Below are 72,089 nucleotides of genomic sequence, written 5' to 3'. Positions count from 1 at the left end.
ATATATGTATATATGTGTGTGTGTGTGTGTACACACACACACATATATATACCTTCACAATGGAAACTTTCATAACTCCATCCTCTCCACGTCTCTCTCTCTCTTTCATAAATTTCGTAACTTTCAGGATGTGGTTGTATGGTGAGGTGGTGTATCTTTGAGTTTCTTAAATATTTCCTCGTGCACCATTCGGACAATTGGCAATGATGCAACTATACTTCTCTCTCTCTCTCTCTCTCTCTCTCTCTCTCTCTCTCTCTCTCTCTCTCTCTCTCTCTCTCTCTCTCTCTCTCTCTCTCTCTCTCTCTCTCTCTCTCTCTCTCTCTCTCTCACACACACACACACACACACACACACACACACACACAAGATGTGGCATTATGGCGTCCGAGTGACTTTTTGAGTCTCTTTTAGACTTCCCCGTGTGCCATTTGGACATTTGTAAGTGATGTAACCATTCTCTCTCTCTCTCTCTCTTCTCTCTCTCTCTCTCTCTCTCTCTCTCTCTCTCTCTCTCGCTCTCTCTCTCTCTCTCTCTGCATCCCACTCTCTATCTCTCTCCCACATAATTTCTTTAGAAGAAAGTAGCACTACGGAGCACCGACAGCATTTTGTGATCAATAGAGCTCTCCCCGCATGCGGTAGTGCTACTTCCTCATAGAATATTATGTATCTTTCCACCACACACCCCCCTCCCCCCCCCAAAAAAAAAACTTTTCTTCTCCTCCCCTAGATTAACCACCTCTCTCTCTCTCTCTCTCTCTCTCTCTCTCTCTCTCTCTCTCTCTCTCTCTCTCTCTCTCTCTCTCTCTCTCTCTCTCTCATACGTGCAAGTTTATGTAGCCTCTGAGTTACTGTGAAGGATAGCAAGATCTTCCTTTGAGCTGTCTACTCTATTGGGATGTAGTTTTGACCCTCTTTGGATGGAGCTCTAGTATATGAGACACCTGTGTGTGTGTGTGTGTGTGTGTGTGTGTGTGTGTTTGGTAAGGAGAAAATTTGTTTTTCTCTTCCTCTCTCTCTCTCTCTCTCTCTCTCTCTCTCTCTCTCTCTCTGTCATGCAATGAAGGATACTTTATGTCTCCCTCTCTTTTTTTCTCTCTGTTATGCTAGAGTAAACACTCTATAGGAATGTAGGACATGCAGTAAAGTGGATAATTGAATTTTCTATTAAGACCGTACAACACATTAAATGACCACTAGACATAATTAGACTTTCCACACGTGTGAAAATGTATTCATTAAAATATCGTGCATGGGAGCAATGCTTTTGTGATTGTTTGGATTATGAGAGAGAGGGGAAGAGAGAATGATAACGAGAGAGAGAGAGAGAGAGAGAGAGAGAGAGAGAGAGAGAGAGAGAGAGAGAGATGTTTGATTGGAGGCACTTGCTACAAGGAAGATATTTAAATACAAGGCTAGAAGTGTGCTCCATGTATCATTAAAGTGTTCATCTTTGCAGGATACCATGCCATGCCCAAGAAAAAGGTAACAAAAAAATTATGCTTCTATTGCAAACTTTCGCATGAGGATTATTGCTTATGTGCTAGATATATAGATAAGCTTTTCTTTTAATCCCACAATGCATGTGGATGCACATTGTGTTATTGTATTCTCCTGTGCACATTGTGGGACAAAATATTGAGAGATAGTGGAACTTTGTTTTTTCTTCCCATGGCGCGCATCAAGGGGTTTACAGACCTTCAATTGTCTTGCACGTGCCGTAGAGCATAGTAGAGGGAGCGAAAGAGGTAGAGAGTGACAAGACAGCTTGAGGGGGTCACTTGAATAAATAAATACCTATCACGTGGGTTCAAATGTAGGGATTATTTTGTTCCATATTTTCTCACATTTTCACATACAGAAGGGTGTTGAAAAAATGATCTTGAAAAAATTCACAAGTATATAGATTCTATATATAGTGAACCCCCCCCCCCCCCCCCCCCCCCCCCCCCCGAGCAACACACACACACACATAACAACACTTATGTTTTTTTTTTAAAATCTTGCTACTTTTACATCATTGCCAAACAAATAAAATGTGCTTGTGTTTGCCATTTTAAGGCCACATGGACCCTCAACAAGAAGGGCCACAAGGATGCGTGAAATGGCCAAACAAGGACCCCTGTTTGGCCATTTTGCTCGCCCTTCTGGGCCCTCTTGTTGAGGGTCCCTAGGTCCTTAAAATGGTAAACAAGGTCTTTTTTTAATGCATGACCACAGGATAGAGGTGCAGTATTTGAGGTACTCAAAGCAAGACCCCTCCCTCCCCATTTTGGTTTGTGTTCAAAGGCGGATCAAAGCCCTCACAAATCCTATGCACTTAACATTAAGCACTAGAAATTGACCAAACAAGGAGCCGGTATTTACTTCCTTGTCTCCACCCCCTGTTCATGGGAATGTTTTGGTAAAGGCATTTCTTTGGTATTTGAAACCACATGTGACCTTTATTGTTATAGTATCCACCCAATGGTTTCTTGATAAGCATTTTACATAGGCACAAGCACCACATATCTTTTATGTTGACAATGTATGCATCTATAATTTATGTTTACACTTTCTCTATCCAATTGAGATATATAGCAGAAGTCAACTCCACAATTTAATAGTTAAGTTCACAAGGTGATAGCTATTGGTATCATCTTTAGCAATACCAAAGAAATAGCTACCAATAGCCAATGAATAGGGATATTTAAAAAGATTTGATACCAAACACTTTTCAACACTACTAAAAAAAGGTAGAAACTCAAAGTCTTTACAATATATATATATATATATATATATATATATATATATATATATATATATATATATATATATATATATATATATATATATATATATATATATTTATATATTTGAAATATGAATCAATAATGAGTTGATTGTTTACCTATCAATCATTGCTATACATTGACACCTCCATCTCAAGTTGTCCTTTCTATAAGTCAAGCTTGGCATAGGCATACTAGTATGGAAATAACAACATGTTGGAAAGAAAGAATTTGTCTTTCTCAACTTGTGAACTGCTAATGAAGCATAATATATTCAACATCCCCAAATGAGGACATCTTGACAAAGGTTATGATCCACTTTAATAAGAATAACCATTAATGACTAAACTGAAATTAAAATATTTCTTGAATTTCTTCATGGTGGAGCGATTAAGACTTGAGACTGAACATCTTAGAGGTAAATCAACAATGTTTTTCAAATCTTTATGAAACTCTAGTAATCTAAATTAAATACTCTCACTCAATATGACACCATTTAACAAAAAAACATATTAACATTGCATCAAAATGAGTGTAAATACAAAAGCATTTATTAAGGAATCCAAGCTCATGAAAAGAACTACAAAGGGAGATAGTGTTGTTGTTGCCAGGCTTCTCATATAAGTGTTTGTCTTCTTCATCCAGAGATTCATATACACTTGAGTATTTGTGTGTCTATGACACTAAGGAAGATGGTAGTACTTAATGTAGGTCTTTTCTAAGAGCTCCTAGAGAGTACCTCTTGGTTCATGATTCTACTAGTCTTATCAAAATCTTTTAACATGGTAGAGAAAGGTTCCTTGGGGACCAAGAATACAATGTTTTTCATCTTTGCACATGGTTGCTTGCCCATCTCCTCTCAAAACAAGTTAACTTTATAAGTAAACACCAGATTTTGTGAGCACAAAGTTATTAAGTACAAAATAATCTCATTCTAATAACAATGATAGCATGAAAAGGTGGTGCAAAAAGTAGTATCCTTGACACTTCTTTGTGAGGCGTTGAGGATGGTGCTTTAGCATACATTTGAAGATGTTCTTGTGAGACTACGCTTTATGTTTATTTTTTTCAAACGTTGGCTCTAGCCACTTTAACGATTTCTTGAAATGGCTGTCCGTCTACCTTTCATGCTTGCTGTTGTAGCTGAGTGCCTCCCTCTCTCTCTCTCTCTCTATCTATCTATCTATCTATCTATCTCTCTCTCTCTCTCTCTCTCTCTCTCTCTCTCTCTCTCTCTCTCTCTCTCTCTCTCTCTCTCTCTCTCTCTCTCTCTCTATTTCAAAATTTTTTGCAAGCACCATCGGTGTCAAACAAGGATGCCCACTTTCCCCAACCCTCTTTGGGCTACTCATTGATAAATTGGAATGCATGGTTCTTGATTTTATGCAGCAGAAGGCATAGAAGAGGTTAAGATCAAAAATGCGGCGATCGTGCTTTTGCTTTATGCGGATGATGTTGTGCTCTTGGCACATACCTTAGAAGATGCACAAAAGCATATGAGTGTCTTGGAACACTTTTGCCTCCATAGCGGGTTGATCGTGAATGGATCCAAAACCAAGGTTATGCTTGTCAGGACCCTCAATGACAAAAATCCATGCATTGTATACAACAATGAGCAACTTGAAGTGGTAGATAGCTTCAAGTACATTGGCCTTGAGGTTCCATCCAATCATAAATGGAAGGATTGCATAATGCGTCGCTTGGAAGCCGGAAAGAGGGCTTATTATGCATTTGAGAATATGTGCAATGCTAGAGAGATGAAGTGTTGGGCTCTCAAAAAGTACCTCTTTGACACATTGGTGACACCGGTGCTTCTTTATTTAGTGGAGATGTGGGGTGGTAGCATTGGGAAGTCTACTTGGAAAGAGTTCAAGAATGTCCAAAAGTTGTTTTTCTCACCAACTTTCTCCAAGTGAAGACACAAACACCCTACATGCTCTTACTTCTTGAGTCCAGATCGCTTCCCATTAAGGTCTTGGGCATGCAAAGGGTTGTGCAGTATATGCTTAAGACATAACGTAGACCTTTGTATCGACTTCCTAGAATTTCATATGAAGCAAGTCAAAAGGTCCAAAAGACATGCAAGAGCAAAATACTAAGTTCGGGGTGGATGCTTGACATCAAGAAATTATTTAGAAGATGGGATGCATGTCACTTGGTCAAGGATGCGTCAATCGACTCCCAAGTTAATGAGGCCTTCTTACAATGCTGATGTATCACAACTTGGGAGAAATCCGGAGATTCTCGCTTCACCCACTACACCATACACATTGCCCCAAACTACAAATCTCTCTTCTTCTCTGAACGTGATAACCAAACCCATCCCTGCATCCTTGAGCCCATCCCATTGAGTGTGATCTGCACCATTGCCTCCATTCGTCTTAGGTCCCATTCTCTACGCTGCGAGACAGAACATTGGGACAGTGGCGAGGAGTCTCATATGCTTTGCACCCTATGCCCTTGTCAAGTGCGAGAGAGTGAGTACCACACACTACTTGAGTGCCTAGCTTTTGACCATATTAGGTCCTCTTTTCCCCATACATTCAAGCATGAGCTCTTCCTATATACCTTCCTCTCCCAACCACGATGTGGACTCTCTATTGCGACGCTCATTTCAGCCATTTTGGAGCATCAAGAGTCACTTATTACCTCCACTCACACCACGTGACATGTTCATTTGGTCCCATAGGTCATATTTGACCTTCGAGGATGATAATAGAACTATCTCTCTCTCTCTCTCTCTCTCTCTCTCTCTCTCTCTCTCTCTCTCTCTCTCTCTCTCTCTCTCTCTCTCTCTCTCTCTCTCTATCTCTCTCTCTCTCTCTCTGTCTCTCTCTCTCTCTCTCTACTTGCATGTTGTTCAACAATCTACCCTCATCTCTCCTTCTCTTGAAGAAAGCAAGCATGGATTGCACATCCATCTGCCTCAATGGCGTCTACGTCCTGGCTTGATGTGAATGCAGTCAAAAACTGCAACCAGCATGCTCCAACCTTCAAAAGGGCAAGGCTCTTGTCTACACTACCCCACATTGGTGTGGCTCAGGTATAGCAGCAGGACATTCAACAACATCCTTCTTACTACACTCAACGTGGATGGCTACCCGTGTATGGAAGCATCAGTAGGTTGGGAGAGGAAATTCAACAGCAATATTTTTGTGTGGGTGAGAGCAACTTGGAAGATGGGGTTGTGATTCACCAGTAGCATTGGTAGGTCCTTCAGCGTGGATTGCAACCCACGTTGATGGAATCAGCAATTAGACACCAACAACATCCTTCAAATGATCACCACATTATCGGGCAGCCCCAATAATTGCAGACAATGGTTTTGGCTACCATCAGCAAGCTTCAAATCGAATGGGGTGGTCTCACTCATTTTAGGACCATGTTGAGAACAATCTAAGAAATGATGGGATGTCCCCTCATGGATGCACTGCTACTCAACCATGATTCGCCAGGAAGCCGCACATAGGATGCGACAGTATTGGGCCATGATGAAACGAGAGAGTCGTCAAAGAAAAAGAGAACGGAATTCATCATGCTTGTGAAAGCCTGAAGATATGACTACAATTTGCAAAAAAATGGTGCTTTGCTGGCAAGAAGCTATAAAAGGCATGAATTGTGAAGCTAACAAAGCCACCTTTCGATTACTTCTAGAGAAGCCAGCTTTTTGATGGCTACAGTGTGGATTAGAGAAGTCTATACTCTCCAACATACAAGGCACAATCACCAAAGTCAAAGCATCCTTGTCTGAGGAGGAGTTGAAGCTAAAAAGAGCTTTATGCATGATGTTGGTGAATAGCGAAGGGGATCCATCAAGGCCTTTAAGCAATTCGGAGATGGCGAGGTTCATAGGGTTGCATCGACAAAATTTTGCAGCAACTAATTCACGATTACAGTAGGCTAAAACAGGAGCATTTCTATTGCAATTATGCCGAAGTCAACAACCTCAAAGTCATTACATCATGCAGGAGATAAGAGACTTTGTGTTTTCTTTTTGACAAACGGAGACGTGAGTGTCCCCAAACAAAAAGGATGTGTGTCAAAAGCGTATGGGGCAAAAATCATACATAAAGCATACAATACATTTTCTTGACGAGTCCCAAGTATGCTTTAAAAGTGCTTGAATTATTTTGTTCTCTTGCATGCTCTGGTATAGGTAGCATGCGTGTAGGTAGTAACTACATTTAGGCAGTATTACATCATGTATAATGTTGTCAGTGAAGCCCCAGAGGTGTGTAAGGTACTCTTGGAGCACCAATATAAACTTAAATATATTTTACTATCACCATAGCAAGCACCATAGGTATAGTGTATACAAACTCTTCAACCACCAATATATACTCATGGATCTCTTAAAATACTTAGAACCATGAAGAATACCTTCACCATGGGTAGAAGCTAGCCTAAGGTCTGAGGTCAAGCAAGTACTTTAAGTATACATAAAGGCAAAAAAAGTACAGTGGGCCAAAGTGCATAGACTAGGTACTTCAACACTACCAATTTTGCTGCATGTACCTTGTAGAAATATATTACCTAGAGTACCTATATGTAGATGCTAGTAATACTACCATGTCAAAGGGGTTGGTGCTCAAAAGCACCAATGTAGACTCATAAGTTCTATTGGGGTCCTCTTGGACAACGAATGTACATTTAATGGTAGTTTAAAACCACCTTTGTGAACTCATAAGTCCTTTACAACTATGAAAGTACATACCAATAGGCTCTCTTGGGCTACTTGGAAGCTTCCAAAGTACCTTGAGATTAGGTAGAAGCTAGCATGTGATCACCAGCATGTACTTTTGGAATACAAACTCTAGGTGTATATGTACTTTAAATGTAGTCTCTGTGATACTTATGAAATTTTTAATTTCAAGGACTTAGGTACTTTGCAAAAACTAGTACTTCATAAAGTAACATTTACATTGGCTTAGGTACTTTAGCACCTAACAAAAGGTTTAAAAATTACCATGTTAGGTAGCATGTTCAAGTTGCAATGACTTTAACCTTCTCTTCACAGACTCAAAGTTTTGATGAGATTTTCTTTTCATTGGACATGTGAAATTTTATAGGAGATTCCAAATGCAATATTCACACATCAAGATATCTCTCAGATGTTTTGAGAGATTGAAGGCTTGGTTTGTTTGCAAGTTGAAGGATAGGTACATTTGTTGTTGCATTGCTCACATATAGATGATATACCTCAAGGATGCATTCAACCAGATGAGACAAAGCAAGACAGTAGTGCACAGTGAAGGGTGTGGCTGCAAGTGTCAAGTATGATTTATAGAAGAGGATCTAGGAAAGTGTGGATCTATTACTTACACACACAATAGCATCAACAAACTCGATGAGATGTCTGAAGCCAAATGAGTCTATGTTTCATAAGCTCTCTTGCATGAAGGGAGAATGTGATCAATGTGGATTGCAGTGGTTAGTGCTCTATCCAAAAGAAGAATCTGAAAATGCTTTCCAAATTTCAGTACAGGTGTTTGAAGACATTGCATCAGCCCATCAAGAAGTCAAGAAGCACAAGGATCTATTGGTCAAGAAAATGGGATGTGCAGATTTTACATCCTTACTTAAAAAGCATCTAACCACTTACATCAAACACAATTTTATTTCCAGGTGGCAATCTCAGCAATTTTATTGCCAGGTGGAAATCTCAGCAATTCAAAGACTGCATTCAAAGGTTTCCTAGAGACATCGTAGGCTTTGTTATAGACTTTGATGAGAATTACTCTTTCAAGGAGAAAAATGAAATCCAATCAGTGCATTGGTACTCTTCACAATTCAAAATATTGGTGCACATCACCTATGTTTGAGACAAGGCTGACAGGGTGTTGAAGTATATACATTTTTACATCTCTAATGACAAAAAGCATGACCCATTGTTTGTGCAACATTTCATACAGTTGCATAGTGTGTGGCTACAAGAGCAAGGATTCAACTCCTTGAAGAGGCACTGGGTCTGGTTAGACAAGTGTGCTGCTCAATTCAAGGAATCCATGCCATTTTTCTTCGTGTCAAGGTATTATATCTTCTCTGATCACTTGAACATGATATCCAGTTTCTTGTTTTCTCCTAGCCTTTGAGACGTGTCATTGATCTAGGTACTACTCTTTTGACTGGCATTGAGATGCTATGGAGTTTCTTTGCATCAAACCATGGCAAAGGAGAGCATGATGGGGCCGCTGTAATTGTCAAAAAAGCTGTGACACATGAGCAATTGAAACTTGATGTATGGCACATGAAGTGTTCCAAGGATGTGGTTAGTTTCTTGAAACATAAATTTCATAATGAAAACACCCGGTCACAGGTGACTCGAATGTTTTGGGATGTCGAAGCGACAGATGTGACGAGGGAGAGAAATGGAACTGCAAGCGAGTGGAAGGTTCATGCTCTTTGCTAGGACTGACAAGTGTGAACTTATCTACAGAGCTCTCTCATGTTTTTGTCAATTTTGTATGTCACAACGTTGGAGGTGATGCTTTAACAACACACATGTCAAAAACTAGCAGTATATTGCCATCAAACCACTGGACAACATTGACCAAGAAATTCATCAGTCAAGTGACGATGAAGTATTAGATTGACCTATGTATGGTGGACATCATGATGCCATTAGTGATGCTCTTTGTGTAGGTGACAACTTTGCCACGAATACAAAGGAAGACGGAGCAGACTTCTGCCTCTTGAGGTGATCAAAGAAGAAATACAAAACAACACGAGCTCTAAGAGATTCTTGGGATGCTATTGATTTTTTTCTCCATCTCTCTCTTGGTATGCACTTGGTGGCAAGGCTTCAAGGACCCTAAGAGGAGGAAGGACCTGATGCATGAAAATAAAAACAAAAATCTATGTATTTATTTTGTACATAGCTATGGTTTGACACATATGGATCTCAAAAATAAGGAGAGGTAGGAACAAACCCTATGAAAAGGAAAATAAAAAATAAAAAAATCATTGGATGTTGATTCTACCCGGCAGTCACTACAGGTGAAAAGTAAAATGGCAATAGTGAAAAGGAAGAGAATATTATGCATTATGAAGTTGGAGTCAACAAAATATTATCAAATTTAAGCCTAATTCACTTGTGGACACAAGGCTTGCACATGAAGTCAAGAGGGGACCACCTGGAAGACTTTTGGAATGGAAAGAACGGACATATATTTTTGTGAGATTTTTGTCTATTTTTTTCATTCCAAATTGGAAAAATTTTTCAAAAAAAAGTTGTAGGCATTGAGCTGATCTTTAGGTTCTTTTTTTTAAAAAAAAATTTGAAGCTATGGACTGGGAGATATGGCCAAAATGGTGGAGCCTATCTATCCACATGGAAAGAATTCATGATTATCCAACACCACACACAAAATTTCTTATAGGTTTCTCTCCATTATTGATTTATTTTCTCGTATTATTATCAATATTCTCTCAAATATTATAAGGACGCTCTTGGACTCAAGCTATGGAAGGTGGCATGGACACAAAGCTCGCCATGATGAAGGCGATTAGGAGGAAATTGGTCAATAAGCAACGGCACACGGAGCTCTCTAATTGGGGGAATGCCTCTAACTGAGGTTACTTTGTAATAACTCCTTTTGCTCAGAATCTCGTCCCTAATTATTCTCTTGGTCTATAAAAAGAGGCCTCCTCTTTTGTACACACACACACACACACACTACTCCATATGCACACTATCCCATACCCATATACCCACACACCTACACATGCACACCCTTGTGCTACATGCTATTAGCATAAACCCTAATCACATAATCACAACACCATCACCATGTACAAAATGAGCACCATGTTTCGACACACTTGTAATAAAGGATTGAAGGCACGATTTAAAGAAGAAGAATGATGGCTACACTCATGATATTCCTTGCCATCAACTCCCATCCCTCCATTATGCATTCTACGGTCGTGCCCACTTCTCATTTCTTGCCCTATGCTACCTATTGTACTCATCTTTGGCAAGCAACCAACACACTTCATCTTGGTGCCAATATACCTGGTGTCGCTTGGGATATACTTCATTTTGAGTATGGTTTATGCTTGTTTCTTTCCATTTTGCTTATGTTAAGGTGTGTGAATTCACCACCATATACACACTCTCTCTCTCATATTCCTATTATCTTGCTACTTGCATTTTAAGTTGTGCGGATTCGCCACCTTTGGGTATGAGAACTGAGCATACTTGCATGTCTCTTTTAGCTCATCATCTTCCTTACTACATGCACAAGTAGCAAACCCATTCTCACTCACTCACCATTCCTCTCATTGTTTTCCGACCACCCCATCTCACACTTGGGCGTGTATCTTGAAATTGTTTTCCATGGCATGTTTGATTGTGTATATGTATGCGTCCTAGCCGCATATCTTGCTAGGTGGTGTCCCTATTGTGTACCTCCCATGATGAGACCATTGTGCATAGTCTTGGTGTAGAGGCCACCAGGTTTGTTTTGCACTTTCGCCTCTCATTTGGTGTCCCCACTGAGGAGGGCTTTGCAAAGACTCTCAGTTTACAAAAAGTAGTGATGCATGCCATCAATCATGGACGAGTGGATACAAGATTTTTCGAATTGGAGAACTAAAGAAGAGGAGACTGTAGAAGCACTTAAGGCCTTCATCGAAATGCTACTACCAGGTTGTAGTATCAACGATATCCAAGAGGTAAGCTCCCCATCTTGCATTGCTCGTGCTAATTGCAAATCAAGAGCATTAAGCGGGAGGGCTACAAATGTCATCACTGCTCTCAACCAAAGCATTTTGTCAATGAGTCCTAACAGAGGAGGTGAATAGAGAATGGTGAGTTTTACTTTTTAAAACCGCATCAGCACTCTCACATCAGTCAAATTTTGTGTAGCACCAAGTGTTTTCTCTCCAACGGTCAGAAGAGTCATTAACTACATCAACCACAAAGTCCAAGCCACAAAGCCTAGAGCATTTGGTGGAAGCAGGTGAGTCTACGCTCTCTCTAGGCCTAGAGAGTTCAAGTCAAGTACGACCACCCAAGCTTCACTTCCGCATGAAAATGGAAAACCAATTGAGGTAGACTCTTCTTGCCGAGTCCTGTTTTGAACCCAATAAGGAGGATTATGTGGACTTCAACAAGAGGTAGAGGCTTGTGGTGAAGGTGTCACCTTGTCAACACTTAAGGTATGCAACTCTAGTGGTCAAAGCCTTTCCCCAAAGCCTTTCCCTACACCCAACATGGAGGATAACATTAGGCCAAAAGTCTTTCCTTTCCGTTTCTTGCAACACATGCATGTAAACGTGCACATTTGATAGGAAGATATTCTACCAGCAAAAGATTGTTTTCCTATTTGAAGCAAAGATGCTTGGAGAAATCCTTAGATCCTCACAACCCATCATCTTGTCTATTCCTGATTGCTACCACTCTTTTGATGTAAGCATCTTTATTCTATTCTAGGGTTGTGCTCTTCTTAGCTCCTACTCAAGTTTTTCACCCATGTATAAACCTTTATAAACCACTAAGTCATTCAAAAAAATAAAAAGGATTGTAGTTGTGTGCTCATTGATTTACTACCATGGCAAGTATCTCTTTTTCCACATTCAGTGCAAAGAAGGGAGAAGACATCACCATCGATTTTTTGGATAAGTTTGACATCACTTATGTGATTTGCAACAAGGAAGACGACGCCTTACAACTACGAATCTTTACTCTACTTATGAAAGTAGAGGCCAAGTCTTGATACAATGATTTGCCCCAAGCTACCAAGGATGCGTGGGACATACTACCTGTTGCATTCGTGAAGAGGTTTGGTGGAGGCACAACATCAAAAAAGAATTAGGAGAAATATGAATCCTCTAGAGGCCCTTTGGGATTAAGGTTAATCAGAGTCCATCTAATAGAAAGAGGGTGGTGGACACACTCTATACTCTCAAAAAAGTAGAGGGACAAGGTAGCCTTACACCTCTTAATGGCCTCTTATCTAATGAGAAGGTAAGGTAGGTGGATAGGGGAAAGGGATGGGGGAGGGGGGGGACACTTTGACCTCTTTTCTCCCACTTTTTGGCCCGGATTTAAAAATACACAAAAAAAAACCAAATGTTCAAAAAAAATAAAATTTCAAGTTTTCCCTCCTTAAAAGGTCCCCAAACTTATTTCAAGGTCAAAAAAGTATGTTTGATCTCCAAGTCAAAAACGTGCACTAAAAAACCCAAAAAATTGATTTTTTTCAAAAAAGTTCAAAATATCAATTTTCACCCTCCAAAGTCTTTCCAAACCTATTCTATAGCTAAAAAGTGATTTTCTCTCTCTACAAACTCTTTTCTAAGCTCTCCATTGGTGCAACAACCACATGGACCCCCTATAGTTCAGCATTATTTCTCCGTTAGCTTTCTCCCACCTCCGTTGTAGCACCAAGAAAACTCCTCCCCCATCTCTTCCCCTTGCCCCCCACATAGTTTCACACCACGCTAGCTCATCTTCCTTCTCTCACCTCCATTACACCTTGAAACAAGATTCTACTCCTTCTACTTATTCACTCACACTACATGGAAACCTCTACTCCCAAAGATGGCAAAAGTATGAGATCACATGGCTTGCATACCACAAAAATAGGAGGTGTGAATATTGTGTGGGCATTGCAAGGGTTCATCTCCAGCATAAAGATAGAATGGTAAGAAAACTACCCATGTAGCTTACATTCAGAGCTTAACATCATCTTCATCTTTAAGTTTATCATGGTGAAGAGAATAAACCTCTTTATGGCTTTCAATGTTTAGGCTTCACACGTCATAAGGCAGGGTGATGCTATTTTGTTGATGGCTTTGGTGCACCATCTATAGTTGTGTAGCATGTGATTGAGTCTCACAATGCAAGTAAGTTGTGTTATCTACGGAGAGTCATCAAATATTTTTCTTATATTTTATTCTTTGTATAGTTGTCATTAGATTATTAGAATGATATCATTTTGTACTTTATAACTTTGTGCTCATATAATTTGTTATTTACTTAAAGAGTCAACTTCTTTTCAAAGGACATGAGCAAGCAACCATGTGCAGAGATGGAAATCACTTTATTTTTGTTGCGTGAGGAACCTTTCACTACCATGTTAAAGGATTTTGAGAAGAATACTAGAATTTTTTTAGAATCTTGAACCAATAGATACTCTCTAGGAGCTCTTAGAAAATCCATCCATATGGTACTACTATCTTCCCTAGTGCCATAGACACATAAATACTCAAGTGCATATGATTCTCTAGATGATGAAGACAAATACTTGTAAGAGAAGCCTAATAATAACATAGTCTCCGTTTTTAATTATTTTCATGAGGTTGGATTACTCTATAAATGCAATATAAATATTTTTTTTTGTTAAATGGTGTCGCATTGAGTGAGAGTATTCAATTTAGATTACTGGACTTTCATAAAGATTTCAGAAATATTGTTGACCTTTATGAATATTTTAATTTTCCTGTAAGATATTTCATGTCTCAAGTCTTAATCTCCACCATAAAGAAATTCAAGCAATATTTTGATTTCAGTTTAATTATTAATGGTTATTCTTATTAAAGTGGATCATAACCTTTGTCAAGATGTCCTCATTTGGGGATGTTGAATATATATATCATTAGCAATGTTTCACAAGTTGAGAAAGCTAAAGTCTTGCTTTCCAACATGTTATTGTTTCCATACTATGCCTATGCCAAGCTTGACTTAGAGAAATGACAACTTGAGATTGAGATGTCGATGTATAGAGGTGACTTATTATTGATTCGTGTTTCATTATACATATATTGTAAAGCCTTTAAATTTCCACCTTTTTGAGTAGTGTTGACAAGTATTTGGTATCAAATCTTCTTAAATATCCCTATTCATGCAAAATTGGTAGCTATTTCTTTGGTATTGCTAAAGATGATACCAATAGCTATTACCTTGTGAACTTAACTGCTAAGTTTTGGATTTGATTTTTACTATGTAGCTCGTTTGGATAGACAAAGTGTAAACATAAATTATAGATACATGCATTGTTAACATAGAAGATATGTACCACTTGAGCCTATGTAAAATGCTAATCAAGAAACCTTTGGTTGGATACTATAACAATAGGAATCACATGTGGTTTCAAATACCAAAGAAATGGCTTAACCAAAACATTCCCAAGAACACAAGGTGAACACAAGGAAGTAAAAATTGGCTCCTTGTTTGGTCAATTTCTAGCGCTAAATGTTTAGTGCACAGGATTTGTGAGGCCTTTGACGTGGGGAGTTCACTAAATTATATGTAACATAGCACATATATTCAATAGAAGGGATTTTGTATTCTTGTAAAGTTACAAAAACATATGTAGATAAGGCCTATAAGGGGTACTTTACTCCATTCTGGTGAACGCACATGATTTAACATAGTGAATGTTCTAAACCTTTGAACACAAAGAAAAAGGGGCGGGGAGGAGGTTGCTCTGATTATATCAACCACTACACCTCTATCTCATGGCCATGCATTAAAAAAAGTCCCCTATTTGTCATTATAAGGTCCCGCAGGGGGGGGGGGGGGGGGGGGGGGGTCTTACTCTTTGTACGTTTAATTTACATCCTTATCTCATGCTTATACACAATATTTTTGTAAATTTTTTCCATGTAAAGTCTTCCAAAGCCCTCAACAAGAGTGGCCACAAGGACTCACAAAATGCCCATCCAAAAGTTTTGGATGGACATTTCGTACGCCCTTGTGGCCACTTTTTTTTTTTTTTTAGTGTTGAAACTTTAGGCTGTGATGCAAAAAAATCATATCTTGCTCGGATTCTCCAAAATTCAACCATAAGCTCAATTTTTGTTATTATAAGGCCGCGAGGGGGAGCTCTTGCTCTTTGTATATCTAACTTACATCCTTATCTCATGCTTATACCCAATAATTTTGCAAATTTTTTCCATGTAAAGGCCCCAAGGGCTCTCAGCAAAAGTGGCCACAAGGGCCGCGAAATGCCCATCCAAAAGTTTTGGATGGGCATTTCGCGTGCCCTTGTGGCCACTTCTTTTTTTTTTTGTTAGTGTTGAACTTTTACGCTGTGAAGCAAAAAATCACATCTTGCTAGGATTCTTCAAAAATCAACGTGCAAGTTGCCAATTTCTTTAAAAATGATGTAAAACAAACATTTCTTACTTTTTCCTTAATCTACGGACTCCAACGAGCATTAAAACCATGGAATCTAAAAATACTCAAAGAACCAATGTTTTTTATTGTGTTAAGGATTGTATTTCCTACATACAAAACTTTCCCAAAATCTCGTCCTAACACCTTCAAAAGTGGCTTCCAAGGAGTGCCCTCGGTCAAAATTTAAAATTGAAGGAAAAGAATCCGAATGAACTCTTAGACCATGTACAAACTTTAAAATAACCAAAATTTCTTTTCAAAAATATTTATTGCTAAAATTTTGAAAAAGGGCTTCCCTTGGACTTCCCACAACGATAGAAATTAAAGTGTTCAAGGAGAGGTATGGAATCGAGGTTTATTCCATCAAGATCTCTTGTACTTTATCATGTCTTCTCATGTACAATCTTACCAAACAAAAACAAATTTACACTTTAAATGACTACAAATCTTATTTAACTCATCAAACAACCTAAAATATATGGTAGACCTAGAATGCCCTTACACATCAACAAACAAAAAAGTCCAAATTTCTTCTCATTAACTTTGATAAGCTTACATTCATGAACAACTTCCAAGGGGTAGTGTGGTCATAATTCTTACATCCATTCTATGACATGGTATGCTCATGGGGTGACCTATCACATAAGAATATCTTTGGTGGGGGTTCCCTCATGTTAAGAAAGAGTGTGTTGCTGATGAAAAGCTATTGTATTGTCCTACTAGGGATCTCTCCATGTTAGCATAATTATTTTTGGTGTAGTGGAAGCCACATTGCTCGAGGAGAGCTTTGTGCCATCGTAAAAGCTTCATGTTATGCCAGTTCCTGGAGCCATTCTTGCAAACAAAGCCACTCAACTAGAATAGTAAGAGGTCACCTTGTATCATGACGCGTTAGAGACATGTTCTTCAAACTAAAACATATATGAATTCAACATTTGCAAGCTGTATAATAAAGACACTTGTTAAGTATATGTTATACAAATTTGCAAGTATTTTCATCTAATAATCCTAAAATATATATTAGGATGAGATTACCCACCTCTAATAAGCATGGATTTGAAGCACCTACCTGTACGATGTAACAAAGAAGGATGTTTTAGAGAAAAAAGGGTGACAATTGACCTATCTAACCTACAGCCTTTCACTATTTGTGCACAAAAGCAACCTTTGTGCCAAGCACTACAAAACAAGTAGAGGCACACCTTAGACTTCAAAGTCTATGAGAAGAAGAACACAACCAAAAGTAAGAAGTATATTGTTACCTTACACCAAGGGGTCTTTCTTTCCAAAATGTGATGGTATTGGCAAGCTTCATAATGTACACATCCTTTTCTTGCAATTAATGTTGGAGAGTTTCAACCACCCTCTTTGAAGAGGCAATACTTTCTTGTAATGCCATTGTTTTAAAATGAAGAGCTTGACATTTGTGCATCCACAAAATGAAAAGATGCACCTGTACCCATACACAAACAATTGAAATAGCCTAACAAGACTACTTCTCCCCTCCGAAGATATTGAAGAACCATCAACATTTGTCTCACAGACAGTACGACGTTCCTGGGATGACCTCTGTTCACCCTCACATGCAGACTTCGGTGCAAACGTCGCCGACAAGCAAATATATACGCTTTTGTTGTGTGGAGTACATGGTGGTAGAGACATATGACTTGTGATGTCCATGATCACCATGGCAGGTGTTGTGTGAGAAAGTAAATGATGAAAAGAGAGATGGGGGAGGGAGAGGGAGGAACATGGGAGGAGAGAAGGGGACAGGGGGGGAGAGAGGAGGAGGAGGAGAGAAGGGGGCAGGGAGGGAGAGGAGAGGGAAAGAGGAGGGAGGAGGAGGAGAGAACATTGGTTTTTTTTGGGGGGGGGGGGGGGGGGGGGATTTGAAAAAATGGACTTTTAGTGTTTGTAGGTTTTAAAAAATGTCAAAAAATGATTGTTTCATATGTATATATGTTGGAGGGGAAGTTCTAAGTCAAAAATAAGTAAAAATAACTTTTTTGAGAAAAAGTCAAATTTTGGCTCTTAGTGACCCACGTTTTTGCTGATGTGGTCACACACTTTACTCCCTTCACTTTCAAAAAGCTAGAGAGAGGAAGTGACCTCTTAGATCCACATCCTACATGTGTCTAAAAAAACGGCTAGAAAAGCCTACTCAAAACTAGCTTCTCGAATGCCCTTGTCCCCTTAACCCTACACAACATTAGCCTTAATCCCTAAAAATTAAGATTCCTTACAAGGCCCATGCAAAGTCCATATTTCTCCCAATGGTTATGGTGGTTGCTGACAAAGTTAAAGCAGGGAGGTCACTTACGAGTATGCCACTTACGATTCCAAGTTTATGGATTTGTGGAGCGATGGGCTGCCTCACGAGAGGAAGGTGAAGGAGTGCCTAATTTCTTGAAGAAGGACCGTTTCATTGTTGGCATGTGGTCGTCGCTTAAAGAGAAGGTGAAGGGGAGGTTCCCTGCAACGTATGATTTGGCAGTGGAAATAGCCCCCACCTTAAAGACAAGAATTTTCACATGCGAGAGAGAGTCAATGAGTCAGAGGAATCAAGCTCAGTATGACTAACCCTAGTAATTGCAACAGCCGCTCAGAGGATCCAACCACAAGAGGCATCAGAAGAGCAACAAGACCTACTAAGCTGCATCACTACTACTCAGCTAGAGAATATATTTGTCTATTTGGTGCAACAAATGCATGCACACAACCACAATCAAGAGCAAGGGAGAGGACAACAAAGGCAAAACCAAGAGTACTACTGCTATAACTATGGAGAAGATAGCCATTGCATGTATTACTACCCACACCCAAGGAGGTAAAATTTCAACAGAGGAGCCAGACAAAACCAAATCTCACCACCAAGAACAAGACAACCACCACCAAGGCAACCACAACAAGCAACACCTGTGCAAATATTACAATGACCTTTGCAACCACAACCACCACCACATACTCTCATTCCAACTTTACCACCACCACCAATTGATAATCAGGTAGAGAGTGTCATTAGTCTTGAAGGTAAGTAAAAGGCAAAAGTGGAGAAACCCATCAAAGAAGTGGCAAGAGGTAAGACTTATGCTGAAGAGGTAGACACCATGGGAGTTACGCACTCTAAGCCTGAGGAAGATTCAAAAAAGGAAGAAGAGATGAAGACCAAAAGGGGGTCAATCAAGAGAAAGTCTAAGCCATGACGAAAAACTAGCATTTCAGATTTCACAATTGGTGAGTCTATAGAATCTTGTGATCTTGTGAGTGATGTTTTTATGCAGGGCATAAGCATCCCTAAGGGGGAGGGCTACCCAATTAACCATGGCTCATGGCCAAGAGAGCAAAGCAATATTTAGAAACACTCTAGATGCAAGGTAGGAAGCGCAAGGAGATCCCATATAGCACGAACACTAATAAGAAACAAAGGATGGACCTAGAGACTACTTCATATGAGCTCTTAAAAAATTATACTACAACATCGGAGGAAGAATCTACCACAGCGAATGATAGTGACAACTCTCTTGAAATCATGGGTCTTATTCTTGCTGATCACAACAAGGTGGATCCACCAAATATAGAATTACATGAAGGAAGCATGAAGTCTTTGGAACTACACCAATTAGAGGAAGAAATTGTAGACCAAAATCAAATGGTTGTTGTCAAGCAGTGAGATTGTGAAATCTACCCTAAGTAGATTCTTAAGCAAGTGGATGCAGTGGCAACTTATTGGTGATCTAGGTCTGGCAGCCTAGATGTAGAGAATGTGTTTGATCATAATGTGTTATATGCATTTAAGAAAACCTTTAAAGAAACCTTAGAACAAGGGGTGGGCATAAGGGTCACAGAAAATGGATCCCAATGTGAGAAAGATGGCAGTATGGTCTTGTATGCATATAGTCGAGATGAAGTGTTTTTCAACTAGTGGATCGTAGCCTATCTTTTGTATATGCTATGCACTTTGTTACAGCATGTATCAAGCTTGCCTTTGATCTACAAGTTTGGTGGATTATTACAAATTTCATGAAAGGAAATGGACCTTTTTGCCAACACCCAAGAGGATAGTGACTCTTTTTCTCGCTTTAATAATAGCCGTAAGCTAGGTTCTGAAGAAAACTGGGACTTGCCACATCAACAAGGAAGTTGTAGATGGAGGACTCTTGGTAAAATCTTGGGGATCATGATCCTAAGTATTGTTTTGGAAGGAGCTAAAGTACTCAATTATCCTTTCACTTGTGGTGGTTACAAATACTATCCTTTTTGGCATGAAGCAAGAAATCTTATTGTTAGGACATTGCAAGTGACTATCCTATTCTTTACTTGGGATCCTGGAGGATATTGACACAAAATTTTGGAAGCCGTAGGCTTCCCATTTACTGAAAGGTAGTTTGAGTTGTTAATCATTGGTGCTCTAGACAAGGAGCCTTGTCAGGATGTATTAGTGAAAATAGGTGAATGTTCCAGATATCTCACTAATGGCCACATGCAATGGCTATTTCAAAAGGCAACTAGATATCGGCTCCTCTACTACTCAATCAATCAAGTATGGACTAGAGGCATGAATGCCTCTGGCTTCAAGGGGAGGGCTAATGAGGGACACTTTTCAAATTTTTCTCCACCTTTCTATTGGTATGCACTTGGTGGCAAGGCTTCAAGGACCCTAAGAGAAGGAAGGACTTGATGCATGAATATTTTTTTTTTAAAAGATATGTATTTTTATTTTGTACATAGCTATGGTTTTGACACATATGGATCCAAGAAATAAGTAGAGGTAGAAATAAACCCTATGAAAAGGAATAAAAAATAAAAAATCATTGGTAGATGTTGATTCTACCCCCGACGGCCATTACAGGTAAAGAGTAAAAGTCAATAGTGAAAAGGAAGAGAAAATCTTATGCATTATGGAGTTGGAGTCAACAAACTATAATCAAATTCAAGCCTAATTCACTTGTGGACACAAGGCTTGCACATGAGGTCAAGAGGGGACCACCTCGAAGACTTTTGGAATAGAAAGGACGGACACATATTTTTGTGGGATTTTTTTCTCTATTTTTTTCCCAGGGGACTCACTCTATATACAAAACAAGATGCCACCTAGAGCGGACAACTTTGATAAAAACCCTTATATACGATCCATATTAGGGAATATGACCCCCCTTTCTACGCTTATACGACAATCAATGCGGAAAACTATCATACCCCAATCTTACATATAAAATTTAGGTTTCACATGATCTATTGGAGTAAAACTAGTCAAAGAGTGTGTATCATAGTGACTAGCAATGTACTAAGGAACCACTTCTATGAATAACTAGATGTACCCTCAATGTGTCTTAGTTTGACTATCAAACTATGTGCCCGATTAGCCTGCACTTAGGCTACTCTCTAATTCTGACCCATCCAAAGCTGGTGTAAATCAACCCTTGACCTACTCCAAATTAGCCCTTATCTATGACCGACTTGATGAAAAAATTGATGTGTGACCTGATAAAAAAATTTCCTAAATTCATGCAAGTTCTAGTGCACATCGATGACCAATCATTACAAGTAATCAACCCGAGTCAGGTCCCCCCTCCCCCCCCCCCCCCCCCCCCCCCCCCCCCCATAAATATGATACCCCCCTCCCTTATTTTTCAGCTTGGGAGATAAATAATTGGGGGCTTTCCGCTAGCTTATACGCTTATGTAACTTGTAAAAAAAAAACCTCCCCTGCACTTACGTGGTGCAATAAGTTTTGCATTGTGAATCCCCCAGGATTTTTTTCATTCTAGATTGGAAAATGTTTTCAACAAAAAGTTGTAGGCGTTGAGCTGATCTTTTGGGCCCTTTTTATAAAAAAAATTGGAGCTACAGACTGGGAGATATGGCCAAAATGGTGGAGCCTATCTGTCCACATGGGAAGAAGTCATGATTATCCTACTCCACACACACAATTTCTTATAGGTTTCTCTCCATTATTGCTGTATTTTATCTTATTTTATCAAGATTCTCTCAAATATTATAAGGAATCTCTTAGACTCAAGCTATGGAAGGTGGCATGGCGACAAAGCATGCCATGATGAAGGCGATTAGGAGGAAATTGGTCAATAAGGAGGGCACACGAAGCTCTGTCATTGGGGGAATGTCTCTAATTGAGTTTACTTTGTAATAACTCCTTTTGCTCATAATATCTTCCCTAATTACTCTCTTGGTCTATAAAAGAGGGCCTCCTCTTTTATAAACACACACACTACCTCATATACACACTATCCCATACCCATATACCCACATATCTACACTTACACACCCTTGTGCTACATGCTAGTAGCATGAACCCTAATCACGTTGTTAGGAGTTTTTTGGAGCAAGGGATTGCGCATATGTACATACCCATGCATGGTGCATCGAATAAAGGATTGCCCATTTTCCATAGCAGGTTGTTACGTGGGGCCCACATGTGTACATGTAGGACAGGGGGTACATAGTGCATCGATTTTCAATATCACCAGTACCAGTGTGTTTTTTATATAATAATGAGGAGTTGCTAGCACGTAAAACTTCTCGAGGAAGCTATCCGCGGGCCGACGACATGAGGTAAGCGAGTGCGTCAAATGGCATCTAGTGGCGGCGTCTAGAGGCCGAATGGGGTCAATACTTGCACGTGGATGAGTACGGACACAGCGTGGGTGTTTCCTTGTGATAATTATGCAGAAAGGTCATCATAAGGACCATTTTTGGTTCCACTTCACGTGGTGGCGGGATGCATTATTGGAAAACGCTGAGTGCCAGGTGTGCGGATGATGCAAAAAGGTGACAGCTATGCACTGCGAAGTCAGTTTTTGGCATGTTCGGGGTCCGTTTGAGGTCATCTAAAAGGCCAAGGGTGCCCAGGTAATAAAGCTAAGTCTGGGAACTAAAAAAACTGAGAGAAGACCAGAAAAAATGTGGAGAAGAGAGGAGGAACAGTCGCAACTGTGTTTTTGCTCAGTTTGGAGCCTGTTTTGGCCGTAATCTGCTCATCCGAGGTCGGATTTGAGCACTTTGACATTGTAGACTGGGGTTTTGAGCCGTTCCGGATGCGATGGCTCTGTCCATTTTTTGAAATTCCTCACTCTTTTTCTGCTTTTTTTGCTATGTAAGTTTCTTCTATGAGCAAAGCTTCCGCTCCAGTTTGTGATTGTATCTAGCATGTTTTACACATATTGTGTGAGCTAATTGCCCCATTGGTGTTGGCCTAAGCTCATTTGTATCTAAATATAATAAATTATCCTCTTTTGAGCTGATTTTTTTGGGTGTGTGTCTGTGTGTGTGTATCTTTCTGTGTGGAGTGGGTAAGTGGTTAGTCTCTCTCCTCTCACTCCGTCGGTGTGTTCCCTGTCTCGGCCAGGTGGGTTGTGTAAGCCGAGTGGTGCCCCATAGTGTGTGTGTGTGTGTATCTTCCCAAGAGTGTGTGTCGGGTTGTTATAGAGGCGTTCTGTGTGTTTCCATCCCGCTCACATTCTTTTAGTGCCCCCACGGAGGATCTTCTTCGAGTACCTTCTGCTTCGAGCTTCAAGCTTCAAGATTCGGGATTACAGGTTGCAGACTACAGGTTACAGGTTACAGGGACATGTATAGGTACAGGTGATTCACAAAGGTACAGGTAGCTAGAGTACATCGATATACTAGCAGTGGTGTACTTGCTGTTGTTGTGGGTATGCATCATTTGGCACATGTTTGAGCGCATTGTCTATTGATATTGTACGTTATTTGTGGAAACTACCATTGTACACCTTTGTGGATCCATACTTGGTTTTACTTGGCAGTCCCAGCCATTTCTGAGACTTGGTCTGGAAGATAGTCATTTCTGAGACTTGACTATACGTGATTTGCCCTTCGTGTGAGGGTCGATAGCGTGAGGTTTTATTGAGCTGGGGGATTCTCAAATGTGGAGATCCTTTCGGCGATACAGGTAGTTGGAGCACCCTTTCCATGACCTCGCATAGGCTATGTACTAGTGAGTCCTATTTGATGCTCGGGTTCTATTGTTGACAGTTTATGCATACATATATGGTCTATATTTTGGATTCACACTGCTCTACTTCTAGGGAAACTTTGCCAAAATTTTTCCGAGTTGTGATGGTTGGTTTTTTGGTCTTTTGAGCCATTTATGATGTTATGCTGTTGAAATTTTGGCAAAATCAGAGGATAAGTTAGGTGTGCCTTCTTGGGAGCTGCATGGTTGACTTTAATGGATGATCAAAATGGCCCTCAATTCACTCCTTTTCATTTAACTCAGAGAATCCAGATAAATGTTCATGTGTCCAGGAAGATTTTTTTCCAGCAGCGCATAGTCTTTATGTTCGGGCCAAGAAGATTACGAGAGATTCTGGAATGTCCTTTGCCTGTTGTAATTCCAATGATTAACTATGAAGACTCATTTGATGTGCATGTGTTTGTCCTTATCTAAAGCTGAGCTCCATTGAAGTTTCTGGGAATTGAGTCAGTTCAAAGTTTTGGGTTCTTGCACGTGTGTTCAAAGGGGTTCACAAAGCATCGTAATTTGGGTAGACATGGCTTTCTCTTATCCGGAGTTTCATGGAAGAAGTGATGAAGATGTGGAAGACTTTTTGGAAAAGATGGAGGTTGCTTGCATTAGCAACCAGATTCATGACCCGGCGCAGATGTTACATCTTCTCCAAATTTGTTTGAAGAGTGATGCACGGGTTTGGTTCAAGGCATTTGAAGAGGAGTTGCGTATGGTTGATCCACCTATAAGATTGAGTTGGGACAATCTAAGGCATGGATTGGAAGTGGAGTTTGTGAAGATAGAAGATCTTGACAAAGTGTGGCAAGAAGTACAAGGTTTGGTGCAGAAGGAAGGTGATCCAGTAGATGCGTACATACGTAAGTTCTCATTGGCATGGGAGCAAATGTACAAGGCCTTAGCACCACGAGTACCTGCACCTGACATGATGAAGAAGGATAGGTTCTTGGCTGGTCTTTGAGAGAATATACGTTGGAGAGTGGAGCTAAAGAAGCCTAGGACATATGAAGATGCACTAAATGTAGCAAGGAACAAAGAGTGGAAGCTGAGGAAAATGAGTCAGCTAGGAGTAGAGTCTTTGCCCATGAGTTCTGAATTTCAGCCTATGGATTCTTCACAAGGTCGTATGCCAGGGGTTCATCATGAACCAGTGGTTTCTATTACTCCTCAAGTTATGCCAGCAGTGGTTAGTACAGCATTGCAAGATGATGGGCTAAGGCAAGACATGAGGCAAGTGGTAGATTTAATGAAGAATCTCAGCTTAAACATGCTAGGTCAAGTGGGAAATAATCGAGATCGAGGGAGGTTTGCAAATCAGCCAGGAGGTGAAGAAAGACCTAGGAATGGTGTTGGACAAAGCAATGGTAGGTTCTGGAGATAGACGCCCACATGTTATAATTGTGGAGAGTTGGGCCACATCAGCCCGCAATGCAATAAGCCACCAAGGATGGGGGGAGACATGTATCCACTGCCAAGACAGGTGCTAACTAGGTCAAATGATTATGGTATTGAAATTAAGGGAGATGAAGGAACCAGTGGATTAACCCAGGAGGAAAAGGGAAAGACAAAAGTGCTAAGTGTGGTTACCTTGGAGAAGGCATCAAAGCTAGAGGATACATTGGTGATGCCTATTGGGAAGAGGACCACAGAGGACAAGGAAGGAAAAGGTGCCCCAGGTCCTAGTAAGAAAAAGGGAAAGAGCCATGAAGGCGAGGATGTCAAGGCCAAGAGAAAAAGGAGGGCTCGTCGCAAGTTTCATGTTTCAGATTTTCCACTAGGGTATGGGCAATTAAGCTATGACTTGAAGGAGGATCTGACGAGCAGGAAGGCAGATGTTACTTTTGGGCAGCTTATAGAGATGGTGCCTCAGCTAAAGCGACAGTGGAAGAGGATGGTTAACCCAATGGAGAAAGAGCCAAAGAGAGGTTCACTAAAAGTGTTGGCGATGGATGAGCTACCAGATATTTTCCCAATAGTAGATGTGTGGCATAAAAGAAAAAATATGGGACAAGGTTATGTGGATGGTGGAGCCCAAATATGTGTGATAACACACTCATGCGTTGAGAAGATGGGTCTTACAGTGACTGGGGTGTCAGGGTTTTGGACTAGATTGGCCAACCATCAAAAAGTAAAATTTTTGGGTGTTGTAAAGAGCTTAGAAGTGGAAGCGTATGATGCAAAGGCAGTGGTTGATTTTCATGTGATGCCAGCGGGGTTAGGAGCATATCCTATTATACTGGGTAGACCATGGTTACGTGTAGTGGGAGTTGTTCAAAATTGGCGACGTGGTACTATTAGCCTCTATGGAAAGACAAGTGCCAAGAAGCTTTACAATATGGACACAAGGAAACAATTGGAGGAGCTTTATTAAGATGAGGATGAGTCTAGTGATGAAGACTATTCCACAGTGTCTAACGAGGATAGTGATAGTACTACCAGCAGTGATGAGGATGCCGATGTTGCATTTCTCTTGATGGATAAAGAAATCCAGGAGTCTGGTTTAGTTGCTTTTGCGAATGAAGTTGAAGATGAAAGTGAAGGGCCTTATGAAGTGATTGAAGGGCTGATGCAAACCAAGGTTGAATTGTCAAAGAAGCAAGAATTGATGACACAAATGATCAGTGGAGACCTCTCAACTATGGAGAAGGAGATACATTTGCACATGCAGGTCTATGCCGAAGTAATTGATGTTTTTCTTGATGCAAAGTTGATATATGGCATCTCTATAGGTTTTCCTTGGGAACCAGGTGGAAGCTTGATTAAGCTTTTGATGCAAGGAATGCCAAGTGTTTTTGTGTGGGATCCAGGTGGATTGAGTATCTACTAGTGTTGTTGCTGCTGAGCATGAATGCTCTAGCAGGCTAGGGGATGCGCAAATTATGTCAGGAGTTTTTTGGATCAAGGGATTGCCCATATGTACATACCCATGCATGGTGCATCGAATAAAGGATTGACCATTTTCCATAGCCAGGTAGTTACGTGGGGCCCACATGTGTACAGGTAGGACAGGGGGTACATAGTGCATCGATTTTCAATATCACCAATACCAGTGTGTTTATTATATAATAATGAGGAGTTGCTAGCATGTAAAACTTCTCAAGGAAGCTATCCGCGGGCCGACGACATGAGGTAAGCAAGTGCGTCAAATGGAATCTAGTGGCGTCAGGAGGCCGAATGGGGTCAATACTTGCACGTGGATGAGTACGAACACAACGTGGGTGTTTCCTTGTGATAATTATGCAGAAAGTTCATCATGAGGACCATTTTTGGGTCCACTTCACATGGTGGCGAGATGCATTATTGGAAAAAGCATAGTGCCAGGTGTGCGGATGATGCAAAAAGGTGACAGCTATGCACTGCGAAGTCAGTTTTTGTCCTGTTCGGGGTCCGTTTGAGGTCATCTAAAAGGCCAAGGGTGACCAAGTAATAAAGCTAAGTGTGGGAATTGAAAAAACTGAGAGAAGACCAGAAAAAACGTGGAGAAGACAGGAGGAACAGCCGCAACTGTGTTTTTGCTCATTTTGGAGCCTGTTTTGGCCGTAAACTGCTCATTCGAGGTCGGATTTGAGCACTTTGACATTGTAGACTGGGGTTTTGGGCCCTTCCGGACGTGATGGCACTGTCCATTTTTCCAAATTCCTCACTCTTTTTCTATTGTTTTTGCTGTGTAAGTTTCTTCTATGAGCAAAACTTCCGCAAAGTTTCTTCTATGAGCAAAGATTGTATCTGGCATGTTTTACCCATATTGTGTGAGCTAATTGCCCCATTGGTGTTGGCCTAAGCTCATTTGTATCTAAATATCAGAAATTCTCCTCTTTTGGGCTGATTTTTTTGGGTGTGTGTGTGTGTGTGTATCTTTCAGTGTGGAGTGGGTAAGTGGTTAGTCTCTCTCCTCTCACTCCGTCGGTGTGTTCCCTGTCTCGGCCAGGTGGGTTGTGTAAGCCGAGTGGTGTCCCATAGTGTGTGTGTGTGTGTGTATATTTCCAAGAGTGTGTGTCGGGTTGTTATAGAGGCGTTCTGTGTGTTTCCATCCCTCTCACAACGTAATCACAACATCATCACCATCACCATGCACAAAATGAGCACTTGTCTCCACACACTTGTAATGAAGGATTGAAGGCACAATTTTAAGAAGAATAATGATGGCTACACTCATGATATTCATCGCCATCAACTCCCATCCCTCCATTATGCATTCTACGGTTTTGTCCCGTTCTCATCTTCTTGCCCTAAGCTACCTAACGTATTCATCTTTTGCAAGCAATCAGCACACTCCATCTTGGTGCCATATCTTGTGTCATTTGGGATATACTCCATTGTGAGTATGGTGTATGCTTGTTTCTTTCCATTTTGCTTATGAGAAGATGTGAGGATTTTCCACCATACACACACCCTCTCTCATATTCCCATCATCTTGCTACTTGCATCTTAAGGTGTGTGGATTTTTCACCTGTGGGTATGAGAACTGAGCATACTTGCATGTCTCCCCTACATCATATCTTCCTTACTACATGTACAAGTAGTGATAGCCATTTTTTGGCTCTTCGTAATTTCCATAGTGAGTTAACCCACCCTACCAAAATCATCCAAACGCTGTGGCTATTCCTACCATTTCACTGTATATAGGTGTGTGTGAGTTAGGGGACTTTTCCCATATCTTCTTAAAAAACCCTCAATTAGCTAGTCACTGGGCTAGTTGAGCCAAAAAATAAAAAAAAATTAAAAATTATAAGTATATTATGGCCCATTTCTGTGTAAATATTTCATTGTTTATAGGGCCTAAATAAAAGTATTTTTCATAATTATTTTGGTATTTATTTAAATATTTCTACCTATGGTGTGTTATTTATGCTATGTACATTGACTCACCATTACTATATTTTTTCTTACCATTTTGCATACTCTTTATTCCATATAAAAATAATTTCATGCAAGCTTCTCTTATTTTTGGTGTAACTCCATCCCAACAAAAATCCAAAAAAACTAGTTTTATTTATGTGTATATTTTTTCACTATTGTGATTTTTCCTTCCTTCATCTATTCTCTTTTACTCTCATAAATTAGAACACCAAAAATATTCATCTTTTTATGGTAGACTTATAATGAGAGAGATTTATTTTGACCCCTTTATATTTTTTCCACCTATATTATTTATATTTGACATGTACATATTTTTTTAGACCCCTCAATATTTGATTTTCTTAGTTGTACTATTCACTTATATCATGATCTCAACAATATCTTCAATTATAGACCTACCAAATAAGGTCAAGGATATGTGGTGAGGCGGTCCGGGGCGGGCGACAAGAAGAGCAACCTCTAAACACCCTTCAAGGCTCCCGTGCTGCTCAATGGGGCTGGGGCACAACACAACACAAACCAAAACAACAAACCCACAGCCAAATCCCAACTACACAAGGGGCACCACCTAGTTTAAGAGAGAACTAGGATGCAAAAGAGGAGAATCGTTAGAGCAACCCACAAACAAGCAAGGAATTTACACTAACCCTAACACCAATGGAACACTCTCACACACTAAAACACGAGAAGAGAGAGAGAGAGAGAGAGAGAGAGAGAGAGAGAGAGAGAGAGAGAGAGAGAGAGAGAGAGAGAGAGAGAGAGAGAGTGCTCGGGCTGCTTTGAAATGTATCGACAATGATCAAGCAAACACAACTATATATTTAAGAAAGAGAGAGATAGGGAGAGGGGGTGCTTGTTGCATTGATACCCTCTTACAAATCTGTCATGAAAAATCAAAGTGAGATTAGTATTTGTTCAACATAGCTTGCGTAAATTTCACCACAACACATCACAAGAAAAGCCACCCCAATCACTGTCTTAAGGCCAGGGGAGCCTCTCCACCCTATCGCCCTCTTACAGTATGTGGGATTTATGGCTAGATTGATGACAACACCAGAGACAAGCTATCAAGAACTTAACAAAAAACACCAAGACACTTACGCATCATTGTTGTCCATTACTTCACGTTGGAAGGGAGACAAAGTATCCAAGCTTAGTCCAAATCCACCCTCCTTGATTCAGCAAATGTTGGGCTTACACTAGTAGGAGAAATGATAGATTTCCTACTCTCAATTGAATGATCACTCTCTCTCTTACAATGGCATAAAGTTCCCTTGCTAATCCCCTATTACAACACATGCACATGCATAAGACAATGAGCTTCCACTCAAGAGCTCCTTCTAGAGAGGTTGAGCTTTGCTTCTCAAGCTATAGCATAGTGCTCTTGCTTATGGCTCCCCCTTTTTGTGCTAGCTACACCCTCCTTTTATAGAAATTTTGAAGGCTAGGGTTACTCCTCTAACCATGGTTGGGTTAGATTTTCAGCAATTTATCTAATTTCTTTTGCTTGGAATTATCAAGAAGTTGGTGGGGAAAGAGAGAGGAGAGAAATGGAGGTGATAGGACTTTTCATAGTGGGTTAGTGTTAGTAGAGTTAGTATTAATTTACAAATGGAATTGGATATTTACAATGGGAGTATCCATGTAGGATACAAATAAGGAAGCAAAACTCTTAAGAGGTAAGAAAAGGTGGATTTCTTACAAGGTTGATGCTCCAAGTATCTTGAGTAGGGCCAATTTTGACGCTTGTTGACGGTCCACTAGCTTTGACGGTACATTTTTTCTCCACTCTTAACCTTCCTTGAGAGACAAGGTAATTGAAGCTGAGTAATCAACCACCATGATGCTGTCTTTTAAGAGAAGAGGCTGAATTTTGTGGTTTTTTTATAGATATGGGTAATTTGGAAGAGGAAAATGAGACTAGGTGGTCAATTTTGGAATGGAATTGTGTGTGGGAGGTATGAGTTCACCATGGTTTCTCTTATTCTTCAAGGTTGAGGATAAGGTGAGTAGGATGCAGAGAGGAGTGGTGAGAGAGGTGGGGATGATGAGTGGAGAAAAGTGTGTGAAAGAGGAAAATGATAAAGTGGAAGAGAGAGTGTGGCTGCATAGCATGGGAAAACTGGGGTCCACTAATAAAATCATAGCTCACAGCTCGTAGCTCAAAACAATATGAAAAAATTTGAGGCAAAAGTTCAGCTCACAAGCTACAACTTTTATTTGTATCACCTTTTCAAATTCGGAGCGCAAGTGAACTTTAAAAATTCAGCAAAACCGACCGTTTTTTTCCATTGCACAAGGTCCTTGTGGGGTCCTTCTTTGGATGATTCTTTTGAATACCTCCAAGAGTGAGCCCTCCATAGTGCATGTATGCATGCCACCTACCCTTGACCTTATTTGGTAGGTCTATAATTGAAGATATTGTTGAGATCATGATATAAGTGAATAGTACAACTAAGAAAATCAAATATTGAGGAGTCTAAAAAATATGTACATGTCAAATATAAATAATATAAGTGGAAAAACTATAAAGGGGTCAAAAGAAATCTCTCTCATTATGAGGCTACCATAAAAAGATAAATATTTTTGGTGTTCTAATTTTTTAGAAAAAAAAAACAAACTAGATGTAGGAAGGGAAAAATCACAATAGTGAAAAAATATACACATAAATAAAACTAGTTTTTTTGGATTTTTGTTGGGGTGGAGTTACACCAAATATAAGAGAAGCTTACATGAAAATATTTCTATATGGAATAAAGAGTATGAAAAATGGTAAGAAAAATTGTGGTAATGGTGAGGCAATGTACAGAGCATAAATAACACACACTTAGGTAGAAATATTTAAATAAATATCAAAATAATTATGAAAAAATCTTTTATTTAGGCCCTATATACAAAGAAATATTTACATACCCATGGGCCATAATATACTTATTTTTTTTATTTTTTTTATTTTTTATTTTTGGCTCAACTAGCTCAATGACTAGCTAATTGAGGGTTTTTTTAAGAAGATATGGGAAAAGTTCCGTGACTCACGCACGCCTATGTACAGTGAAATGGTAGGGATAGCCACAGTGTTTGGGTGATTTTGGTAGGGTGAGGTAACTCACTGTGGCAATTACAAAGAGACGAAAAACAGCTATCAGTGGTATGCATGCATGCACCATGGGGAGCTCGCTCTTGGCGGTATTCAAAAGAATCATCCAAAGAAGGACCTCACAAGGACCTTGTGCAGTGGAAAAAACAGTCGGTTTTGCTGAATTTTTAAAGATCACATGCTCCCCGAATTTGAAAAGGTGATATAAACAAAAGTTGTAGCTCGTGAGCTGAACTTTCACCTCAAATGTTTTTATATTGTTTTGAGCTACGAGCTGTGAGCTATGATTTTATTGGTGGACCCCAGTTTGCCCATGCTATGCAGCCACACTCCCTCTTCCACTTTATCATTTTTCTCCTTCACACACACTCCTCCCTCTCCTTTCCCACTCCCAAACCTGCAACTCCCATGTCCTAATTCACCCTCTTCACCATTGCCACTTCTCTCACACCTCCATAGCCTTCATCCTCCATTTCTACACCCTAGGTGTCCCCCTTTCTCTCTACATATATGTCCATATTACCATACTCTCTTCAGATTTGTAAAGAACTTCAAAAAATCAACAAAAATCCAAGGATAACCTCTGCAAATGAAGGCTTTTATCATGAATTTTCCAAGGTTTGAAGATAACATAGCTTCATCGACACGCGTTACTTCGCCATGCTGACCGCTTCTTCTACCGGTGCTGTGAAGAGGTGAATGTCAACTTCTCCAAGCTTCAACCTTGCTTTACAAGCTTATCTCTTCTCTAAATTTTCTCAGCATATATCTCACCATTTTGTGAACTTTGATTTTGTAAATATTTTTTAGTGATAATTACTAACTACTAACCACTAACCTTATTGTAAAATGCACCCTCTACTAGAGTAGGCACTCCCCAATTATTCACTCAATCCTCTCTCCTTTCATCCTCAATAATTCTCTTCCCTTGAACCCACATCCATGTGACTCAAAGGACAAGGGAGACCCACCCTCATAAAAAAAATAAAAATATGCATAATCTTTTATTTATTCAAATAAACTTGATTAGGCCTAATCCTAATCGGGGCTTCTAAAACCTAATAAATAGAGCCCTTCTCTCCCTTGTAAAACATCACATGATCACACTACACCACACCATTCTCAACACATAACACACCACTCTTCAAGCCTAGTTGTGTAGAGTGTGTGCATTGTGAGTGCTCTATTCCATCACTACACATAGGTGCATGGAGAAGCTTGAAGTTAGTTATGCCATCTAGAGGAGTGGAGTGATACTATACTCTGCAATCACACTTGTAGCCTACTCTTGTCCATAAATAAGATTCATAGTTTGGTGTGCAATTGTATGCTGCAACTACGACTCTTCTCTCCAAACTGACTTGATAAGTTGGCCCATCAGGTGGGTGAAGGTATATTGTCCTTGAAGTTTGTTGTGCCATTTCATGCTTGGTGGTTTGAGGGCTTGTTGAATTGTTTGCCAAAACTTTCAATTGTAAGAGGGTGCTCGGTGAGAGGGCTCCCGTGACCCTAAGACAATTTGTGTATTGGCAACAAGGTCAAGTTTTGTGTTGTCTCTCTATTTCTCATCAAGCTTTGTGTGCATCTAGTCTTTAAGGCTAAGACTGAGTTGCTCAAGTTGATTTGTGCTCTTTACCTCTCTCTGGCGTGGTGAATGTTTGTGTTTGGTGTATGTGGCTATCTTGCATTCCCCTCTCTTTGTGCGTTTGAGTACAAGGAGATATCACGTGCGTCCTAGTTTGCATCTACAACTAGGTGGTACCCCTTTTCTTGTTTGGTTTCGGGCTATGGGTTGTTGTTGTCTCTGATTGTGCTTGCCCCAGCCCCAATTGAGCAGCGTGGGAGCCTCAAAGGGTGTTTAGAGGCCACTCTTCTTGTTGCCCGCCCCGGACCGCCTCAAATTGGTGCCCCCACTGAGGACGGCTTGTGTATTTTTGTGAAGGCTCAACCTTTAGCATAATCAAGTAGCTTGCATGAATCACGAGAATTTGTATGATCCCTTCATTCCCATTACAAGGCAAAAGCACTACAAGAGGTTGTGTGCTCTTGTGACGCTGCAAGCGACGGAAATACACTGGGTTTTTATAACCCCCAGCGTCGCTAAAACCGTCGCTAATAGCATTGCTACGAGAGCGTCGCTATAACCGTCGCTATACGTGTCACTATATAGCGATGCATATAGCGACGCTACAGAGCCATAAATAGCGACGGTTATAGTGACGCCCGAGAGAATTTTTTTTGGTGACAAGGCATTGAATGCCTTGCCACCCATCAACCATATTGTACTTGATTCACTTTTTAAAAAAAGTGCAAGGGTAGATAATAGACCCAAAATAGTCACCCACAAGACGCATTGTTTGCAAAATTGACAAGCGTAAAATTGACAATTGTACACATCATAGGCAAAATGAATTGATTGGCAAATGTAATAATGACAATTGTACAACATCATAGGCATAAAGAATTGATTGGCGAAATGAACTGCGGTGACAAATGTAATAATATACATGGTTCAAAAAGACGTATAAAATCCGTCTCATGATACATAAGCTATGAGAAATCCTAAACTGATGCTATCTAGCTACGGCTAAATTGACGTCGTCTAGTCAGACGTCTCATCGCGTCCAAGCAGCGTATATGTCGGATTCTGCAAATAAGACAGCTTTCAGTAAGTATAAACATATAACGACATTTATAAAACAATACAAAAAATAGAAAAGAGTAAACCCTAATACTAACCATGCCGCCGCGAGAACTGAGAATGTGCATCAGGGCGTTTAAGCCCTTCCTGCCTGCGTACTCGCGCTCGTACGATGTGGGATCACGTCCTGTCATCGACCACTGTCAAAACATACAAAGATTTCATTATGTTAGAATTAAAAAACTCTTAAACCCTAAACTAATGAACATAAAGAGGAATGCGAAAACACTTACAAAATTGGCCTCAAATGATGCCCATCCACCGCTCCCCAAGTGGTGCGAGCTCCCTGCCTCTACTCGCGCTCTGGCTGCATCCTTTTGTTGCTTCCACTTGTCGGGATTCTCGCGCGCTGCTTTCTTCGCATTCTTCCAATCTTCTTTGGCCAGCCAATCTGGCCTGTTCCACCCATGCTTGATTGCTTTTTGCACTTCGGAACGCTTGTGTTTACAGTATTCGCGCATTCGAATCTTCATCGGGTCTTCATTGAAGCGCTGATCCCGTGTTGGAACTGGAAACTCATCACGAAGTATGCTGATGACTCTGTTTTTTAAATCACTTGGTACTTCACTCCATTTGTTTAGTATGTAGTGTCTAAACAGCTGAGAGCAAAGACCACGCATGCGCGAGATCACCTTCTTGCCGTCATCATCCATGATGATGCCGCCGCTGAAGTCGACGGAGTAAGGCAAGCCCTCTGACTGGTGACGCAGGGGTCTCTGGCGTGTCGAGGGGTACGGACTCAGGTGTCTCCACCGCGTCGATGGGCCCCGAAGCGACGTGTCGAGTGGGGTGGCTCCTGGCGGAGTAGGTAGAGGTGTGTAGCTGCTAGGAACAGTCAACCGTGCAAAACCTGGCGTAGATGGCGATGCTGTGGCTGGTGTGGGGGCGGGCAAAGAAGGGGAGGGTAAAGAGCCTCGTCGAACACGAGGCGGTGTGGAGGCATCGGTGTCAAAATCCCCACAACAACCGCCACCGCCACCACTAGAGCACCGGTGTCTAGACAAGTGTGAAGCTCGTCTCGTCGACGCCGAAGCTTTGGAGCGCGCCGAATGCTCCAAAAGAGAGGGAGATGCGGATGGAGTAGGAACGCGCGATGATGCGCCAGAGCGATGACGCTCCACGTACCACTGTCTCTATTGCGGTGACAAAGAAGAAAGAAACTCCTCATCATCCATACCTGCATTAAACACACGAATATTTAAACTTAATATTGAATTAATAGAGTAGACAATGACGCAAAGACCATTAAATACAATGACGTAATGACGCATATAAATACAATGACGCAATGAATTAAGTGATAGAAGAGGCAAGTCGAAAACTCAGAATTTTCAATCAAAAGATGTGAGCGCGAGTAGAAAAGAGCGTTATACACCATGGAAGGTACTTAGAGAGCTAGAGCTTTTACAACACGGAGCAAAATTGTTCAAATACAATATTTGTGGCTTTAAGAGATATCTCTCTCATCCTCGCATAACTCAGCATAACTTCCTATATCTATATAGAGCTCTCCGTTTAAACACATATCCTCTGTTTCATTTTGTAGCTCCTCTGCATGCACCCCATATAGAGTAGTAGCATCTTGATGCTCGTCTGGCACCACCGCAGCGGCTTCTGATTGAGCATCTTCTCTGATCTCCTCCATTGATGCCATTGTGATTGGCACATGGTAGCCTTCATACGTCCTTGCACTACGAGGGGCTTTTACTTTGCGTTCTTGGGCTCTTGTGAAAATCCATGGTGCTTTAGGGAGTTTTATCGATCCATCAGACGCTGTTTGCGGCCAATATTGCTCCATACGATCCACATTTCTAAGGTCAACTCTGGCTCCCAAAGTATCTTTCTTGCCGGTCAGATGGTCCCATAGTAGATTATCCACATTCTTGAATATGTGCATTGGATCGAGCAAGTGATTGATCATGAGTCGGGGCCAGTATGGTAACTCGTACCATAGAGATAGTTCATCCCTAGAGGCAATCCGTCATCGCACATCTCCTTCTGCTCTAACCATGCTTGTGCAGACATCCTTGGTGGCTCTCTTCCCAAAAAGCCGTCGCGTAACACATGATTCTCTGGAAGATACGCTTGATGACCTTCGTAGATTTGCTTCTTCAGTGAGGGCGCCCTACGTGCATTCAGTCTAGGTCCACATGTGACACATGCTCTATATCCGCTTGTTTGAAGCCCTGCATGTATACACATGATAATAGATACACATCCATATTCCCCACTTTATATCGCCCTGGCACAATCAAGCTTAGCCATAGGTGCCCCTTCTTCGTAGTCAACCACGGGGGAATGTTGTAGCTGACGATGACAACGGGCCATACACTGTAAGATGTTGATCTTTGACCAAATGGATTTACGCCATCCATAGCCAGGCCTAAGCACAAATTTCGCTCTTCCCTGGAAAAATCCGACCATGTTCCATCTATATGTTTCCAGGCTGCGCAATCTGTAGGAATTCGTAGCACACCATCCCAAGATTTATTCTCCTCATGCCATGATGCTAGGGAGGCCATGGACTTACATTCGAAGAAATGCTTGATGCGAGGAAGCAGAGGAAAATGTCGCAAAACCTTTTGTGGAATTTTTGTCCCGTGGAGATCTACTTGATATCTTTCGGAATCACATTTCGGACACTTCTCCATGTCTATGTATTCCCCTCTGAAAAGAATGCAGTCATTAGGACAAGCGTGGATAGAATTGTAATCCATCCCCAAGTTTCGCAAAATATTTCTTGCTTCATCTCGGGAATCTGGCATCACATTGTCAGCTAGTAGTATGTGCTCTTTAAGCAATCTACACAACATAAAAATACGATACAGTTGTGTAAAAATCTATCAGATCATTATACATTTAGAGTTTTATTAAAGTAAACTAATTGTAATAGATCACCTGAAAAGCGCTGTGACGCTAGTGTCACTCCATCCAAACTTTGCCTGCATGTTGAGAAGAACCAAGAGTGCTTTCAATCTAGACATACGTGCTCCATTATACAATGGCGTATCGGCTTCACTTTTCATATCATCATAGATAAGCCTTTCTGAATCCATGATCGTCTCGATCATTTCATCAATCTCGGGCTCAAACATTGCCTCGTTGGGAATGTGCTCTGCATGATCATCCCCCGAGCTGTCAGAGGCTACATCTGTGGCCTCACATATGCTGCTTGACCAAAGCGCCTGCGAACACGTCTATTGGGTTGCAAGATTGCTGCTTGTTGGCCAGCGTCAGAGTCCGACGACTTATAATTGGCAACAACTCGATCTATAATAGATGGATCCAACTCGCCAAATTCATGAACGTGCTGCAAAGAAACATGTCTTGTCCGTCGCACAGCATGCTTGCATTGATTACAAGGACATAAGACCCTCGTTGAGTGATAGGTGTTTCGGTTGGACGGTCCCACATCCTCGTCACTACTCATAATGAGGATAAAAATCTTATAACCTGGACAACAAATTTAATATTCTATTGGCATTCTTTGTAATGGAATTTGCCTATTCAATTTGAGAATAGCGGAATTTAATGAGAGTACTTTCAAGAAATGATTTTGTGAGCATAGCGGGTATACATAATTGAAGATAGCAACATAATCATAGCAATTAGTTAACTTGGCATAGACAATACTTTTGCAAGAGAGAGAGTTTAGAGAACATGACATTAATTGAGGACCGGATTTATGTGGAGATGGTCCCCCCTCCAATAGGCATTTGTATTATGATTTCTCCCATAAAGAGAGACTTGTTACAATACAGTCTTTGTGTTCCTTGTGACCTAGGTGATGCCATGAAGATGGAAGGCTTCATGCACCACAAACATAACATAAACTTGAAGAAAGCTTTAACTATCCCAAGCCTCAGTCCCAAGACCTCAAACACAGAAGAAACATTTCGTAGAGAAAGAATTAGTTCCTCACTTATCATACTCTGTTGCTAGCATACATAATAGCATAGTAATGAAGAAGAAGGAGATGGCAAGCTTAAGCATTGAAGCATGGCTCTTGTTGGATTTGCACTCCATAGCCAAGAGTGTTGGTGTAGGCTCTCAACCTCTACTTGCTTGGAGAGGGAGCTCTTGCACTTTGCATATCACACAATGAGAGTGCTTGTGATGTGTGTGGGTGAGTATACCCCCTAGCACCCCCCTAGCTTGCTTGGGTCGACCCCCCCTTGTAGCTCATGCCTGAAGCTCATTGGACCCCTCCAGGCCTAGCCAATCACAAGTAGGAGCCATTACAAGCAACATGGGTAGCCTTGGGACAAGTGTCCCCCTTTCCCCTTTGAGAGAGAGGACTTGATAAATGCTAAAACAATTAGATAATTCATGTAATTTATGATTGGACCCCTTAAATCCTAGCCAATAGGCTTCAAGCAACACATGAAGGTAACAGGGTAGGGGCCTGACATGTGTCCTTGCTGCCTTTCAAGATGGGCTCCCTTGTGTGTGTGAGTGGGTGTTCTCTCTCTAGGCCCTAGGAAAAGGGCTCGCCCCCCCTCTTGTAGGAATGATTTTGACTTTTAGGTGATCAAGCACCTTACTCACCAAGCATGACAAAGCACTTGAACTAGGGGGGGTTCCCACAAGCATCTCAGGCAAGCTTCTCAAGGCACCTCAAGTACTTTAATCATGCAGCAAGTCAAGCACCTCAAGCATGGAGCCAGTCAAGCACCTCAAGCATCTTAATCAAGCACCTCAAGCATGAAAAACACCTCAAGCATGACAAGCACCTCAAGCAGGACAAGCCTCGAGCCTCAAGCCTTACTAAGGTCAAAAGGACTTTTACACCATTTTTGGAGGTCTTCAATGAAGCTAACCCTAAGGTCTTATGCTCCATTGGTTAGCCTTGCTCTTTGATAGACCATCTCCCTTTTGGGCCCTTTACATTGGCCCCGTGTTGAGATATCTAAAAGCACATACCTATATCTAACACTTGTTCCCGTTTATTCTCCCACATTAAGTGATCAATTTAATATGAGAAAATCATTTGGGTTAGTTAGATATTAGATTTTATGACATTACCTCTCTCTTGAAATCATAGTCGTCCTCGACTATGAGGTAGAGAGATAAGTCTTAGTCATTAGTCAATCGTACTTAGCGGGTAAAGGATCCCTTTTTACCCTACGACATCTTTAAGATGGATGACTAATCCATTCGGGCTTGGGAGACATAGCTGCGCAACTTGGTGTTTGAGAGACGTCGTCATCACAAACATGATTCTAAGCATGCATACTAGTTAAATTTGTGCACAATTAAAAAGAGGACTAGTCATATAAGACAAAAACATGAGTTATTTAAAAGAAATTTGTACATTTGCTTACTCTGTGTAGCATTGTAAGCATTGACAAGGTTCATACTATCCTTAAGTTGTACTCCTTGCATCCATTTAGCATCTTCAAAAGGATAATTTTTGAACTTAATAAGATACCGTCGGATAATCTTACCATGTCGTAGTACCTTGTCTTCATGCCGAAGGATAGCTTCGGGTTGTAGCACCTCTTCTTGGTCTTCAACTTCGGGAGGGTCTTCAATAATTGGTTCAATTGGTGGCTCTCCTTTGTAGGGCTTTAAGTAAGCTTACATGAAAATATAACACCATGTCGTAGTACCTTGTCTGTCATGTCCGAAGGATAGCTTCGGGTTGTAGCACCCTTCTTGGTCTTCAACTTTGGGAGGGTCTTCATATAATTGGTTCAATTGGGGGCTCGATTTGTAGGGCTTCAGTAAAGTTACATGAAAGGCATTGTGTATAAGCAATGGTTGGGCAACTTGAGTTGATAAAGCCGTCTCATTGATAGGCTTCAAGATTTGGAAAGGACCATAGTATCTTTTTGCTAGTTTAGCATAATACTTTTGATGGCCCGTAGGATTTTTGCCCGTCGTTTGCCTTAATCGAGCCTTAGGAAACTTGAGTAAGACCAATCATTTTCTTTGAACACATATAGGCTCTTCTGTGCTTATCAGCAGCAGCTTTTTGCCTTTGTTGAGAGATGGCTATAGCCTCCCTAATCTTTTGAAAAGATTTTGTAGGTCACGGCTATACTCATCGGCGGCGAAGATCTTCCATGTACTTTCAGTAGCAAGGGACTTTTAGTCTTCCTTCTATGATCTCGAAAGGTGCTTTGCCCGTAGAAGTATGTACAGTATTATTGTAGGCATACTCTACTAGCGGTAAATACTTTTTTTTCCCCATTGTGAGCGTTGATCTACTTCGGTAACATAAGTTTGAGTAGATCGAGTATCGTAAGATTGGCTATCTCACTTTGGCCATCCGTTTGTGGGTGATAGGCCGAAGAGAAATTCAATCTTGTTTCTAGATTTTCAAAGAGACCTTTCCAGAAAATTACTGGTCATTCTAGGATCTCTATCTGACACGATGGATGTGTAATCCATGGTGTTGAAAATCTGAGATATGAAGAGAGTTGCCATTTGATGTGCTTTAATAGTCTTTTTGATAGGAAATAAAATGTGCTTGCTTGCAAAACTGTCGACTATTGTCCATATTCCTGTATTCCCATGGATAGACTTGGGGTAATCCAAAGATGAAATCCATGGATATACTCTCCCATGGTGAATTTGGAATAGGCAATGGCTGGAGTAATCCAGGTTGCTTCCTCTATCATACTTGGTCTTTTGGCATACTACACATTTTGAAACATACTCTTGTATGTCCACTTTCATGGTAGGCCAATAGAAATACGTCTCTACTCCTCGGGAGAGTAGGTTGAATACCTCTATGCCCTGCATATGGAGGAGCATGGGATTCATACATAACCTTCTCACGAAGGGAAGGGTAACACATAGCCTATTGCCGTGGAGAAGATAACCATCCTGCAAGGTGAATGGTTCCTCATTCTTCCCAAAGCAAGGGCTGACATAATGTCTCTAAAGTCAGGTCAGTAGCATACTCATCTATCATAGAGGATAGATCATTGTGAGTAGCTATAGACACCGATTAACTTTTGGTCATCGTGAAAGTGCATCGGCAACTTGATTGTGCTTACCAGCTATGTGAGCAATATGGAAATTAAATTGCGAAAGAAAATTTGCCCACCTCATTTGTTTGTGGAAGCTTGCTTTGCGTCATGAAAATACTTGAGACTTTGGTGGTCGGTTCGTAGGATAAATGGAGTCCCCAATAGGTAGTGCTTCCATGTGTCTAGGGCATGTAGAACAGCTAAAGCTCTTTCTCATAAATGCCCAAAGACTCGTTCATCACATTGAGCTTCGACTCTCATATGCTATGCATGCCCTTCTTGAAGCAAAACCGCTCCAAGGCAATCACCACAAGCATCACATTGGACCTCAAAATGGCTTTGAGAGATCCGGAAGCACGAGGACTGGTTGGGAAGTAAGCTTCTTTTGAGTTTTTTCAAAAGCATTTTGCTCCTTAGCAGTCCATACAAACTTAACGTTCTTCTTGGTTAAGTCGTGTAGTGGTCTTGCTACTTGAGAGAATTTTGCTATGAAGCGTCTATAGTATGCACACATACCAATAAAGCTTCTTAGCTCATGTAGATTCCTTGGGTTAGGCCATGATTTTATTACCTCTAACTTTGATGGATCCATACGAATACCATCGTGAGAGATAATATGGCCTAGATATTGAATCTCTTGAAGGAAGAATTCACTTTTCTTTGGTTGAGAAAAAGTTTGTTCTCCCTCAAGGCTTGAAAAATCACTTGGAGATGTTGCTTATGTTCCTCAAAGACTTGGAGTAGATGATGATTCATCGAAGAACACTCCAGTGAATTTTCGATATGGTCTAAAAATTTTCTCCATCAAACGATTGAACATAGCTGGTGCATTAGTCAAGCCAAAAGGCATGACTAGATATTCATAAAGACCAAATGTTGTGCGAAACGCGGTCTTTAAGATATCCTCATCACTATCCTTATTTGATGATAGCCACTCTTAAGGTCAATCTACTGAAGTAGGTAGAGCCTTGTAGCTTATCAAACAGATCTTCTACCCGAGGTACGGGAAATCTGTTTTTGATAGTGATATGGTTTAGTGCTCGATAGTCCACACACATACGGTATGTACCATCTTTCTTTTGCACTAAAGGACTGGAGAAACAAAAGGGAGAGGAACTAGACCTCACCATCCCTTTGTCTACCAGCTCTTGTATGCCTCATGATCTCCTCTTGTTGAGCTTGTGAGACTCGATAGGAGTTTTGTTAGGCGGTGAGCTTCTGGAAGGAGCTCAATACGATGGTCATCATCTCGTTTTGGAGGTAGGTCCATAGGGATATCATCGATGAACACATCTTGGAATCCTTTTAGAAAAGTAGACAAGTCTAACTCTTCTTGATTCCTATCATTTTCATTTGATGACAACATTATTAGCTTTTGAGACTCTTTGACATAAATCATGTACGCAGAAACTGAGCTCTCATTGATTTATCAAAAGAAGAAAGAGGATTTACAGTGGAATAGTGCGACCACGCTCACTAGCATCTATATACATGTTCTTTCCCCTGTAGGTGAAGTAAATTTCCTTTCAGGGAACTTCATGTTGGCAGCCATGCGATCAAACCATGGTGCCCCTAGGATACATCTGATGTTGGAGGGGAGGAGATGAAGAAGTCTTCTTTGTCGACATAGCTTTGGACATGAAGCCTCAACTTCCCAATCAAGGGAGTAACGGAGGCTTGTTGTCCTTGAAAGCTGCATCAGCTGTTACTATATCTCCCATCTCAAAAGCTTGAATGCCCAACTTGGTGGCCAACTCTATTGATATGAAGTTGAGAGTAGAGCCGGGTCAAACAAGATGAAGGCATCATGCTCTCTTACCTTTCCCCAAGCATAGGAGAGTGATGATCCTTTGCAATGAGCCATCTTTTGGAGCTTCGATGGTGGAAGCCCTAGGAGTCTCATTGCGAGTATTCTTCTTGGGGCAAGAACGATAGCCATGTCCTTGCTCCCCACACTTGAAACACTTATGGTCCTTGCGAAAAGCTTCAAGCTCTTCAGGAGAGAGTTTGTTTTTACCTTTGTAAACTCCTTCTCCTTGGACCGATTGTTGTTGTTGTTGTTGGAAGTGCTTGGGAATTATTTTGAGCATTGGATTTCCCCTTTGCATCATTTTTATCTTTGTTTTCCATGGGCTTGACATTACGTCTAGCCCTTGATGGAAATTGATGCGTGAAGCAACCATGGTGTGGTGGATTACTTCGGTAATAGTACCGGGCCGTTGAGAGTTGATATATTCGGCCATCTCTTCAGGTAATCCCGCACAGAATTGTTGTCTTTGCTCGGCAAAGTCTATCTTTTGAAAAACAGTAGCTTTGAGATTGTAAATCCCAAAACTTATCTACATACTTGTTGATAGACTCATGAGAGAGGAGCTTCAAGCCGCGCCATTGGTAAGAACTTTATCTTTAGTATCGCTTGGAAGAAATTGCTTCATGATGGAAACTCGTAGAGTTTTCCATGTCTTTGGGGCTTCTCCATTGCCACGAAGGCTAGCCCACCATTGACGAGCTGATTTTGGAAGTGCATAGCTACATGGTAGCTTGGAGGACTCTGTGAAGCCCTCGTCCCCAAAGGCCGCATCAAATTGCTGGATGAAGGCCAACACTTTGTCGGTAGAACCAAAGGTGCCATCGTAGGTGAGAAAAGAGATACTCTTTCCTCCCTCCTTGAACTTCTGTAGCTTTTGTGACCTTCGCCATGCAGGAAATGATTTGCGATGCCCTCCCCTCTTGTATTTCTTAGGAGAATATCCATAACTTTCATCGGAAGAGAAGGAAGGTGAAGAAGAAGGAGAAGAGGATGACCTCTTCCTAGCCCTTTTTTCCTTTGTTTCCTCTCTTGCCTTTGAGAGTGATGAGGAGAAGGGACTATGGGTTGCTCTTTTCCTCTTGGGAGGAGTAGGCGATCGTCTAGACCGCCTTCTTCGTGGAGCACCATCTTCAGAAGAACTTAGACTTTCATTGCTTTCTTTCTCTTTGGATTCCTCCTCTCGAATGGGAGAGAGTCTTCTTTTGGGGGTCTCTTCAAGACGCCTCCTAAGCTCTCTCTCCTTTGGAGAGGAAGGGAAATTCCATAGGCACGAAGTTGTTGAGTAACTTCGGCTTGCAAGGTAGGGTTGCCCATAGCTTTTTGCAACCTAGTCACAAGATAATTCACAAACATGGGAGCATCATCATTAGCACCTTCATGTGCAAAATCAAAGCTATCAATGTTCATTCTACTCTCTTGATTATTGTCAGCCATGTTAACAAAATTTTATGTATGTACTTAGTGTATGCTTTGGCAATTCAAAACCTTAGTTGCCACTCGTCTTAGCCTGTGAAAATCAGCTCTTAAGTAATCTACCCCACGGCTCAAAGTGGTTAATTATAGAGATTAGAGGAGTAGGTCTAACATAGCAGAGTTGCCAAGGGCTAGCTCCTTCGGACTTTTTTTATGGCTCAATAATGGTAAAGCGTAGGCAAGTCTAAAAAGACTCATTATTAATCCAAAGCTCCCGAGGTGTGATACCAATGGAATGGTCTATTCAATTTGAGAATAGCGGAATTTAATGAGAGTACTTTCAAGAAATGATTTTGTGAGCATAGCGGGTATACATAATTGAAGATAGCACATAATCATAGCAATTAGTTAACTGGCATAGACAATACTTTTGCAAGAGAGAGAGTTTAGAGAACATGACAACAATTGAGGACCGGATTTATGTGGAGCGGTCCCCCCTCCAATAGGCATTTGTATTATGATTTCTCCCATAAACAGAGACTTGTTACAATACAGTCTTTGTGTTCCTTGTGACCTAGGTGATGCCATGAAGATGGAAGGCTTCATGCACCCACAAACATAACATAAACTTGAAGAAAGCTTTAACTATCCCCAAGCCTCAGTCCCAAGACCTCAAAACCTTCGAAGGTGGAGAGAGAGCAGGGAATGAGGGTAGGGAAGAGGAAGAAGAAACATTTCGTAGGAGAAAGATTAGTTCCTCACTTATCATACTCTTGTTGCTAGCATACATAATAGCATAGTAATGAAGAAGAAGGAGATGGCAAGCTTAAGCATTGAAGCATGGCTCTTGGTTGGATTTGCACTCCATAGCCAAGAGTGTTGGTGTAGGCTCTCAACCTCTACTTGCTTGGAGGGGAGCTCTTGCACTTTGCATATCACACAATGAGAGTGCTTGTGAGTGTGTGTGGGTGAGTATACCCCTAGGCACCCCCTAGCTTGCTTGGGTCGACCCCCCTTGTAGCTCATGCCTGAAGCTCATTGGACCCCTCCAGGCCTAGCCAATCACAAGCAAGAGCCATTACAAGCAACATGGGTAGCCTTGGGACAAGTGTCCCCCTTTCCCCTTTGAGAGAGAGGACTTGATAAATGCTAAAACAATTAGATAATTCATGTAATTTATGATTGGACCCCTTTGAAGCCTAGCCAATAGGCTTCAAGCAACACATGAAGGTAACATGGGTAGGGGCCTGACATGTGTCCTTGCTGCCTCTTCAAGATGGGCTTCCCTTGTGTGTGTGAGTGGGTGTTCTCTCTCTAGGCCCTAGGAAAAGGGCTCGCCCCCCCTCTTGTAGGAATGCTTTTGACTTTTAGGTGATCAAGCACCTTACTCACCAAGCATGACAAAGCACTTGAACTAGGGGGGGTTCCCACAAGCATCTCAGGCAAGCTTCTCAAGGCACCTCAAGTACTTTAATCATGCAGCAAGTCAAGCACCTCAAGCATGGAGCCAAGCACCTCAAGCCATGGGAGCCAGTTCAAGCACCTCAAGCATCTAATCAAGCACCTCAAGCATGAAAAAAACTCAAGCATGACAAAGCACCTCAAGCAGGACAAGCACCTCGAGCTTGGGCCGGGTTTCCACCTCAAGCTCAGCCCTAGCTTACTTAAGGTCAAAAGGACTTTTACACACATTTATTGGAGGTCTTCAATGAAGCTAACCCTAAGGTCTTATGCTCCATTGGTTAGCCTTGCTCTTTGATAGACCATCTCCCTTTTGGGCCCTTTACATTGGCCCCGTGTTGAGATAGATCTAAAAGCACATACCTATTCTTAACACTTGTTCCCGTTTATTCTCCACATTAAGTGATCATTTTAATATGAGAAAATCATTTGGGTTAGTTAGATATTAGATTTTATGACATTCTTTGTCTTATCTCTCTCTCTCTCTCTCTTTCTCTCCTTCTCTCTCTCTCTCTTCTCTCTCTCTCTCTCTCTCTCTCCCCCTCTCTCTTTACCTCACATTCTCTAGTCATGTCCAATCCCCGCACACCTCGGTCTAGAGGTGCACGGAGATCAGAACCACCGGGTTATAATCTCGTCTTTATTGGTCAATACCTATATTTGTGGGTACAAGAAATCTACAGACCCACGTCTACATGATACTGCATGTAGTGGACAAAACCCCTTTGCCTCTTCTCTAGCTGTAGCACTTCACAGCATCTTAACATCTTTTCACAGTAGATCTTTTCACTGTTCGTCTAACTCTAAACCCTAAACCGTAAGTAATTCTTGCGTGGACTCGATCTAACGTAAAGAAGCGTAAATCTAAAGAAAAATAAACCTAAATCTAATTTAACGTAAGTCTACATCTAACCTAATCTTTAACGTCTTTTGGGATAGTTTCCTACGACGTTAAAACTCTCTTCTTCTTGTGTGTGTGTGTGTGTGTGTGTGTGTGTGTGTGTGGGTAAACCTAAATAAACCTAAGTCTAATCTAATATAACATAAATCTAAATCTAACGTAAATTATGTTATATTAAAAACAAAGAACTAAACTAACAGGGATTATAAGAACCTTAAAACTGATTTAACTCATAATTTTTCACATAACTCGGCAAGAGTTGGCATTCTCATCACTAAAGATGTGAGAGTTAACTTCCGGCGGTGACGCTGCCTCATCTCCATCCACATTTGACGACAGCAATTGGCCCTTTAGACCGTTCTTGCTCTTGTTACTAACTTTGAAGTTGTTGTTGAATGACTAGAGGTTGTCTAGATGGTCATTGTGTCGGGGATGTAGTGACTCTTGCCGCCCTGAAGATCCACCTTCTTCCCTATCTTCTGAAGACATTTCACCAGTACTTTTGGATCGACGGAGCCCACCATGAGTGAAGGCAGCAATACCCTATATTCCATTGAGGGCTTTCTTCACCCGCTTCATGCAGGCATCGCAGTCTATGGAGACCTAAATCTAATCTAATATAACGTAAATCTAAATCTAGCGTAAATAAACGTAAATCTATTTAAAAATAAACCTAAATCTAATCTAATTTAACTTAAATAAACCTAAATCTAATTTAACGTAAGTCTGCATCTAACCTAATCTTTAACGTCTTTTAGGATAGTTTCCTACGACGTTATAACTCTCTTCTTCTTGTGTGTGTGCGCGTGTGTGGATGTGTGTGCCAATAAAAAGAGATAAATGGTATAACCTTTCTATCACCCATGCCAAGTATGATAGATTGGTTATGCCATTTCCCTCTTGAGTAATAGGTCTTGAGTTCAACTCCTCGTCGGCTAGATCTTTAGGTCTTTTAATTTTAATTAGTTTCCTACGACGTTAAATTAGTTTCTCTCTCTTTCTCTCTCAATGTGTGTGCATTTTTTTGTTTATGCATGTTTTCTCTCTCTTTTCCTCTCTCAATGTGTGCGTTTTTTGTTTATGCATGTTCTCTCTCTCTTTACCTCTCTCAATGTGTGCGTTTTTTGTTTATGCATGCTCTCTCTCTCTTTTCCTCTCTCAATGTGTGTGTGCATTCTTTGTTTATGTATGTGTGTGTACGTTTTTGTTTATGTTTGTACTCTCTCTCTCTCTCTCTCTCTCTCTCTCAAAAACACTATGTGTGTGTGTGTGAGAGAGAGAGAGAGGGAGAGAGAAAGAGGGGAAGGGAACATGAGAGTGAGGAGAGGGAAGGAGCATACTTGGCTCTCCTTCCTCTCCTCGTGTGTGTGTGTGTGTGTGTGTGTGTGCGTGTGGAGAAGAAAGAGAGAGAGAGAGAGAGAGAGGGAGAGCGTTACCTGCTCCTTGCTTGAGGGCGTCGAAAAACTCAGATCTGAGATTTGAGTTTTTGGGCGCTCTCTTCTTTTTTTAGCCCAGTCGGCGTCGCTTTGAGCGTCGCTATAAGCGTCGCAAATTTACAAGTAAATTTGCGACGCTCATAGCGACGCCGGGAATTTTTTTTTTTAGCGTCGCTGTGTGAGCGTCGCCAATATGAATAGCCTCTTGTAGTGAAGGTACACATAATTGTTAGTACTAAGTTGCAATTTCAACGTGTAATTCGTAGAATTTTAGGTCCTCTTAGGTTGGCAGAGATAAACGGATCAGTAAATCCTTTTATTTTGCCTCTCATTAGGTACGACCTTAGTTTGGACGTCTATATTTTTGTTTTGTTTTAAGAATTAGGTCATGCATAGACCATGGATAATGGCCCAAGAATAGAGGTTTTCCTCTTTCATTTCACTCCACACATTAGAATAAACATTGCAATTAGTAGAAAAATCCATTTTCAACAAAGTATGGTGTTCATGTTTGGTGCCCAAAGAGTAGGAGAAATTCTCGCATCACCAAACCCTGTCATCCTACCTCTTATTGATTATCATAGGTCATTTGATGTGAATATTTTTATTTTGTTGTAGAATAGATTGCAATTTAGAAAACATTATTGTGTAAATCTTTTTAAGAAAGAAAAACAAAAATGTGTTGTCACTTTGAAATTGATTCAATGGAGGCCCAACGCCAAATGTCCGGATAACCTCTTTTCTTTGGAGAGCCTGGAGAGGATGCAGAATTATTTTTAGCAAATTTCAAGATGTCTTGTCGTATCAAGAGGATAGTAACTCATCAAGAACGTGTAGAGATGTTTGAGGTGGTCCTTAGGAAAGATGCTAGCACTTGGTTTGACTCTTTGCCTGAGGAAGTTAACGAGAATTACACGGAAGTTGTGAATCATTTCAAGAGATACTTCTTTGATCCACAAAACACTCAAAAACTATGGCAAGACATTGTTTCTCATAAGCAAAAAGACTTAGATGACTACTACTTGTACAAGCAAGAGTTTCTACGTCTTTGGGCTGTATGGGTGAGAAATGTTGCTAACCCTGGTGATGGTGCAGAGTTCCTAAAGAAGGAGAGGTTCATAGCCGAACTCTTTCCTGACCTTAAGATAAAAGTTGAGACCGGTGCACCTGCTACCTTTGAAGCAGCTGAAACTAGGGCTGCTGAGAAATATAGGAAACTCAAGTGCTTAAGGGGGGAGGTTCCAATAGAAGGTCTTAGACCCAAAGGTAAGTCACAAGAATCAACATCTAGGGAACTTCCTGAGGTAACGGCGGAAGTGATTGAGAAGTTAAATGAATCTTTAAGCAGCTTGTCAATTCACCTTGCACAAGATGTAGGTCCAAAGGGACAAGCAAAGAAGTCTGAAGAGCGAGATTCACGACCTAGGAGAGTCTTGCAATGTTGCAATTGCGGTGAGTCTGGACATGGGATGTATAATTGTCCTTGGCCCCATGGGGAGCCAGGGAGACCTAACTTGAATTACCCAGTGATGAATGCAGGAGAAGGAACTAGTCAGCAACCACGGCTTCTACAAAGGCCAAATGGAGCAAGACCACCTCCACAAGGAGTGGAAGGAGTTCCACCTTTGCGAGACCCAAATGTGCATGTGGTAGAGGTGAAAAATTCAAAAGAGGTTGACATGGAAGCAAATGGCATTAAGCGTGGCCGTGGAAAAGGGAAGGAGAAAGAAGGTGTCACATCACAAAGTGACCATAGACGAGAAAAGAAGGCGAAGGAGACCAAGGAAGCTGAGAGGACTCGACGTCGTATCAATCTCCAAGACTTCCCTCTTGGACATGGTGTGGCTCCATACAACCTATTGGAAGACATGAGAGGTAAGGGTCCTGATATCTCATGGCCTCAGTTTCTTGCATTATGCGCACAAGTTAGGAGGGATTTAACAAAGGCAGTTAGCACTAGGAGAAAGGTAAAAGAGAGTGTGCCTGTTGTAAAAATTGCACATGCTGAAATGAATGAGGATATTACACCTGTGCTAGATTGTTACATCAAAGGAAGATTGGTTAGGAAAGGTCTAGTGGATGGGGGTGCACAAATTTGCATCATGACAGAGGGACTCATGCAAAAACTAGGCATGCACATCCATGAGACACCTGAAATTAAAGTCAAGATGGCAAACAATAGCAAAGCTAGGTGTGTAGGCATTTGTAAAAATATCTCTGTGGAGGCCTTTGGCTTTAAGAAGGCAGTGGATTTCTATGTCATGTCTACCAAAGGAAATGGTTACCCATTTATCCTAGGGAGACCATGGCTAATGAAAATGCGAGCTTTGCAGGATTGGGAGAGTGAAAAGATAATTTGCAGGAATGACAATCATAAGAAGGTTGTCTTTGACATGAAGGAGCAACGCCAAGAGGAGCTCCATGAAAAATCATCTCAAAGTGAGACTGAGGAAGGCTGGACCGATAGCACTTCAGAAGGAGAAAGTAGCGGCAACATTACTGAAGAGGAGTCTTCCATCGAAGTCATGGGGGTAAGGTTTAAGCCAAACAACCAAGAGACCTCTTGCCCAGGTTTGGAAGAGGTAGGTTCCCAAGAAAACCAAAAAGTGGAAGATGAAAGAATGCTAGAAGGTATGTTATCTACAACACTTACAAAGGATGAAAGAGAGGAGCTCAAAGGTGTGTTAAGGAAATTTCCTAGGCTTTTTGCTAAAGACTACACCGATGTGCATGGACTAGATGTTGTTCAACACAAAATTGAGTTGAAGCCAGAGGCCACACCTAAGGCTCAAAAGCTACGAAGGCTAGGAGTCATCAAGGAGCAGGCTTTACTCAAGGAGGTAAGAAAGCTTCTAGCAGCAGGTTTCATTTATCCAGTGCAGAATTCGGAGTGGGTCTCTCCCATTGTTGTCACTCCTAATAAAAATGGCAAGTGGAGGGTGTGTGTGGATTACCGTCCACTCAATGAGGCAACAAAAAGAGATCACTTTCCCCTCGCATTTCAAGATGACATACTAAATGAGGTAGCTGGTCATGAGAAGAACACTGTGTGTGATGGCTACTCGGGTTACTTTCAAATAGGTATCGCATTGGAAGATCAGTTGAAAACAACCTTCATCACTCCTTGGGGTTGTTATGCTTTTAGAGTCATGCCATTTGGACTGACAAATGCTCCTGCAACTTTCCAATGCTTCATGAACATGGTGTTTCAAGCGTTCTTTGGAAAGTCCATTAGGGTTTTTATTGATGATTTTTGCATTTATAGCTCAAAATCATTGCATCTACAAAGGGTAGAAGAAGGTTTAAAGAAGCTCTACGACATGGGAGGTCAACTCAACCCCAACAAGTGTCACATAGGTGAGGATGAAGTGATCTTGCTTGGTCACAAGGTTTCCTATAAAGTCATTGACGTGGATCCTTCAAAGGCAAAGGCTCTTATTGAGCTCCCATCACCCAAGAATCTCAAAGAGGCCATCTCATTCATTCAAAAGGTGAAGTATATGTCGCGCTTTATTCACTTAGCTACGGAGTTGCTTCATCAAAGTAGAATTTGCATGGTCTTATGAGCTTGAAGAGTACTTTTGTAACATTAAAGTCATCCTGTCAGAGCTACCAACACTCATGCCTCCTTGTTGGGAGTACACATTCTTTGTTAGCTCTAGTGTTGGGAAAGAAACAATTGGAGCGGTTTTGCTACAACAAGATCCCCATAGTACCCGGATGCGACCCATCTACTTTTCTAGTAGGGTCATGAATGCTTTGGAGAGAGGCTACACGGAGGCAGAACTCATGATGCTTTCTCTCATGTTTGCAGTGAGAAAGTTTAGATCCTACTTGCTACCAAAACCTTTTGTAATTCTCACTGCAGAAAATTTGTTTCCTTGGGTGTCAGCTCAAATGAATCTTAGCACTAGGATCTCAAAGTGGATTATGGAATTGCAAGAGTTCCAATACTCTTTCAAGGTAGAAGATAGTGTGCGTGCACAATTGGCAGGGATCCTTACTTATAGGGTACATGAGAAGGAGATTAAGGTGCCTGAAGTAAAGACCCTACCATTGCCACCACCTAAAATTATTCCTAATGCTTTTACCTTGTTCTTTGATGGAGCTTTTCAACGAGTCACAGGAAAAGCAGGGGGAGGGCTAGCATTGCTCAACCCAAGTGGGGAGGTGGTCATGCAAGAGAAGGTCAATCTACCAGGTTCAACTAGCAACAATGAAGCAGAATATGACACACTACTTCATGGTTTAAAGATATGCATTGGCCAAGGTATACAACGTCTCATGGTAAAAGGGGATGCACTTCTCATCGTGAAGCAAATTTTAGGCATTTGGGCATGCAAGAAAGAAACCCTGACAAAAGTTCATGCCATTCGTAGGATGTTTAATCAGTTTGAAGAAGTGAAACTATATCATATTCCTAGGAAACAAAATGAAGATGCCGATTTACTTGCACAACAAGCAGTTACATGTGTTGAGAAAGAAGTGCAGGTCATCATGGTGGCAGCAACTGTCAAGCAACCGAGACACCACGGATTGGAGTCATTGACTCCCATTATTAGCTACATTTTGGAGGGTGAGTTTCCAGAAGACTTCACGAAGGCTCAGAAGAGGAGACTCATGAAAAAGGCAAGCGCGTATCTCTTCTTAGAAGGATCCCTCTATCAAAGAGGAAAGGATCAAATGTGCAGAAGAGTACCAACTATTGAGGAAGTCCCAGCCATTCTAAAAGGTTTGCATGAGGAAGCGTGTGGTGGTCATTTTGCACAGGAACTCACTGCAAAAAAGATTTTTCTTGCCGGATATGTTTGGCCAAGCTTGCACATTGATGTTCAACATTGGTGTAAAAGCTACCACAATTGTCAAATCAATGGAAACAAGCGTCTGTTACATGGTCCACGTCAGCTAGTCCTTGAAAATGGTCCGTTTGAAAAATGGGGCATTGATGCTATGGGTCCATTGCCCAGGACTAAAAATGGAAAATTGTATATCTTGGTGGCCATAGACTACACGACTAGGTGGGTAGAAGCTCAAAGTGTGGCAAGAGTGAATGAGAAGACAGTTAGCAAGTTTGTGTACACTCACATTTGTTGTAGATTTGGCACACCTTTGGAGATTGTTTCTGATAATGGTCCAGGGTTTAGAAAGGGCTTGCTCACAAAAGTCTGTGAAGAACTTCAAATTCTACATCGTCATAGTACACCCTAATATCCCCAATCAAATGGTTTGTTAGAAAAAGCTAATGGTGTCATTGCAGGCATCATTAGAAAGATGGTGAAAAACAAGACAAAGTTGTGGGATGACTTCTTGGATGGTGCCTTGTGGGCGTTTCGAACCACATATAGGGAAGCCACGGAGTTCACACCATTTCACTTGGTCTATGGTCAAGAGGCTTTACAACCAATTGAGCTCAACATTCCAACAATGCGACTCCATGGCAAAGCAGCACAAGATGATCAAGAAGCATGGATGGATAGACTTCTTACCCTAGCTGAGCTTGAGTGGAAAAGAGAAGCAGCATACGAGTGCTACAAGAGGAAACCCACACAGACGAAGGAAAAGCTTGACAAGAAACTAAAGGACAAAGGCATCAATGAAGGAGATCTTGTGCTAAGGTATGACAATCGACTCGATAATCGTTTTGATGCCAAATTTGAAACCAGATGACAGGGGCCATACATAGTCAAAAAGGCTTTCAACTCAAGTTATTATCAGCTTACGGACTTGAATGGGAAAGAGCACTCCAGAAAAGTTAAACGGGTATCGCTTGAAGCCTTATTTGAGTCGCCTTCTAACAAAGGATCTACCAAAGATTTGTCAAAAGGCAGCTATCTCATGTAGGTATTGTTCCGTGAAGCATGACTGTTACTCAAACCAAAATTCTGAGGGGCCAAACAATGAAGATCTCGTCAAGGACTCTGAAGCACTCTCTTTGGAAAAGATGCTCTATGATGGTACATGAATATACCATCATCCTGGGGGAGAGCTAATGATAGCCGTTTTTCGGCTTTCCGTAATTGCCATAGTGAGTTAACCCACCCTACCAAAATCATCCAAACACTGTGGCTATCCCTACCATTTCACTATATATAGGTGTGTGTGAGTTAGGGGACTTTTCCCATATCTTCTTAAAAAACCCTCAATTAGCTAGTCACTGGGCTAGTTGAGCCAAAAAAAATTTAAAAATTAAAAATTATAAGTATATTATGGCCCATTTATGTGTAAATATTTCATTGTTTATAGGGCCTAAATAAAAGTATTTTTCATAATTATTTTGGTATTTATTTAAATATTTCTACCTATAGTGTGTTATTCACGCTATGTACATTGACTCACCATTACCATATTTTTTCTTACCATTTTGCATACTCTTTGTTCCATATAAAAATAATTTCATGCAAGCTTCTCTTATTTTTGGTGTAACTTCATCCCAACAAAAATCCAAAAAAACTAGTTTTATTTATGTGTATATTTTTTCACTATTGTGATTTGTTCTTTCTACATCTATTCTCTTTTACTCTCATAAATAAGAACACCAAAAATATTCATCTTTTTATGGTAGACTTATAATGAGAGAGATTTATTTTGACCCCTTTGTATTTTTTCCACCTATATTATTTATATTTGACATGTACATATTTTTTTAGACCCCTCAATATTTGATTTTCTTAGTTGTACTATTCACTTATATCATGATCTCAACAATATCTTCAATTATAGACCTACCAAATAAGGACAAGGGTATATGGCATGCATGCATGCACCATGGGGAGCTCACTCTTGGCGGTATTCAAAAGAATCATCCAAAGAAGGACCTCACAAGGACCTTGTGCAGTGGAAAAAACAGTCGGTTTTGCTGAATTTTTAAAGATCACATGCTCCCCGAATTTGAAAAGGTGATACAAACAAAAGTTGTAGCTCGTGAGCTGAACTTTCACCTCAAATGTTTTCATATTGTTTTGAGCTACGAGCTGTGAGCTATGATTTTATTGGTGGACCCCAGTTTGCCCATGCTATGCAGCCACACTCCCTCTTCCACTTTATCATTTTCCTCTTTCACACACACTCCTCCCTCTCCTTCGCACTCCCAAACCTTCAACTCCCATGTCCTAATTCACCCTCTTCACCATTGCCACTTCTCTCACACCTCCATAGCCTTCATCCTCCATTTCTACACCCTAGGTGTCCCCCTTTCTCTCTACATATATGTCCATATTACCATACTCTCTTCAACTTTGTAAAGAAATTCAAAAAATCAACAAAAATCCAAGGATAACCTCTGCAAATGAAGGCTTTTATCATGAATTTTCCAAGGTTTGAAGATAACATAGCTTCATCGACACGCGTTACTTCGCCATGCGTCAATGACTGCTTCTTCTACCGGTGTTGTAAAGAGGTGAATGTCAACTTCTCCAAGCTTTAACCTTGCTTTACAAGCTTATCCCTTCTCTAACTTTTCTCATCATATATCTCACCATTTTGTGAATGATTTTGTAAATATTTTTTAGTGATAATTACTAACTACTAACCACTAACCTTATTGTAAAATGAACCCTCTACTAGAGTAGGCACTCCCCAATTATTCACTCAATCCTCTCTCCTTTCATCCTCAATAATTCTCTTCCCTTGAGCCCACATCCATGTGACTCAAAGGACAAGAGAGACCCACCCTCATAAAAAAAATAAAAATATGTATAAGCTTTTATTTCTTCAAATAAACTTGATTAGGCCTAATCCTAATCGGGGCTTCTAAAACCTAATAAATAGAGCCCTTCTCTCCCTTGTAAAACATCACATGATCACACTACACCACACCATTCTCAGCACATAACACACCACTCTTCAAGCCTAGTTGTGTAGAGTGTGTGCATTGTGAGTGCTCTATTCCATCACTACACATAGGTGCATGGAGAAGCTTGAAGTTAGTTATGCCATCTAGAGGAGTGGAGTGATACTATACTTTGCAATCACACTTGTAGCCTACTCTTGTTCATAAATAAGATTCATAGTTTTGGGTGCAATTATATGTTGCAACTACGACTCTTCTCTCCAAACTGACTTGATAAGTTGGCTCATCAGTTGGTTGAAGTTATATTGTCCTTGAAGTTTGTTGTGCCATTTCATGCTTGGTGGTTTGAGGGCTTGTTGAATTGTTTGCCAAAACTTTCAATTGTAAGAGGGTGCTCGGTGAGAGGGCTCCCGTGACCCTAAGACAATTTGTGTATTGGCAACAAGGTCAAGTTTTGTGTTGTCTCTCTATTTCTCATCAAGCTTTGTGTGCATCTAGTCTTTAAGGCTAAGACTGAGTTGCTCAAGTTGATTTGTGCTCTTTACCTCTCTCTGGCATGGTGAATGTTTATGTTTGGTGTGTGTGTCTATCTTGCATTCCCCTCTCTTTGTGCGTTTGAGTACAAGGAGATATCACGTGCGTCCTAGTTCGCATCTACAACTAGGTGGTGCCCCTTTTCTTGTTTGGTTTCGGGCTGTGGGTTGTTGTTGTCTCTGATTGTGCTTGCCCCAGCCCCAACTGAGCAGCACGGGAGCCTCGAAGGGTATTTAGAGGCCACTCTTCTTGTTGCCTGCCCCGGACCGCCTCAAGCATGAAACCCATTCTCACTCACTTACCATTCCTCTCATCTTGCTCTCCGACCACCCCATCCCACATTTGGATGTGGTGGATCTTGAAATTTCTTTCCATGGCATGTTTGATTGTGTATATGTATGCGTTCTAGCCGCATATATTTCTAGGTGGTGCCCCTATTGTGTACCTCCCATGATGAGGCCATCATACATAGTCTTGGTGTAGAGGCCACCGCATTTGTTTTGCACTTCTGCCTCTCAATATATGTAGATTGGCTACTTTAAGTACCATTGTTGTTAGTCTCCGAGCATTCTTCACATGTATTTGTCTACAGATAGGGTACTCTAAACTACCATTGTGGATGTTGTGAAAGTTACCTCTTAAAATACCCTCCTGCACATCAGGTACACAAAGTACCTCGGTTGGTACTTGTATTGTTACTTTCTAGTGCTAGAATGCTAAAACACATTATTGTAATGACAAGAGGCCTCTAATGAATACACAACATGGCCTCAAAAACACTTAACTTACGTTTCTAGAACCATCCACAACCACAACCAAACACACACACTACCCACAACATAAATTGAGTCCAAAGCACAAAAACTAGAGTCCAAAGCATGTTAAACTGGCATAATGGAATAACTATAAATTCAAATTTTGTGTTGCCGATAAGTTACATGTTAATCACTCAGTATAGAGGCATTCAAAATGTTATCCAAAAAACCATCCCTCATGGGAAGTAGGCATATACATGGGTTAATAGAGAGCGTTAATCTATAATGACAAAATATGGCAGTTCAAGGGTTTTCTACAAAGCTTGGCTTCCTAAAATTACATGAGCTTTTTAAGGATGAGATAGTGGGCTAAAATATCTTTGGCATCAAATGTGGCCCCGTCAAGTATTCTCCATAATTGGTCGTCTTTCCACCTCACTTAAGTGAAGCTTTAACATAGTTTTCCTCTTATGTAGGCTTCACATTGAAGGTGAAAGCTTTGGCTAACCGATCCATAGCATCATGCCACTTGGCAAGAACCTCTTACAAATCCCTAGACAAGAATTCAATACTACGATCCTCTAGGCCATTTACAATGATGTAGGAACCACGAAAATTATAATGACATTTATAAAGACGGTTGTCAATCAATAGCACATTTCTCGTACCGTATTACGGAATCAGCTTTAGAAAATTTTGTAGATTCTTGAAAAGGACTAGTTTTCCACCTACCATTTTGAATGTGGCTACATCACAGAACTCTTGTCTAGCCCATCCACCGAAGTAGTCACAAAGCCCCCCAAAAGCTGCCTTGATTATTATTTCCACTCTGTTCAGCATTGTTGAACTCCATATGTAAATATTTTCCCAACCCACAGCCCAAGCTAACAACTGTTTTGCATCCTTGGGAACAAAGATGTACCTAAAGAGCAACAATTCCCGCTCTGTGGGCATGCACACATTATACGTACAACAAAATTACTTCAAAGCCTCAGTAAAACCTGTCATCCTTTTTGTTGATGAGGTCCAACCCAACAGTTTCAAGATTAGGTGGCTGAGCATCCGGGTTATCAGGATCTTCAATCCATGAAGTAGAGAGGACACTGTTACAATCAAACAATAATTCTAGTCGTGAGGGGATATCAAATGGGAGTGATATGATAGTTTTTGGAATATAGGGGGTGGATATCTGATAATTATTATTTCTTCGACAAGTAATTTGAGAGTCCCCTTTTCTTTTGGTATCTCTGTAAAAGACATGGGTTTAACATACTTCAAGGAGTAGACTAAGCACTTTTAAACCAAAACAAGAGTGATGATTGCAATAAATTGAGAGATAGAGAAATGGAAGCCAACATAAAATTCTCATTTCTATTCAAAAAGCAAGAATCAAAGATTCTATCATTACAAGAGAGTGCAGACAGGAAGTGTCTTCAATGTCACATTTTTTTGCAAACACAGGGCTTTGGGGGTTGGGAAATATTATTGGGATACTGGAGGGGAGTACTTTTGTTGGGGACTTCTTCACAGGAGGCGGTGACTTCGGAACTTCCTCACTCATTGATTTTCCATCTCCCCCTAAAATCAAAACCCAAGCGACTTACACGGTGATGAGCATGAATATGAGCTATAGAGATAAAACTATCAATGAGGTTGGCCCTACAAACTTCCTCTACATGCTGAGATGTTTTTCCTGAACAAGCCATGAGTAAAAGAGGTTTGACCATCATTCTCTTCCTCAGCTTTGTTACTTTGCTGCTTTGAGCGGTTCATCTCTGATGCTCGCATATTTTGGACTATCCAGCTGCACCATAAAAAGACACATGAATAAAAATCATTCAATGTCTATAGCGAGCCAAGTCCTAGATAGCCAAAACAACTTACCATCAGCATGTTTCTTTTGCTTCCCTGACTTCTTCACCATATCAGTAAGGAAGACAGGGAATTTGGATCTGCATCAGCATGAATCATGCGTTGCATCGCTTCCACCCCCTCTTGCGCTATAGAATTTTTCATCTTAATATCAACATCTTCCATTGGTTTAGTTCCATTTGGTTTCGGTTCACCTACTGTCTGTTGAGAGGGCTCCACCTCAGCAGCTAGGGTTTTGTCAATTGCCACATGCGAGCCTTCCTCACAAGCCAGAGTTTTGTCACTTGCCAAGGATGAGCCTTCCCTGCCACTTGGAGTTGCCTGATCATCAAATTGCATGTCTGTGTCTATGGTGTGGGCATCCGGAGTTGGATCAACATTTAGGTTTGGCACCTCAGCTGATAATGTTGCCACATATGGCATATGACTGGAACCTGCAACTACACCAGAGAAGTTATAGCTTGTGTAATCAAAAAATGTTTCTTACATTCTTAACAAAATCTATTAATCTCAATAGACATGGAGAATAGAAAACCAACATTACACACACACATCGACTTTGCCAATTTCGGAATACTCTGCTTATAGGAAGGGTTGGCACATACTTTCTCTGACCCAGCCCATCCAGCAAAACACAAAGCATGGTATGCATCTCCACACACTAGTGTATACACAAACTGTTAAGGCGGTTACGCCGCTAGCGGAAGCTAAATAGCGAGAACTCAACCAACAACAGAATTTGTCAGACGAGGACGGAGCTTGACCCGCAGGCGCATGGAAACAACTAGGTGGGTGTCAAATCACCTACTCGACCTTCTAATGACAATCACTACTAAGGAAATCAAATCTAAGTTCTAAAATACGCAAGTGACTGAAATCCGTACTACGAACGAATGCTATACGAAACAGGATCTAGAATCATTGAATCGATCTCAAACTCAAGGGGAAGTCTATACACTAGGTAAGAACAACACCCTAAAGACTTGAACTGCAAAATCAACCTATAACCACTCCGTGCGGTAAACGCGTATGAAGACAGGCCAAAAAATACAGGTGACCGAAACTTGACCCCGATGGTACTAATGTGTAGCTCTACTCGTTGTGGTTCTATAGATATGCTGCACGCTCTATTCCGACACACGAGTTGGAAGAAAACTCACACCGAAGCTCGTAGGAGCTTACCACACGTAGAAGCCGATAGCGCGCACTCTTGGTATCTGTGCGTAGCTCTCACCGTTGCTAACACAATGGCGGTGTTGCTTCTCCAATGGCGGCCCCGTAGCTCGCGTAGCAAGAAGATAAGACTCTCTCTCTCTCTCTCTCTCTCTCTCTCTCTCTCTCTCTCTCTCTCTCTCTCTCTCTCTCTCTCTCTCTCTCTCTCTCTCTCTCAGACACAGTCACGACGCTCAAAAACTCACTTTGATTAATTGAATTCCCCTTAGGTTACAAAACTTTGGCTTATATACCTCAACCTTGGAGGTGAGAACATCTCTAATTATTTACATCAACAGGTGAAATTACTTCGGGATTACAAGCCAGAAACTCAATTGAGTCCCGTTACTTAATGAATGGCTCAAATCAAAATTAATGTCGGAAAGACATTTATTACAATCAATGGTTACAAAATGATGGGTGTGAGCAAAAATATGGGTGTGATCCTCTGCTGGCTCAACACTTCCTCTGCTGGCTCAACACTCCCCCCCTCCGCGTTCATGTCGTCCCTGACATGACTTTTAGGCTTGGTCAATAGAGTCCTGTCGTCTTGAGCATCTGCAAATGTGATTCGTAGCGTAGGTTGCCGATGGTCTAGGTTGGGCCGAATATTTTGCTTTCGTGAGTAAAAAAGCCAGTGTAGAAAGCTTCTTCGAATGTTTGCATGTGGAAGCTAGGCAAAAACATAATTCTTTGGTATAAGAGATGTAACACCTTTGGTGATGGCTGCAATGAAAGATCATACATCATATCTGTCACTGTGTCGGCCGTCGATAGTAGACTCGAGGTCGTGGCTTTATCTGGCGCGAACACTTCAATGCATGCTAAGAGAGTCCTGCAGATCTTCTTTAGCATCTGACACGAAAGGTCAGGAGAGCCAGTAAAGAGTTTGATGGTGCCCGTTAGGGTTTTCACCATGTAGGCTTTACCTATTCTCTCTCCTGCCTTTGGTCCTGGCATCCTTGGGTAATTAAGCCAATTTGGCTTCTTTTCTGCAATCCTGCCATGCTCTTTCCAGCTTCTGACTCTTGGCACCGGGCAGAAGGCTGCATCCTCCCGAATCTCCTTTGGAGCCTCTACCAAGTAGATGAGGTAGGCTGGGTATTTGTTCAGCCAACCTTTCCTCCATCTAGGTTGAGAATCTACAATCTTCTTTGATTGTTCATCTTTTGTGATGTCGCCTTCGTAAAGAGCGACATACTGCTCCTCCTCTATTCTCTTTTTCGTCTTTATCACTTCAAATTTCATCAGAAGGAAAGGCAGGCTGGGTTGCATCCACTCTTCATGGAGCACTTTTGTGTCTAAACCTTGAAGTCTAATGGAGATGAGGAGTCTCCTTTCCCATTCTATTTCCGCCTTGGCACTTTCCTCTGTTGACTTTTCTATTTGGTCCTGGAGCCTTTGTTCTTCTTCTTCAGAGATTCCTGAAGCTGAGGCCACTTCTTGAACTGGGGCTGGATCTTCAATTGTGATTGCCTCTCCAGTTTCTGGTAGCTCTATGGCTGCTCCCCCTGCTTCTTCTTGTGGTGTCTCTGTTTCTCTTCTTTGTTGCTCTTGGAGGTCTTGGAGCTGTTTGCGGAGGGCCTCATTTTCTGTCCTTAGTGTTTGATTTTCTGTTGTGAGCCTCTCCTCTGCAACCAATGATCCCTCCGCCATGTGCAATCTTTGCACTTGCTCTAACCTTAGCTCTCTTTGCAAACTTCTGACCTGATCTTCCAGAGCTGGTACGGGGCTCCCTCTTGTTCTGTTCCTGCTCTGCTAGCTCTAGGGGTGGTCCTGAGTCTCGTGATTGTCCTTTCTTGAAGTTCGACTCTTTCCCTTAGCTCAATGAGCTCATCCTTGGCTGCCTCCAGCTCATCTTCTATTCGCTCCTTTGCTTCCTGTGAACTTGTTACCTCTCTTGAAGCTTCGGCTAGTTGGAGTATCAAGCCGTCTCTCTCGTTTTCTCCGTCGTAGAGTGATGCTTTATGACTTTCAGATTCAGTCATAGCATTCTCTAACTTCTTCTGCAACTCTGCTTCGTTTTGTTTTGCTCTCTCAATTGCTACTTCCTTTGCTCTGGATCTTTCTTTAATCTTGCTGAGCAGTTCATGCACCATGTGCATGTCTTTTTCATCTTCATCTGTCAACTTGACAGCTCTTTCTACCACCACCTCCAATGGCTTCGGCTCTTCTAGTATGTTCTGTTCGTCCATTTTCTCTTCACTCTCCATTGTACCCTTTGTCTTTTCCTTCGTCCCTTCCCGATCATCTTGTTTTCGTAGGGATATCCCATAAACTGCCTCCAGGGCCTCTTCTTCACTGTATCCGATCGCTACCAGATCCTCATAATCATCTTTCTTTTGCTGAACTGGATCTATCTCCTTTTCCTTGGTCCCGGCCTCCGGCTTTTCCATAACTTCTGTTTCTATTTCTATTGTGGTCTCCTCCACAATAATTTCCGTCTTCTTCGGGCTTGGTACATCAGTAAAGGAGGGCTGATTGTCCTCAGTCATCTTGGCTTTCCCTTTGTTTGCTTGCCCGTCTTTCTCTCGAAGTTCAGTAGACTCGTCTACTTCCTTCTTCTCCTTGTCGTCCTTTTTCAGCTCAGCTTTTAAAAGCTGTACTTCCTCTTCAGTATAAGGCTCGACAGGTTGCTGCTCCAGTATGGCCTCCGACTCCTCATAAGCTCTAATATATTGATCATATTGATCAACATGTGGCCTGGCTGAGCTGGTTCCGACTTTAGTGGGGTCTGGCACCCACATTTCTTCAAAGTCCCCCTTTAGAGCTCTTTCCGCTCTAAACTGCTCCACCGGTCTTTCCATTCTTGCGGCTTTTTGACTTTTGGTTTGCTTGGGATCAGCCTTCTTCTTCGCTTTCTTCTTGAGCGGCTCGTCCACAGCCTCTTCAGGTTCTGAAACTATTTCTAGTTTTCGGCGTGCTCTTGTGGACGCCCTCTTGGATACTTCTTGCTGTTCTTTCTCTTCATCGGCTTCTCTAAGCCACTCATTCTGGGAGGGAACCCGTGGCCCTTGATCCCTCGCTCCAATAGCTTCATAAGCTATTCTTGTTAGGATTTCTCCTCCTCCTATGTACTTTGGCTTCTGGTTGTGCATGGCGATTACTTGCTCGTGGATGTATTGAGCATAATTCACCTCTTTTGGCATGTTGCTCTTCAGTGCCCATGTGATGGTTGTCGCAATGGCATGGGGTGGTGTAGTATACTTATGCGGTCTTTTACTGCACACATGGAGAAACTGGTTGTATAATCGGCAAAGGGTTGCCGCTTGTTGATCTGCCATATCTCCGTAGGTTGTATTTTTTTTCTTTGATCCATAGACCTCTATGGCATCCCTTCTTTCTCTGACAGAACTCCCTTTGTTGTGCAGCTTCAATGCATCTGCAATGAGCTGTGGAGTGATCTGTACTTCAACTGTTTCTCCATCCATGGCTGTCAACGTGGCTTTCCCATCCTTCTCAATGGATGTTGCCAACTCATACACTCTTCTTGTGTCTACACCTGATGGTCTCAAGGTGAAGAACCTGTGTAAGTCATCCTTTTCCAGGTATCTGCTGATGTTCTCTGATCTGCTATAATCCACTAATTCTCGTGGGATCATAGGTACATCGACCGATTGCCCTTGAGGATCTCTGAAAGTCCCCTGGTAGATCTTTATTCCCTCTTTTTCTAGTACTGCTTCCTCCACCCAAGTCTTGGTTGGCTTGAGGGTTTCTGTTGGAATATCAAAAGGTTCTGCTTCTGCAAGAGCATCGTTGATGGTTGGTCTTTTTCTCTTAGTTGCCGGTGACTTAGCGGAATCTATGGATCCTGTAACTCCAATTACAGAAGTTAGCGTCTTTTTAGTACTGAAAGCCGAAATGAAGCTTTTAACTATTCAAATGACTTGAAAATTGAAACATGAGCTATTCAGGGCCTAAGGATGCAATGTAGGTGAAAAAATATGCAAACTGGGCTCAAAATCATGCTGGAGACATCATACGCGTATGATGTCTTTTGTGTCAGAATGACTTCATATTGGTTGTGCTTGTAGCTGATAGTGTATACATGAGTATTATATGCTTGGATTTGAGTTTGGATCCCATTTGGTCAAGTTTTGGCCAGTTTAGTCCAGTTCAGGCTCTTGGCAAAATTTTGAAAGGGAATTGGATTTTATGATCCAAATTGGGTAAAACTTGGTGGATTACTTTCAAATGGCATGTAGAACACTTCTGTTTGGTGGTTGAAGCCCTGAGGTGCCAAGATCACATAGTGAGACATCATACGCGTATGATGTCTTTTAGTGCATTTTTGGACCAATTTTCTCTATAAGCTTGGTTTTGGCTTTAGATAGGCTTATTCAGTGGATTTATCAAGTTTGGATAGAGTTTGGACTAAAAATGACTCTGGAGACATCATACGCGTATGATGTCTTTTTCATCAATTTTTCATGGGATTGGTTCTGTGGACTCTCCATGTGCTAGTGAAGGACTGTTTATACTCAAATCTTGGTTTGGACTTGAATATGTTGGATTTGGGACAAAAAAAGGCTTTGTATGAAGGATTTTCTCTTAATTGGGCTAATGGGGTGATCCACTTGACCAAATGGTTCCAAACTTCATATGTAGCATGTATTAGATATATATAATGGATGTATGATGACAAATGAGCATTTTTGGCTCTGTAAGTGCAAATAAACATCATACGCGTATGATGTCTTTTGTGTCAAAATGGTGCTTTTTGGTTCCAGATAGCTTGTAGATGTGTTAATCAACAATCCTACAAAGTTTCAATGAGTTTGGAGTTATTTTGACAAAATTAGGACCAAAAATCAATTTTATGTCCTACTTTGCGTCTTTTTGGTTTTCCTTGGGTTTTCTAACTCCAATTCTCATGATACTTGGTTCATAGGATGTGATTAACATGTGGAATGAGGCTATGCACTCAAATGTTGAAATGGATGTGAAAATCATGCTGTGAGACATCATACGCGTATGATGTCTTTTCTTGAAATGTTGGTTTTTTTGTGCAAAGAATGCTTTGTGCTAGTGCCCTAAGCCCTGCTAACTAGTTTTCAACTTAAAAAGTCATCAGTTTAGCTAAAAAGCCCCCTTATAGGCATTTCAGTCTCCGAAGTCGTCTTTTTGCCTTGGAGTTGAATTTCTTCAACTTTTCTTCTCGAGAGTTGCATCTCCAGCTCATTGGATATGTTGTGAAGCCACCTATTTGGTTGAACTTGACTTTGGCTCCCCGTTCTCCATCTTTCTCCATTTGGTTGTCCGAAAGCGTCTTTTTCACCATCGGTAAGTGAATCAGCTTTCTTTTGGGTTTTGCTTGCAAACATAAGTCATCCATGTATATTTGAAGCTGCTTGTGAAGTTTCATGTCATTTGGTCATCAATTTTAGCCGTTATGCCAAAATGACGCTTTGTGTGTCCGCAGCCGAATCGGTTGTTCCGACCTACTTTTGGTGATCCAAACCCGGAGATACTCCATGGTTGCATTGCCCTCGATGTTGTTAAGCTTCCTGAGAAGTTTTGTGTCGTTCCGACAACTTTTTTCTGTTTGCCTCTTGCAGGCTTTGTTGACCTAGGGTTTTTTCAGTCGTTCTTTCTCGAGCTTTGAGTGTTAGAAACTCATCTCCTATACTAGGGTAACCCACCTCTAAGTTCTTGCAAGGTTTGGTTAGGCGGTTGTGCCCCTACCTAGCGTTCTTCCCCATTCCCCGTCTGCTCTTGTTTCTTGGTTTTGGTGAGTTTTCGCAACAAAAGTTAACGATAAGCATCAAAAGCTTATGGCAACGAGTCTACCTCTCATGTCTGGTGTCCTCTGAGCTCTCGTAGCAGTCGTAGAAGGCGGTAGAAGGTCGGATGCTCCTGTGTGCTCTTTGCTCTCTCCAAGAAGGTAATAGTGGAAATGAGCTTGATAGTGAAGTGAAAAATACTTAACTTCGGGCTTCCCGGATCACTTGTTACCAAATTTGACATGTGCTCCTATCTCGTCGTGAAATGCACTTTAGGATTTGAAATTTCTCAATTTGGACTCCTTTTGACCTGTTTCTGAGAAATCTGTCCACTTTGCCAAAATATTGTCATTTCGGGCTTTCCGCAACTTTTTCAGAATTGTACCCAATTTTTACCATGGGTTGCCCTTGTCATTAGGACCATCACCGTCTATTCTTTTCTTTTTTCCGATCTCATTTCACCTGCTTTTTTATTTTTCTTTTACTTTTATTAAGAAAATCATAAAAAATAAAGGAAAATAGCAAATTGAAGCCAAAAAATTCCAAACATACATGATAAATATCTGGTAACCCTGTGTATATGAATATACACTTCTTTGTGATTTTGGACTTGGATTACCACTTTTTTCCACTTTTTAGCTCCAAAAACACTCTTATTTAGTGATATTTACAAATCTAGAGACCCAAATTCATCATTTGATCTCTTCTTGTTGCAAAACAAGGTATATAAGGGCATAAATATTATCAATATCCGCAATCAAACATAAAAAATTGCAAAATCATGTAAGACACTGCCCTTGTAATATAATTTTTGTTTTTCTTTGTTTTTCCCGCTTGTAGCTGCTTTGTAGCTCCTATATACCTCCCCCCCTCCTAGTCTGAGTCCTCCCGGACGACTATGAAGTGTCTGTGGGCGAAGCCTTGTAGTTGTTTTGGTCATAAATTCCCAATGTAATTGTAGAGCGACGATACAACATTCTTTCCAATAAAGCTGCTCTTTGTTTGATTGATGGATTGGTGGTCGGGTTTTGGGTTGGTTTTGGCAATTTGGTAGTAGAATCAGTAGATGGATTCTTCGTTACCTTGTTGTCTTTTTTCACAATCCAAATCTGCTTCCGCTTTGCTTGTGCTTGCCACAAACTCTTTGCGACCCAAACCTGCTTTGTTCTGTGTGTTGATTTCCTCGCCTTGAAATACCTAGGAGTTTCCGTGGCTTGTACTGAAGGGAATTCCCGTTTACAAATCTTTGGGATCCAAATTTGCTTGCTGTAGCTTTGTGCCATCATGAACTTCTTTGGAATCCAGATCTGTTTCACTGTCCTTGATTGTCTGGAATCACTCTGTTGTCTGGTATTGAAGACTCTGTTTTCCACCTTTGTGTTCTCTGGCACAGCCTTTTTTGGTCTCCATACCAACTCTGACTCCGTTTTTTTCCAAGGTTGAGCTGTTATATTATTGCTTGTCTTCCTTATCCACTGTTGAGAATTCCTCGTCGAAGAGTAATCCGGTTGTCTAGAAACTTTTGGTTGCCATTGCTTCTTCTTTTTCTCTGGTTGTTGTTTATCTTTGTCTTTGGATTCGTCCTTTGGAGTTGGCTCTGCTCCTTTGGTGAACTTAACTGATTGACTTTCACCTTCGTATTTGATAAGCACTGATTTAGAACTCCAGTCAATCATTGCATTGTATTGCTTCTGCCATGGTTGTCCTAGCAATAATGGATGTTGTGTAGCTTGGTCTTCAACCACGTAAAACATATGAGGATACACATAATGGTTAATCTGTATATGTAAAACTGTGCATCCGACAGTTTTGATTGAATTCTCAGAGTAACTCTTTAACTCTTGCTTGGCAGTTTGTAGTTTAGTGTCATTTGTCAATTGTCTATACAAACTTAGTGAAAGTAGGTTAGCTTGAGCTCCTAAATCCAATAGTGCTCTGGCTTTGATTTGGTTGGTTCCTACTTTGCATTCAACGATGGGTTCTTCTTTGTCATTATCCATTTCTGTTATACTGACTGCATTTATTCGTATTGCTCCTTCATTGCACTGTTTCTGACGCAGTAGTCTTCTTTTCTCCATTCTTTCCTTCGCCTCGGCTTGCGCTTCCTCCACAATCTTTTTCATTTTCTGGACACGCAGCTCTTCTTGATGTATTTTGAGAAGCATGTCTTGGGTTAGAGGAAAAAGATACTTTTTCACTCTGCATCCACTAATCCAATTGGGCATTTCTTCTCCGTCTAATGTAGCAAGCTTGACGGCTCCACTTGGTGATAGATCTTTAATCACCAGAGGTCCCATCCCTCGCTTTTTAAGCTTCTTAGCATGCTGTTTCAGAGTGTAAACTAGAACATAGTCCCCAACCTTAAACTCTTTAGTCCGCACATGCTTATCAAAAAATTCCTTTTGTCACCTTTTTTGAGCGTAGATAGAAGCTACTGCTTTTAGGCGAAGCTCGTCTAGCTTTTCCAGGTCATCTATTCTATCAGAAAGCTCGTGCCCTGTCCACTCTAGGTCCTTAGCCACCCTTAATGTTGAAATCAAGAATTCTATTGGTAAGATAGCATTTAGCCCAAAAACCATGTTATATGGGGTCGTTCCTATTGATGTTTTATATGCTACCCTATATGCCCATAATGTTGAATGCAACTTCTGGTCCCAGTCAGTTCTCGACTCAGATACAATCTTTGTAAGGACCGTGCATATGGTTTTGTTTGTTGCTTTAGCTTGTCCGTTTGCTTGTGGATGATACGGGGCTGATTTCCTATGGATTACCATGAATTCATCTAGAAGGATCTTTATCACTTCATTTATAAAATGTGTGCCTCGATCACTCACAATTTCTATTGGCAATCCATATCGTACAAAGACGTATTCATACAGAAATTGTGTCGTGGTCTTGGCATCTGCTTTTTGAGTTGCCTTTGCTTCGACCCACTTTGTTTAGATAGTCTGTAGATGTATTGTGCATGAGTCTTATATGCAAGAGGTGAAATGGGTCCGACATAATCAATCCCCCATTTTGCAAAATCTCTTGCCCCCATCATTGGTCTAAGCGGCATATCATCTCTTTTAAGTGGTACTTTGGTCCGCTGACAGTCATCACACCGTTTAACGTATTCCTCAGCGTCCATATGTAATGTTGGCCACCATATTCCTGCGGCTAAGACAAGTTTTGTTGTCTTATCACCTGAGAAATGGCCTCCACCTACTCCTCCATGAGCTTGCTCCAGGATTATCACATACTCAGACTCTGATGCGCAAATCCTAAGCTGGTTGTCTTTACCTCTCTTATAGAGTTGATCTCCTATTAAAGCGTAATCTCTAGCTTCTGTCTCTACAGATTTCTGACGAGCTTTTGACGTTCCTTCTGGGAAAGTTCTATTTGTGAGATATTCAACAATATACTGACTCCATTCTGGAGCGATCATTATCTGATATAATGTCGAATACTCGGCTGGCGGTTTTGATGAACATACAATACATACAGTGACATATTCATGTACACTTTCTTTCATTCCTGGCCAATAGACTCCCAATTGTAACAAATTCCTATATGTGTTCCTTCTTGAACAATGAAATGCACATTCCTGAATATGTGCTTCGCGCATATATATATTATATTCCTCAGGATTGATGCATAGTCGTAAAACATGATCATTTCCCAATTGATACAACCTTTCTGCAATCAATTGAAGATTCTTGGATTGCTGAATAGCAATATGTTTCAGGTTGTATTCTCTTCTATCGAACTCTCCTCCATAGGTTAATAGGTTAACGACATTTTGAGACCACTTAGGTATCATTTCTATGTTGAACAAGTACGCGTCTGGCATGTCGTCATCTACTCCTATAGGGTCTTCTCCATTCGTCAATCGCGAAAGATGATCAGCTCTAAGATGTGTTTTTCCTTTCTTTACTACTACCGTGAAGTCGAATTCCAGTAAGATAATGAACCATCTCACTATTCTCCCAGTATTGCATGGTTTATTCACTAGGTAGAGCAAGGCTTGGTGATCCGTAAAAAACACAAACTTGTTGGCTAGAAGATAATGCCGAAATTTCTTCACAGCATAGATCATTCCTAATCCTTCTCGCTCTGTTGTGGTGTAATTCTTCTCTGCATGGTTGAGCTGTCGACTGGCGTAACAGATAGGAAAATCCATGTTTCCTTCTTCTGGCTGAGCCAGAATACATCCTATTGCATATGCCGAAGCATCTATATGCACATGGAATATCTTCTCCCAATCTGGTGATTTCAAGACTGGAGCAGTAATGAGTGCCTCTTTCAATTTCTTGAACGATTCCTCACACTCCTCTGTCCATTCAAAGTTCACTATTAGCCTGTAAAGTGGTTGGCCTATTATAGCGTACATGTAAATGAATCGTCTATAATATCCACAATGTCCCATAAAGCTCTGTACTTGTTTCGCATTGGTTGGTCTAGGCATATCCACTATAACTTTTATCTTCTCTAAATCCGTGGATATTCCGTTTTGTGAGACAATATGTCCCAGAATTCTGCCCTATCGGACCATAAACACACATTTCTCAGGATTGAGACAAATGCGATATGTCCTACATTTCTCAAATACTTTTCTTAGGTGTTCTAGATGCTCATCTCTCAGTAGAGAATGTACACATAAGTCATCCATGTAGATTTCTAGAAACAGCCTTAAGTATGCTTTGAAAGCATGCGTCATCAGCCTCTGGAAGGTTGCGGGAGCATTGGTTAGACCAAAAGGCATAACCCGATAAGCATAAATTCCCCACTCCGTTGCAAAAGCTGTTTTATGTTGATCTTCCAGTGCTATGGCTAGCTGGTTATATCCTGAAAAACCATCAAGAAAGGAGTATGTTGTTTTCCCTGATACACGCTCTAGAACATGATCAGTTATCGGCAGGGGATAATTGTCCCTGATTTTTGCAGCATTCACTTTCTTTAAGTTGACACACACTCGGAGTTTTCCATTCTTCTTAGGTACTACCACAATCAGAGATACCCAATCAGTGTGTTCAATCTCGTATATGAATTCAGCTTCCATTAGCTTATCTATCTCTTCCTTGATTCGCTTAGCAAAAGTATCATTATATGTGTATGGTCTCTGTCTGCTAGGCTTTGCGTCTTGTTTCAGTGGGATTGAGTGTTGGCATATCGATGGGTCAACTCCCTTTAAGTCCTTATAAGACCATGCAAACACATCCCTGTACTCTCTGAGAAGACTCAAAAGTCTCTCTTCCTCGCTCGGAGACAAATCTGTGGCTATGTACACCGGTCTAGGCGTCTCACCTGGAGCTGCTAAATCAACTTTTTTTGCATCCTCCGGTCCGTCATAAGATTCGTTCTCCTTCCTCTCTCGAATAGGTGGGGTTAATATCACCTTCCTATCCTCTATTGTGAATTTCCTATAGTGAGAGGGAGCATCCATGTTTTCCTTGATTTTGACGTTTTCGTCCTCTCCACTCTCAATTTCTGTCGTCCAAACTTCCTTCAGAGTTTTCTTGAGCTCTCTGTACTTGTTTCTACGTTCTAACTTGGACTCCGTGTATTCTCTGTTGCGCTTGTTCTTTTCTGATTTTTCTGTTTCAGTTTTCGTTCCATTCTTTTGAACTTGATTTCTTGAGCCTCTTTTGTCTTTTCGTAAGC

This window comes from Adiantum capillus-veneris, chromosome 2 (assembly GCF_014529385.1).
Source record: "Adiantum capillus-veneris isolate H3 chromosome 2, ASM1452938v2, whole genome shotgun sequence".
Classification (NCBI taxonomy): Eukaryota; Viridiplantae; Streptophyta; class Polypodiopsida; order Polypodiales; family Pteridaceae; genus Adiantum; species Adiantum capillus-veneris.
This window is presented reverse-complemented; position numbering follows the sequence as displayed.